We start from the raw sequence: 72,089 nt of genomic DNA, 5'->3' as shown, positions 1-72,089 counted from the left end.
GCCCTGTAATGAATTAAGCACTGCCTGAGACCCTCTCCAAACATTGAGACTGTCCCAGTGATGCCAGGTAATATATTTTCTCCTTACTCAAGTAGATGCATGAGAATGAGGTTTGTGTTTAGCAACAGACAGTACCAATCAACATAGATTATATATTTATATATAAAATTACACAGACTAATATAAGTATTTGCAATTCAGACAAATGGAGAGACTCATATTGACCTCAGCTGGCTTTGGCTCTAGCCCTGTGGGCAAATCCTGCTCTCCTTGATTTCAATGGGAGTTTTGCCAATGTCTTCAATGGAAGAATAATTTAGCCATAACTGGCACCAAATGAAATAATTAAGAGCTTTGCAGAATCTTTCTCCTAAGATGAGAAAAAAATAATTTAACATCTCTCTGAAATTAGTGAGTGTAAGACTTTTCTTGTATTAGTAGACGGAAAACTACTGCAAAATAATATTCTTTGGTCTAGATATATGAGAGGAAGTCCGAGCAAATAAACATCTGTGAGCATGAAAAATCTATCTTGGGGGAAGAGAAGGAACATCATTTGGCCATAAAACATGGACAAATGCTCAGAAAACCAAATCAGAAAAAGAGAACACATTTATCCTATTACACACAGTTGTAATATAGCATTATGTACTGTACATTTCTAATCTATCTACAATTATCAGTTTGGGCCTGATCCAAAGCCTATTGCTATATGAATTTCTCCATTGACTTCAATGGGCTTTGGATCGGGCCCATTATGAGGATCTGAAAAAGTGAGATCACAAATGTTGTGTGTATACTGATTCCCAGACAGAGCATTTCTCTAAATCCACTATGCAGTCACAGCTGATAATGGTATTTCAAACATAGACTATCAATTTGACTCCCCGGATCTTGAAAAAGAGGCTGTCGACACCATACAGGACTGTTTGTGGAACTAGAATTGTCACTTCACTGGACGCAGAAAGAGTGTGTGTGTGTGTGTGTGTGTGTGTGTGTGTATTTAAAAGAATAGGGAAAAATCATTACATAGGTCAAATCAATAAGGTACATTTCAGAAGTTCTTCTTGGCCATCTCCCTAATCATTATGCATTGGCAGTCTCCTGTACGTGGGTCAGTAGAAACAGGCCTTAAGGGTTAATTTACAGAGAGTATTCCATGAATAATAGGCAGTGTAGAAGAAAGCATGAAGGTACTTGTGGCAGAAGCAGGAGTACGGAGTCTGGTGTCGCTGGGAGAGTGGAGGAGGCAACGCATTACGTTTTCATTCCTTGCTGCACTCTCGTGAATAATACAAGCTCTGAGCTTGTATGTTTCTATGCACATTCTTATCAACAACCAAAATAATTTTGGACAGGGTGAGGATGACGGGTCTTTTTACCACATATTCGAGCTTCGAAGAGGCTGGGTGTCATGGCCAGCATCCTAATGAGAGGGGTCCCTTCTGTACTAGACAGTGGTTGGCCGTGGCAAGGTCATGGTTATGCAACACAAAGCAATTGCTTCCCCTCAGCGCAGTGGTTCAACCACATCAAAAATTTGGGAGATTAGGAGTGAGAATGTTAGTCTAATGGTTGCACTGGGGAGGGCGGTAAGGAGGACAATAAAGAATTCCAGTAAGAATATGCTTTCCTTGTCATCTCCAGCAGTGGTACCTATGCTTCAAGAGTTTTGTGCCCTGCTGGTGGAACCTTCAAAGCCAAACAGCTAGAGAAGGGGACTGGAAATTGGTCTTCTGTATGGGAATGCCCACGTATACACTGTAAATTCTGTTGAGGGGGACTGTCTGACTCGGCAGTTTTTACTGTCCAATTTACATATGCAAATAAGGCATATATAGCACCAGGGAGATCAGAAAGCAAGGTTTCACTCTTCCGCTTTCATAAAGGAACATGATGACCTGCAGAAGGACTCTTCTTTCACTTCTGCATTTAAACAAGGAGATCAGAATGAGGTGAATATGTAACCATGACTCTCAAAGAGGAAACAGAAGTTAGAACTCTTTTGAAATGCAAAAAGCTGCTGGAACCCCGATGCCAAGAGTTTCTGAAACCCAGAATAAGACTATATAAAAACAGTAGAAATAAATGTTGGGCAATTCCCATACACTCACCCATGTATTATTATCACTCACACATTCACTCATGCCCGTCACCCCAATCGGGGTATGGGCTGCCAACCACAGATCTCCAGAGTCCTCTATCCTGGGCCATTCGCTCTAGCTGGTTCCAGGGATAGCCCATTTTTTTGCTATCAGCCTGAAGGTCGTGTTGCCAGGTCTTTCTTGGACGACCTCTTTTCCGCTTGCCTTGGGGGTTCCACCTCAGTGCCTGTCTGGTGATGTTAGTTGGCTGCTTGCATAGTGTATGTCCTATCCACCCCCACCTTCTCCTTCTGATTTCTTCCTCTGCTGGGAGTTGACGGGTCCTCTCCAAGAGGTGGATGTTACTGATGGTGTCTGGCCATCGGATCTGGAGAATCCTTCTGAGGCAGCTATTAATGAAGGTCTGGATCTTCCTGTTGTTTGTTTTTGTTGTCCTCCAGGTTTCAGCTCCATACAGTAGGACTGATTTCACATTGGAGTTGAACAGTCGAATTTTTATTGCCAAAGACAGTTCTCTGGAGCTCCAGATGTTCTTGAGCTGTAACCAAACAACAAATTGACAGTTGGCACAAGTGCAGGGATCGTTAGAGCTGCTAAACCATTGATAGTGACCATCTAGAACAGTACAGTAAGTGAAGCAGTTCTGTGTAAAGATTTAAATGGTCAAAGTTATGATTTATAAACAAACTTTTCTTCTTTGAAATTTTCATGACACTGAAATTGAAATTCAATTGAAAATGAAATTAATCTTCAGTGGTTCTGAAAATTTCCCCATCTTCAACTCTTGCCTAAAGTTTAATAAACAAAAACTGTACCTCATATGCCACCAACCAATAAATCTCAAGCAGAGAAGGGTGTAATACTGGTCATAGTGAGGTCATGAGGTACCCAACCCTGTGTGTATATATATCATTTTAAAAAAGATTAAAAAAAAATATTCTCTAAGGACTGTTTTCCACAGCTGAATGACTTAGATAGGGGACTGTAATAGCTTGAAATAAGCACCAGGTTCATGCAGCTGTGCACAGAAGTAGACATATTGCACCTACATACATGCATCTTTGATTGGCTACTTCTATATAATGGAAAAATGAGTGGAGAGTGAATGGCTCTGAAGCTGCTGATGCCTACTTGTAAATGTTAAATGGATATCAGATGGGAAGACTAATGTCCAGGCAAATACAAACAAATGAAAACTTTGCAGAATCAGTCCTGATCAAATGGGCCTGATTATATTCTCACACTAATGTGAATCAGGAAGGACTTCATTGAAGTTAATGGAATTATACCAACGTAACATCAGTGTAAGTGAGAGTGTATAAATTGGAGCAGAAAAGAACTATTCACACATTTCAGCTGTGAATATGCCTCTTGGGTTTTGGACTAGAAGGATCTTTATTAGAGAGATCACAGAGCAATATGCCCTGGCAGGAAGGTGGAAGGACAGGAGTGAATTAATAAACTAGAGTCTCCCTCATCCCCTACATGGCATAGCGCAGAGGGGAATAAATATTTCCTTAAAGCTCCCAGAGCTGTAAGGAGGGAGCAGAGCCACTAGGCATTGGTTTAGATTTTCAAAAGTAACTTATGGTTTGAGGGGTGTCTTGGCTTTTGAGCGTCCAACGTGAGACACCTCAAAGGGCCTGACTTTAGAAAGGGTCGAGTACTTGTCCTCTGAAAACCAGGACCTTTTCAAATGTTTCAAGTTGGGTGCCAAAATGGGGAGGCACCCCAAAATCACTAGTCACTTTTGAGAATTTAGGCCACAGTATCTCTCCTATTGCCCTGCTCCCAGTGCAAAGAGCCTCGTGAGGCTACTCAAACTCGTGTGAGTTGATTGCAGCTCCAACAGAGCCACTCCGCCAATCAAAACTGCACTCTGGCCTCACCCTTTCCTGCCCCAAAATGCTCCTGTTACTGAGGCAGGGCTGGCATAGTGCTGGCTACATGGAACCTACAGCTATTGAGGAGTTGCCTACAATGAAAGAATCCTCAAGTGCTGTCTTCAGGTAGCCTTTAGGTCCCCTGCAGGCAGCTGCAGCAGTGCAAACGGCACTTACAAGGGACTGAGGATCTGACCCAAAATATTTAGCTAGTATGCAGTACTGAACAGCCAATAATGGTTTATGGAAAATCCTAAGCAAGAAAGAAAGTCTATTCCTCCCCCACTGCATCCCATGTTCTGGACTTGCTTGAGGTCTTTGGGAAGCAGTCAGTGCCTCCTCAGAGAGGCCAATGTCAGTCTGAGAACACTGTATTAGCAAGTTTGTATACCTGACAGTTTATACTGGGTCTGACACTTCACAGATACATCAAACTGTATGACAGCGGCAGTAACTCAAGTTCCAAAAAGATCATTCTACTCCCTAAAGTTGTTTCTCTCTTTACTGAGAAGTGGAGAGAAATGCTTGAAGCCTATCAATGAGATACAGGAGAGCACTTGCAGATAGATTAACCAAAACATTTAGAGATTCTGCTATTACTAGAAACATGAAAGAAATCCCTAAATCAAAGGGAGTCAGAGACATTTTTAGCCGAGCCTTATTCCTAAGCAGCCAATTAAAACTAAGCAGAAAGATCTTTACAGAAACCAAAGAAGCTGCCTTCCCTTACAAAGTAAAGGCATGTAAGTATTTTGTCTACTATGTGTAGAGGAGTTACTTTATTCCCAGTTTTCTGCAGAAGTCAGGATAACTCTGCAGTTCCAGGCCTCCTTTACCAAAATACTATGACATCTACTAGTTAGTCCATGGAATTCTGAGACAACATTCTCTAGGGAAGAACTGTACCAGCAGCCCAGTTCCCAGGCATATAAGCTGTACAGTTACTGCTAGCATGGATTCCCAAGCACATTTTCTGTAAGTGTCACATCTCAAAAGTCACATGATAAATTGTCAATAACTTAAAAAAATTAAAGGAATCGGTATTTAACTTTGCCATGCATGTCTTGAAAAAAGCTTGAAGACAGTGAACCAGATCCTCGGTATACCAGAGTTTTGCTTGGTCCTATTGAGAAGAGATGGAAGGGGAGCAAGAAGAAGGGACCAGAGTGGCTTTAAGCCCCAAGTCTCATTATGCCCTTTCTCCTGACCATGCTTCTGTCATGCCACCTATGCTGAGAACTGCAATGGGGAATGCTATGGGCAAAAATGTAGAGTTTTGGACACGCTCACACGCTTTGCACACACGTGGAGTTCTAGAGGCAGATTTAGAAATTTGCCCTCTAACATGCTGTATTTAGATTCTGGTTCTCAATAGCCTCATTCTTCTTTGCTATTCTGCTCTGTTCTATTTGGGGCCTTCTACTTGTCTGGCACCAAATAATAATAATAAAAATACTAAGTTGCCAAGATAGAATCCACTTGACTAGGCTGTTTTTTCTCCCATGCTAAGAGTATGTCTCCAATGTTCCTGTGACAACAATTCACAGTGAGATCCCTGAAAAGGACAAATAGCCAAGATCTACTGTATCTTTCCTCTTCCTCAGGCTAGGGTGATGTTATTGCCTTGCTTCCCTGGCACCTAGCTGAAGCAGGGATGTTGATGAGAGTGAGCTGTTTGAGCCTTAGTCTGGATACAACAGTCATGTTACTGATTGGCCATGACAGCAACTAGAGGATTTAGCAAGGATTTGGAACTGCTTTCTATTGGTAGAGTATGCTCATCCTAGAGGTTCACTACCTTTGGCTACTTTGGGACCTGGTCTGATCTTGGATTCCCAGATAGCAGTGGTAGCTTGCAACATGTTTTAAAATCTGCTGTTACCTAACCGGTGACAGGCTTTCTTTAGTGCAGGACTCCCCTCCAGCCATTAATATCTGATGCCTCCAGATTGGACTCTTTCAATGCATTCCAGTTGTGACTAGTCTTGAAGACCACATAGAAGCATCAGGTGGCATAAGGACTCACCTGTTTAGTGGACAAGATCAGCACGAACAAGTTACATCTGTCATTGCATGCATTGCACTGACTCTACTGCGCCCTGATCCAATTCAATGCGTAAACCCATATGTATACACTGGGATTTGGTTGCCTTCAAAATTTCCTCCCTCTCTCTATACACCATTGCCACAGCTAAGATCAGTTGTAGTATTGTGGCTGACGGTCCCTAGTTGTGCATAGTTGAGGATAGGAGGAAGGGGCTCTGATTCTCTTTTCATTTGCAGCAATGTGAATCAGAATGTCAATGGAATTACGCTGATGTAAAACTGGTGTGTATCAAAATCAGGCCCAGCTATCTTCAGGGGCAGCTCCTGGGATGTGAAACTCTCATACCGTTGGTTTGAACATACTAATTTATAGAGAATCCTACAAGATACATCATTTTGGGCAACGATTTATTTGACTATAATTCTTTCCTGGGAAGATTTTATTTTTTTGATGGTGACAAGCTGGAGCAATACAAGGAAAAGTCTATTTATACTGACTGTTGTAGGAAGTTCACGTTGTTTTTATTTTATACCACATGTCCAGATACCCTTGTGATGGGTAAATGGAAATTGTTACATAAATAATTCTGCAACCCATGTTCCAAAATTTCTGTTAGCTTCCTTCTCTGACCTTCAAAAGAAAATAAATTCCTTAAAAGTTCCTTTTGGTCCTCTATCCGTAATTCTTTCCATCTACTACCAATACTATTTGTCTAATACTTAAGTCTAGACTGAGCAAGGGGGTATGGCAAAACAACAAACTGACAGAACTCACAGAGATCTGTGTGCATGTGTTATCAGCACACTTTTATATGAGAGTGAAACATGGACCTTATACTCTCATCAGGAAAAGAGACTCGACAGCTTTCATATGCGTTACCTTTGTCAAATCTTTAGAATCTCCTGGAGTGACAGAGTCACCAACAGTGAGGTGCTCAGGCGTGCCAGTATACCCAATACTCCTCAAACAGAGACACCTCTGCTGGCTTTGGCATGTATGCCAAATGAATGATGGGCGCGTCCCAAAGGACATCCTCTATGACAAATTGGCATCTGGAAAAAAGACCCATAGGACGCCCAAAATTGTGTCTCAAGGATGTGTGCAAGTGAGACCTCAAAGAAATGGACATGAATGTGGACAAATGGGAAGATCACACTCAAGACCATAGCCTTTGGAAACAACTGCTTGACAAAGGTCTTTGGAGTTACGAGAGGATGCCATCCAACTTAGCAGAGGAGAAAAGAGCTTGTAGAAAGCAGAGCCCAAAGGGTCGAAACATCACCTTTAAATGTGACAGGTGCTGCAGAGATTGTCCCTCTCAAGTGGGTCTCTTCAGCCACATACAGAGCTGCCATAAAACCAATCCAGTAAATTCCTTACTTCTCGGGGACACATACCCATGGTCTCTTGAGACTGCACAATGCCTACTAATCCTTAAATCTTTCCTCTGGGAAAACTCCCATTCAAGTCTTATGAAAGTTTTCTTGCATTAGGGCTGCAGGATTAGACACCAAACATCTTGTGGGCATGTGCAAACAGCCACACACATCCAGTTAAGAAAAAGCTCATAAAGCAGTGATCTCATCTGGAATGCTTGGGGCAGTTTGATTTTCATAATGGCCCAGTGATGCAAATGTTAGAATGTGATTTTTGATCTCTGTTTTTTACTACAAGCCTAATGGCAAAACAGTGTTATCCCATGAAAGAGCTTCTCTACTAGAGTCTGCCTGTGTAGAGAACAGCTGGCTGCAGCTGTAAAATCCTGCCATTCCCTGGGAATAACTTTTCAATATGTAAGTAGAAACCCTCATTTTGATCACTAAATGTAGCTGTGGAGTTAGCTGTGGGTCATAATGCAGCAAACTATATCAGAAAACATGTCTAAGATGTAAATTTAATGGACCAAGTTTGTCCAGTGAGTTACACGAGGGAAGAATTGGACCTGGAATTTCCAGTGATTTAAAACTCACTTATGGGAAGAAAAAGAATTCCAGCCCATCAACACTGTCTGTCTACAAGGGATTGTTGTTACAGTGCAGCTTTACAACCAGTGCAGAATTAAATCATTTCTACTGTGCCTTTACATAACTATGTGCCCCAGAGAGCCAAATGAGAATGCCCTTCAGAACTCCTATTCCCATTAGCGCTATTGATCTACTGGAGTAATCTATTTATATGCCACTTTCAACAGCATCTGTGGCAAAGTACAGCAACTCGTGTGTTTATTACAATCATGGTTATTGCTTTTGCCAAATAGTCTTTAGCTAATGTGAACATGAAGGCAGGGGTTTTCTAGAAACCCCCTTTCTATAACTGGCTGCTGCCTCCTTAGCTTTTTATGCTACTTTGTATTTTGCAGATGAGTGTCTCTGCCACTGGTACAGTATCTCAGTGCCTTTTAGCAGTTATCCTGAAGTTTTACGGTGTTTATCTTACACAGCTGAATTCTCCTCCTGTTTCAGGAGTAGTGTAGTGGAATGCAGTGGAAAAGACCCGTGGCCACCCAGATCAGAGGTTTTTGTGCTGAGGTCCCTATATGGTTCTGCTAGACTGAGAGAAGGATTTGAAGTTTGTCTCTGCTCCTTGTTTGGGAAGCTAGTGGGAGGGGAACAGGCCAAGGGGCTATATAACCAGCAGTTTTCAGCTTCACAGTGTACCGTCCCAGAGCAGCTATCCCCAGCCAAGCGCTCTCAGGGTAAGTGGCACTGAACCAACAGTTTGACAGATTGCAGGAGGACTTTTATAAACAAAGATAAAGCAGAAAGTGTTCAAGAGGTTGTATTATTCTTCTGTAACTTGTCATGTATTTCATATTAAAATTGCACCAATAAATATTCCAATCATTTTATATTTTAGTGCCTTTTTATTTAAGATATTTTATAGTCTTGGAAAAAGTTTAGTTCTACCAAGTCATTTCACCTGTCTCACCAGCAGTAAAATAATATTAAGAGGTATATTTAAAATATTTACGTGATTGGAATTATGACAGCATCCCTACTTAAGCACACTGGGCCAAATTCACCCCTGGTATATCTGCTTTGGATTCAGTGGATTAAATTGGCCCATTGGATGTAGCTATAGGATGGGATTCAGTTTATGGTTTCTCAGGGATGTGTCTAAGTGCTGTAGGCTTACTGTACGTTGGTGTGCCGGGTTAGAAAAGGTTATTGGAAACATGCTTTTAAATGAGATAAATATGTGAAAGATGGTGATATTGGTATCTAGCATGATATGATGATGGTGATGTCTGTTTACACAGAAAACTACCCACAGTGTAAAACGCCAAGCATTCTATATAAGGAATGGATAACAGATAGAATATTTCTTATGAGTTTGAAATCTTTTGTCAGTCTTGTGTGGGAGGGTTCTGGGATCAGTTTTTTCTCTCTCTCTCTGAACAGAAAGCATGCAACAAAAAGGTGGGTAGCAACTAAATCCATATTTTAATCACCTGAGATGTATAGCACATATTTACCTTATTCCACAATGCTGTGTTGATTGCTACTGTAGAATGTTACTGCCGCACTCCATGGCAGTCCTGAGCTGAAAATCAGTGTTTGGCAGCAGACAGTCCTGCCTGAAATCATTCAGCTTTGATTTCTTCAACTTTGGTGCTTTATTACTAAATATGGTTTTCATTTTGAGTCCACTAAGCTCAGAAATGTAGCATTTCCTTCACCCTTCCCCCAAGTGATTTTTGGCACAATACTAGTTTGCACTGGTCTGAGCAAACCCCTGACCTCGAACTCTGTTCCAAAAGCAGACTTTTGAGAATCTATTTCCTAATTAGGAAATGATTTGTTCCAAACTGGGCTGTTCATGCATGGTAGATAAGTCGTACTTCATTAAGTGAATGCTTAAACATAAATAGCTCTTGCCCTTAAGAAATGCATAATTGTGTACAACTGTAAAATTCCTCCTTTTTTCCCCAATACATAAAACCTAGAACATTTCAAGTTAGCATTTATGTATCAACTTTTCTTCTGGCAGCCAACATCTATGCAGCATTCAGTAGCTGAACTGGGCAGTGTCTCCTGGATTCCTTTTCTGCACGGTGGCAGTACAAATCGCTTTTTGGGGAAATTTTCCATTTTTCACTCTTTAGTCTGTTCTGCTATTGAGGGCCACCCAACATAGACTCCACTTCACTTCAGCAATGCATCACTTCAACCTGACTCCACCCTTTCCTACATTTCTAACGCCCCCGTTTTAGAATTTCTTAATGAACGTGTGCAATCAGCTGTGTCTCTTCCTGTCCCTGTCTCACTTAGCCCTCAACACATTTTTGAAACATTTAATTCCACGTGTAGGCCTTTGCAAGCCAAACAGTAGGTCCAGAGCTATTCAGAGGATTCTCCCTAACAATATGAATTGCTGACAAACGCGTCTCTGCAGCTCTGCACAATGCTTGTTTCTCTCATTGATTTCATTCAAAATACTTCAAAGCATTTTATATGTCACTTTGCTGACAACATGATTTTAGAAAGGGAACTAATTTCAGTGGTATTTACTCCATCTGGAAACCATGGGAAAATAAACATGGATAGTAGCAGAGAGTGATCTTCTGCACAACTTTGAAATGAGGCTGCAGTGTGTTTTGTGGCTGTTTTAAATGAAGATGCTGTCCATGATTTCCAATTTTAATTTCAAGGAAGGACATCTTCACTGAAGCACTAGAATACTGTTAGGAAAGTTAGGAAAGTATAATCACTTTCTCTTTTTAAACAAACAATTGTGTGTATGAAATGAGTTGTCCATCTTAGCCCTGTTTCTAGTCTTCACAACAAAAATGCCACTATTATAATAGTTCTCATCTGACAACATTGTTGGCAAACTCAAGGAAGCCCATGGCAAGCTACCCTCTCACCCTTAGAAGTGTTCATCCACGGCAGGGGTTTGTCCTGGTGATGGGTAGCACTGGGAAACTTGCACTGCCCCTTGCTGTACTGTACCTTTTATCTCTAGAGCTGTCAGTCAAGCACCTTTTTTGAACACTGAATGTATACACTAAAATATAAATATATGTACCATCCTCAAGCCATTAAAACTCCATCTTTCCTAGATCAGACTTCCTGTCCTTCAGGGGGAATTCCATTGAATAACATTGAATTCCTGAGGGTTGTTTTGTTTTTGTTTTAAACATCTCCGCTTCCTGCAGGGCAGGTGGAATATGAGGCTTCTGCACTCTGAGATTAACAGTCTCTTTTGAATCCTTACATTGTCTATTAATAATGTTCTTGTTCCTACTGGATGTCATGTGTATCCTGACTGTGGCCTCTGTAATTGTTCCATTGTCTGTGTCTTGTTTTTGTAGGGCTCTTTTTGTCTGAAAGGCCTGTGGACATTGACACAGAAGATGTGTGAGGAAGAGGACAGCACTGCCCTGGTTTGTGACAATGGATCAGGACTTTGTAAGGCTGGCTTTGCTGGGGATGATGCTCCAAGAGCAGTTTTCCCTTCCATTGTGGGTCGTCCCAGGCACCAGGTGAATTATCAGTTCAATTATTCAAGCACAGCATGGGGGTTAAAAAGAATATATTAGAGATAGTAGTGATTCAGCTCCTTTTCCTGGAGCACCCAGCTCTTCCCTGAAAATACTCACCAGCCCCAGTCCTGATTAGTTTGATCTGATGAGACCACAGAGTCAGGTATTGTAGCTGCAAGTCATTAATTTGTATGATGTTTCCAGATATTTCCAGATAAAATAAGACCATGCAGGCCCTGCAGGTGTACATGCCTGAGTTAGCTCTGATCTTTTGTCTGGTGGAGAAGTCCTTTTCCCAAAAGTTTTCAATATCCCTTCCTTTTCTCGTTGGCTCTGGATCACCCTGTCACTGGGCCCATCAATTTCTCTGCTTTCCTGTGGTTCAAAAAATTTAGATGTTTGTACAAATGTTGACCACTTTAAAAGCTGGCTGAAAACACAGCCAAAAAAAAAAAAAACACTTAAAACAAAATGTCCATAAGATGTTGCCAGTTTTTTCATTGAAATTTAAAAACTTCTGGTTTTTTTTTCGTCTTGCTTTCCTAGTAATCTTGTTCTGCTTTCTTTACTTGCCAGAAAGAATTTCATGAGCTTGGAGGCCGGGGAAAGGGGTGGTTAGGGCCCAGATAAGTATTTTACAATGTAGCATATGACAGGCTGTATCATGTGTGCTAAGGCATTTTTCATCTGAATGCAATTGAATTTACACAGCTTATGAGCCACATCCTTAGCAGCACAAGCTAGAGCAAGCGGCAGGCAGTTACTGTGGTGCTGAGACACCCAGCTCACCCTGCTGGGCTGGCTGCTGGGATTGGGGGCTTTAGGATCAGCTTCAGTGGCTCTGCTCCAGTCAAGGATTTCTGTGCAACGGGAATCCTCCAGTGACTGGGTAAATTAGCTTTAGGGTAATTTAGGACTAGGGACCTGATCTGCACAGCCCACTGGAAACAATTGTGAGGCTCCCATTGATTTCAGGAGGCTTTGGATCAGGTCCTAGTACAGTAACACTGTAAGGAGACTAAAGTGTCCCTAATGTAGCCCATGATCTGACCTCGTAGCTGAAAGTGTTCACACTCTTCCTGGTCTCCTTTTGTTCCTATGAAAGAAGCTAACAGCATGGCATTTGAGTTACGGCTGGACTGTGTCTGAGACAGATTAACTAGAGTAAAACAAAGTGGCAGCTACTACCTGTTTTGAATCTTTTTGTGCTTATTATACTGGACAATTCATTGCATGTGTTGTTGGGTACCTTGTAATGGTTTAAGTGCCCAGTATCATGGAGAGGATGGGTAAAAAGCTCCAAAACAAAGTGCCGGAGACTTCCACAGCATGAGCAAGAGGATGCTGCTGTGCCATCCCTTGGAATTCCTTTTTTCTATTTTCTTTTTCTTTTCATTTTGAAGTCGAGGCTGCATAGCGACCATGCAAATAGCACATGGCATTGTAAGCTGTTTGTGAAAAGGACCCGATATACCTCTACATTTGCACAGCACTTAGAACAACAGGGCCCAGATCCTGCTTGAGACCTCTGGGCACTAGCATACTGCAAATAATAGATAGTAATTCAAATGCCATTTTCTGATCAGTGTACTGATAATATTCATTGCTCAAAAACAGATTAGTCATAATGAAAATAAGTGCTTGCATGCAATTGAATGCAGCTATTTAGAATCATCCACATCCTGGATGAGCTCTCAGACTGTCTCACGGAGCTACAGACATCATAGGACACAAGATCAAAGTAATCAGTCTCCAAGATGGATCAGTCTGAAAAACAGAGGGGTTGGAATATGTAATTATCAGGCTCTGACAAGAACACAATATAGTAAAGGCAGCCAACTGTGTTTATATTTTCAAAATTGCCAACATTTTTAATAGCTAGTGATAGCTGTTCTTCTGCTCTGGAAAATACAGACAGGCCCTTGGGTAAATTTGAAAAATACACTGTTCATTATTTACCATTAAATGGCACTATGTAGAGTTTTTTCCCTCCAGATGTGGTATTTGGTTGAGTGATAGTTTCTTCCATGACTACTACTTATGAATTGAATTATTATTTAAAGGCCCATCTTTAATTTCTCTACATTGTATTGATGATTTTTATATTAGGCTATTGTTGCTTACTCTACATACTTAGTTATAATAAGAAAATGAACTCCAGAGCATTATAGTATTGAAAGGCTATTTTAAAAAAGAGTAATGGCTTTTTTTTCCATTCAAAATTCTGATCTCAGATATTTGATGAAAATAAAATACTATTACAAGATGTAATTTTTGCATTAAAGATAAAAGTAATACTCCCAAGATTAGTAGTCAATGAATGTTTTGTAAACTTGCCAGCAGTTAAAATAGCATACGTTTATTTCACAGTTAGTATTCTGATTGCTTCTTAGCATCTCTCACTGAGAGAGTCACATTCTTTTATGTAATTTATTAGGGCGTGATGGTGGGTATGGGTCAAAAAGACAGCTACGTAGGGGATGAAGCTCAAAGCAAGAGAGGTATCCTGACCTTGAAATACCCCATAGAACATGGTATCATCACAAACTGGGACGACATGGAGAAGGTATTTAAACATTTTGTTTACTTAGATCACCAGTAGATATAATTACCTGGTGCAATAGCAAAAGATTTCAAAGTAATTTGAAGGTTGAAGTGTCATGCTGTCCAGTAATATTGTATTTTATTTTTGAATATTGGAGCTGATCTAGTAATAATTGACATCTATGCACCACCCCAGAGCTAATCTGTGTTAGTTATTATTTTACTCTCCAAGATGATGTGGAGACCTGGCTATAATGTGAATATTATACCCATTTTGTAGATGGGGAAGCTGAGTCAGACAGGTTGACTTGGGTAAGGCCATGTGTGTCCTGATCCTGCAAAGCATTTAAACTCACTCATGACTTTGAAGTCAATGGGACTACTCATATGAGCAATGTTATGACTGGGGCCCTAATGAGTCAATTGCAGAGCCACCATTCCAATCCAAGACTTAGTGCCTCTAGAACCAGGTCTGTTGCCACAGACTGTTGAAACTTATCTATAAGATGTTGACGATGTAGCTATTTAAAGTAGTTCTACAGAACTAGAGCAGTTTGGAACTCTGCAAGCAGTACAACACATCATAAAAGTGCTCTGGTCTAGATGGAAGTTTTCCTATTGGCTTTAACAGCAGAAGGATCAGCGCTTTAGCAAGATAATGACACTTCCCCATCCAAAGGCCCAAAGTGTAAACTGATCTGAGATCACCAATGCTTTGAAAGCAATTTATATATATATTTAAAAAATTCCTGTTAACTGAATCTGCTTAGAATAAAAGCAAATAGCTTGTGGGGCTAGTCACAAATTCTTAGGAAACAATTGACCTCAGAGGAATTCTACAAACAAGAACAGGATGTATTCACCCGTGAAATCTAGTCTTCTCCATCTGGGAAATAGTTTTCAGTAGCCCTGTTATCTACTGAATGGTATTACAGAGCCATGCAGATGTTATAGATAGAGGCCAACGCCAAAGACACATTGAGGAATATTGGGAAACTGGATTTAATTGCAAGGCTATTTTAACTCCAATCTTTGCTGATAGAACTTTTGAGGAGTCTGCCTCAGGTCTGAATGGCTAAATTCGTTGGATCCTAAGGTGTGTCCTATTTTACCAATGTGCTCATTAGAAAGAGTCACGAAATTACTGGAGCAAAGAACAGTGTGTAAACACAAAAACTGATCATTGTCTGTATGGATACCACTTTTATTATAGTTTATTTCTCCTACAAAGAGTCACATTGCAGTCTCTAAGTTGCTCATGTAAATCTCTTTTCATGGACCTTCTCCCTTGCCATCTGGAGTGAGAGATTTTCTTTCCTTCTCTAAATGGACAGATGGCTCGTGTGAAAATAATAATTAATCCAAACAGAACTGTGATCCACGTTGTTTCAGTGGATGCTGTTTCACTGTGCATTTTTCTCCAAACCAAAAACAATATAAAGGTCTTTATCTGCTTTTTGAAGCACAATGTATTTATTTTGTATTAACTCAGGAGTCCCAAAACTGGTTTGCAATAAGAAAAACATTATTAGTGGTAAAACCTGAAGTAGGTTGCAGGTGCTGATCACTTAGCTTTCCACTATGAATTCAGTCATGTCCATCCAGGATAACTGAATGTCAGATATTGTTGGCCAGTTTCTGGTACTGGAAGCACTTGTAACTGTGGGGCGTGGTATGTGGCTGGAAGTAACTGTGATGCTTATGGACTGTTGGTTGCTGATGTTTCTTCATGTTGCCTTTTCCTACTGTCTCCAGATCTGGCATCATTCTTTCTACAATGAGCTGCGTGTTGCCCCCGAAGAGCACCCTACTCTGCTTACTGAGGCTCCATTGAATCCAAAAGCTAACCGAGAGAAAATGACGCAGGTAAGCATACCAGTATCTGAATACAATATGATCGTTACTGGCTATTTAGATAGGTCAGTGCTTCCCTTCTATGCAAAGCAGATGACAAATGGGGGTGCCAGGTAAATTAAGAGACAAGTAACAAAGGATACATTTTCATACCTAGAGAATCACATGAACAGAGATCACTCGCATCAAAACTTCCCAGTAAGTCAATTAAATTAATGAAATAATGTTTAACCTTATAGGAGCAAGAGCATTCAGAATGAAGGTATTACTGTACTCATTATCTGCTGTGCTAAAACTCCAGTAAAACCGAGTCACTTTTGGGTTACTATGTACCATCGGTCATACAAATTTAGAAATTGTAGTTAGGTACTGAATATAAAGTAGCAGCCAGAGCTCTGAATTTCTATCCTTTGCCCTGGTTAAGTTAGATTTCCTAACCATATTTTTTTTAAGCTATAATATGGTGAAAGGACCAAAACCCAAACCCCTTTCTGACACTGTAATGGCATTGAGAAGCTTCCTCTGAAATCATTTCAATCTCTGTCGATTCTGTATGATTTTTATATGATCATTACAATTGCTCACAACAATTGTACATCATATGTTATTGATATTCATTTTAATAAAATAGTTACGGAAGGGAGGGCAGACAGAGTGGGTAGTTGTCAAATTGTTGTTTGTACTATTGTTGAAACTGTGTTGGTCCCAGGACATTAGAGAGACGAGGTGGGTGAGGTAATGTCCTTTATTGGACCAGCTTCTGTTGGTAAAAGAACAAGCTCTTCAAATGCTTTCAAGTGCTTGTCTCTTTCACCAACAGAAGTTGGTCCAATGAAAGCTGTCAAATTTACTTCTCTGTAGTTTAAACTTTTTTTATTAGCATATACAAGTTGCTACATTTCAGCTTTTAAATCTTTTTTTTAATATGAAAGGCTATTTTAAAAAAGAGTAATGGCTTTTTTTCCATTCAAAATTCCGATCTCCGCTATTTGATGAAAATAAAATACTGTACGTGATGCTGTGTGTGTGTTTGTGTGTGTGAGAGAGAAAATGCACACATGAACAAATCCAGAATAGTTGGTGTTCTAGCCTACATGTATAGAATTTAGACAGAATACCCCTTGATTTTCTCCCTACCACTGCTTGCCAATAATCTGTACTAAATTCCCTTTTCCCTTTTCTAACAAGTTACTTACTGTTTGTAATTTTAAAAAATGCCTATAACTACAGTGATTTGCTATTGTTATATTTCAGATAATGTTTGAGACCTTCAATGTACCAGCCATGTATGTAGCTATTCAGGCTGTTCTGTCCCTCTATGCTTCTGGACGTACCACAGGTATGTGACTTTGGGATTTTGGAGAAGGGAAAATGTGAAATTTAAACAGTTTTTAAAAAATGGAATCGGAGGTTAATTGACATCTGTACTCCTTTCTCAAAGGGATTGTACTAGACTCTGGTGATGGTGTCACCCACAATGTGCCAATCTATGAAGGCTACGCCCTGCCCCATGCCATCATGCGTCTGGACCTGGCTGGCCGAGACTTAACCGACTACCTCATGAAAATTCTCACTGAACGTGGCTATTCCTTTGTGACTACTGGTAAGGACAATAATAAATGAGAAGATTTGCTTAATGTGTAAAATTCCTGATAGCTTTAAAAGATCAGTGGTTGTTCTTAGAGCTGCAGCAGAAGCATAAAGAAATTGAGCAGAATATAAAATACCCACCCAGCATTACTGAGAGAGGATTTATTTTCACAAGTTGTTTGGAAGAGCTGGTAGGGTAAAGTGATGGACAATCTGTTAAAATGCATGAATCTTTAACTCCCATTCTAAAGTCTGAGTCCTGCCAACAGCTGAACGTGAAATTGTCCGTGACATCAAGGAGAAGCTGTGTTATGTGGCCCTGGACTTTGAAAATGAGATGGCCACTGCTGCTTCTTCCTCCTCTCTGGAGAAGAGCTATGAGCTGCCTGATGGGCAGGTAATCACCATAGGTAATGAGCGTTTCCGCTGCCCCGAGACCCTGTTCCAACCTTCCTTCATTGGTAAGTTAATTGATTTCTTCTCTTGGTAAATTATATTAATAGCTCATTCCTGTGCTCCTTTAATTCCTATCCATTACCCTGCTCCACATTCGTTTACTTAGAGTATAGCATACGGTGCCTATAGATGCATATGTTCTACTATATATTTTCAGTTAATATGTGTCTAAGACTCTATATTATAACAGCACCATTCATGTAAAGGAGTTTAATGTCAAGGCACAGTTCATCAGCTAAGTAATAAACACTTTCAAAATGAAAACAAAAAATACTCATTCCTGTTCTCCTAGATAGAGATGAACATCATTTCATATATTGTACAGTCAGCTACTGTGTTTTAATAGCCTTGGACCAACAAGTCACTCCCCAGCCCATTAGTAAACAATGCTTTTAAAAAAACATTGAAGGGTCTAATTCAGATCTGGCTTAAGTGGGTGAACTATCACTGGGGTCCTAGCCACCACGCAGCTCAGAACTTGGCCTGAAGATTTTATTTCTGCTTTGTCAGGATCATTGTTCATTGATCATTGCTTCCCTGGGACCCCTGTCACTTCTTATAAAACCATAGACACCACTGGAAATTCAAATTTCACTTCTATTTTCCTTCTGTATCATAGGACCATTAAATGGAAGCTGTCAATACCTGCACTTCTGACCCTTCCTGTTCTCTCCAAATGTCAGGTTTGAATCTCTCTTGGGATGGAATCATGGGATTCTTCCACTCTCAGAACAGTCTCTGGGCTGTGCTCCCCAGTGATCAGCTGTGATTACCTCAGTAGATGTGACTTATGTTCAGCGCCTGGTCTGCTCTCTCCAGGAGCAATGACCGTGGTACCCAGTAACCAAGCAGCCCTCTTAAAGCAAAGTAGTATTTATTTAGAACAAAACCATTTAAGAAAAACTAGTCTTTCAGCAGTAGTCAGACTTGATGAATATCTTGCTTACCAGGTGTCTATCCATCTTCCACATGGGGATCCTGGTCTTAGCTTGCTATAGACCCCCTAAAGCCCATAAGGGCTGGATTACATAGTCTGTTCCCTTTACTCACAAAAAAAATTTCACTCCTCTTTGCTTCAAGGAGAATCCATCTAAAAGCTGTTCATTCTTTTGATTACTCTCCTTCCCAGAAAACAAGCTATTTAATTGTTTGTAGAGCTTTGATATGTATGTTCCTCCACACTGGCAAAATTGGTGAGTAACTTTGGGTTGGAGACAGGAGGTAGGTCCATTGCATTGTAATTTCCCTCCAAGTGTTTGCTAGGAAATGGTAAATTGTGTATATTACGTTGCTTCCCTGCTTTTTCTCAGAGCTCTCTATTAAGGTAGATCAATACATTAATGCAGGAAAGTCTTATAATCCAATATACAATAACTTCACCTCACTGTTCAGGTCATACAGTGTTAAGAAAATTATTACATCCCTATATTCTTTCATCATCTTAGATTGTGAACTCTTTGGGGCAGGGACCATCTTGCACCTATTTTTACAGCACCTTGCACAATGGGTCCTGATCCTTACCATGGCCTCTAGATGCTACTGTAATATAAATACTGAACGATCATAATTTGCTTTGACTGTATTTGCCCCCTTTTGTATTTGCTTTTCATAACTATCATAGGACAATTAGTTTATTGGCAAGAGGTTTATGCACAGAGCAGATTTTAAGCAAAATTGGAGACTGCTCTTGGAAAGTGAGTATTGAATTTGTAAATACAAGTTTTTACACAGGAAACCTGGCACTAAGAGTTACTCATCCCATCAGGAAACAGAAACAGTAAAGTAATATAACCATGTATGTAAAAAATAGCCAAGGAAGGCCGTACTTCCTCCCAGAGGTGTTCTTTAACTAGGAAGTGTCACTATTGTACTTTCAATGTGCTAATAGATGAAAGAAAAGATCACTTAATTCTTATGTACACTGGCTGTCTAAACTGGAGTATATTTGGTGTTGTGCCTTAGATAAGAGGTGTTAGCACAATGTCATGCTAGTGAACAGACTTGAGTATAGGTTGCCACAAAACCAAATGGGATCACCTGTAAGTCTTGTGAGAGGGCAGGATTCCCAACCAGCAATAATAGTGTTACACACCTAATGTTCTTAGGACATGTGTAGGGTTTTTTTAAAACAAACAATTCTGGTAAAGCTGTAAGAAATTCTTATAGTCTGTTTGAAAATTCTAATGGAGACTCTACTCCTCTTTCATTCCGTATTCTTTGGTTTCTTGTTTGAAACAATTATACAAGCAGTTTGTGCCTCAAATAACTTCTGACTTATGGCCTGGTCTATACCTAAAAATTAGATCAGCCTATCTACATCACTCAGGGCTGCGAAAAATTTCACACTCTGTGTGACCTGGGCAGGATGACCTAACCCCAACTGTAGATGCAGCTGGCTTAACAGAAGAATTCTTCTGTCAACCTAGCTACCACCTCGAAAAGGTGGATTAAACTACATCAGAGGACAAACCTCTTCTGTTCACATGAGAAGTGTCTACACTACGGCACCAGAGCTGCAACACTGTAGCTGTGCTGCTGTAGCATAGCCATATTCTAAAGGCTTGGCTACACTTGCGAGTTACAGCACAATAAAGGAGCCCTGGGTGCCCTAGCTCACTACCCGTCCACACTGGCAAGGCATATAGAGCGCTCTGACTCCACGGCTACAGCACTCCTGGTACTCCACCTTGGTGAGTGGAATAACGTTTGCTGCACTCCCCTGGAGCGCCGCGGCACCAGTGTGGATGAGGTGTTGCATTACTGCACTCTGATCGGCCTCTGGAAACATCCCATAACCCCCTTAAATCAAGTGGCCATTCTTGTCATTGTTTTGAATCACTGTAGGAATGCAGATATGCCCTTTGAAGGTTCCGTTTCTGACAGCCAGGAATGCTGTGTGAAAGAGAGAGACTTACAAGACAGCATGCTGGCATGCTCTCAGCCCCACAAAAACCCACTCTCTTCCTCCCCCACACACACAACACACTCCCTGTCACACTCCACCCCCACCCCTGCATTTGAAAAGCACGTTGCCGTCACTTGCATGCTGGGATAGCTGCCCATTATGCACCACTCCCAATGCCGCTGTAAGTGCCGCAAATGCGGCCACACAAGTGTGCAAGCAGCTGTCAGTGTGGACAGACTGCAGCGCTTTCCCTACTGCTCTCTCCGAAGGTGGGTTTAACTCACAACGCTCTACATCTGAAAGTGTAGCCATGCCCTATAGTTTAGCTAGCAGCAGAATGTTTCTGCACAAGCCTTGGAGACTGGTGCCTTCTAAACAGCAGCTTCTATTCATTTTACTTAATAGTTTTAAGACTATTTACTTACTTATTGCTTATTCTAAACCTTTTGCTATTTTTTCACAGGCATGGAGTCTGCTGGCATTCATGAAACTACTTACAACAGCATCATGAAGTGTGATATTGATATCAGAAAGGACCTTTACGCAAATAACGTCCTGTCTGGTGGTACTACGATGTACCCGGGTATTGCTGACCGGATGCAAAAGGAAATCACTGCTCTGGCTCCCAGCACTATGAAAATCAAGGTACAGCACAATTATCTGTGGGCAGATTTTTGCAAAAATGTGGGGGGAGTGGGGGGCAGAGGAGTTCAGCTCTTTCATGTGCATATTTTCTCACGTAATCACTAATACATACCCTGCGTGCTAGCAAAAGGTGAATTTTGCCACCCTGATTCGTGATGAGCTGTACCTTACTCTGGGCTAGACTGTACATGTATAATCCGCCCTGAGTCAGGGGTGGCAGGTAACTGCATTGTCCCAGAAGAAGAGCAGAGAATGAATTCTGACTGAATCCCAGTTCCTCCCTTGTTCCCAGCATGGAGTAAGTTACAACAGCCCATTGTGTATAGGAGCTTATTCCCCCCGTGTGCCTGGCCAGTGAGTGTCACATACCAGATTGGGCTCTGTACAAAGTACAGCCTGAGGAGGTAGAGCTGCCCTTTAAATCCAACAACCTGGTGGTTAGAACACTCCCTCAGGATGTGGGAGATCTAGGTTCAAATCCTCCTGCCTGATGTAGAGTCAGGATTTGAAGCCAGGTCTCCTACCTCTCAAGTGAGAGCCCTAACCACTGCGCGATGGGATGTTCTGGGATGAGTCTCTCTATCTCACCAGTTGAAGACATTCCAACGGCTAGTTAAGGATTTTATACCCAGTGAAGAAGGGGCTGGAGCTGGGGTCTCCCACATCCCAGCAAGTGCTCTAAGCACCAGACTATTGAATCAATCTTGCTTTCTCGTCCAGTGGATATTTAAGTATTTTATTCAAAGTGGGGCAGCTTTCACGGTGGGATTGAGACCCACCCAGCATACTCAATAGACCAGTAGGTAGAGCACTCATCCGAGCGCAAGCCCCTGCTCTACAGAGTGGGGATTTAAAGCCAAGCCTCCCACATCCTACGTTACCACAGGACTAACAGGGGGAGGGGCGAAAGCACCAGCTTTTTTATCCTCCTCTGTTTTTCTTAAGAAAGGGCTGGCCTGGCTTAGGCACCTGACTCCAGAAGGGGGTTCACAGCTGAGAATCCTGACTGGAGGGAGGTGCTGCCCTCCTGTGCAGAGTTAGGCACCTAACCCTTTTGAGGGGCAGGGCTTAGGCAACACTCAGCTCCTCAGCATTTTGCACTGGCTAGCCTAGGCCGTTCATTTTTCACATGCTGGATTCTATGAACCTCTTTGTTAGGGGATGAACGCGCCCGCTGCAATGTACAGGGAGCCTGGGTGCCTAAGCCAGGGTTGTGAATTCCCATGGCAGCAGGGCACCTAACAGTTAGGTGCTGAAGTGATGAGCCTAAGTCTTCCTTGTGAATCCCACTCTCAGGAACTTTAGGAAATTTTACCCTAAGTTAACGTGTTTCCCACTGACGCCAGAAGTCTAAAGACTCAGACACAGCTACTGCTTTTCCTGCGCTTTGATCAGGCCCCTACTCAGGAGTGCTGGAAGTGTTCTAGAAGCGTGGGCCAGAGCCACTGGTGCCCCAAATGTGGCCCTGCCCCCATTTCTTCCCTCCCCCCCTCCCCTGAGGCCCCACTCCACACTGTCTCTTCCCTGAGGCCCTGCCCCCTGCTCATGCCTCTCCACCTCCTCTCCTCGTCGCTTGCCCTTAAGGCAGGTAAAAAGTGATGGGACCATGGCTTCCTTTCCCCCCTCTCCTCCCATTCTGGTGCCCCTGTCCCTACTCCAAGCATTTTCCAACCTTTTCTTTCAACTGATCACTTTCTTTAAAAAAAAAAAAAAAAAAAAAAAAAAGTTTCTCTCCTGGCACCACAATCCCTCCATTCCTTGGGTCTTGAAATATCATATTCTCCATGGTATCAGGAAAGGGCTCCACAGACCACAGTGTGAGATCCACTGTCCATCCCTCTGCACTTGCAGGATTGTCCCTTGATATATTTCCAATCCATTAGTCAGTTTGGTGTTAAATGTTTCAAGGATTGTAGCTTCCCCTGCTTTGCTTGCAGTCACTGGTACTGCTTTGACTGGGAGGAAACTCAAATTCTCAGACTCAGCTAGGGTCAGACTATACACTGAGTGACTATGAAATATTGGCCCATAACTCACATGTCAGGGATGCCACTGTAGCTTTTCCAGAGGGGTTCCATCAACATCAGTATCACTGGTTAAGTCGCTTTGTCACCAAACATGTTTACCCCATAACACAAGGTAGTATTTTTCCTTAACAGATCATTGCTCCTCCTGAGCGTAAGTACTCCGTCTGGATTGGTGGCTCTATTCTTGCCTCCCTGTCCACCTTTCAACAGATGTGGATCAGCAAACAGGAGTATGATGAAGCTGGCCCATCCATTGTTCACCGCAAATGCTTTTAATCTGTATATGTATATTTCAGCACATTGCTGTGAATGTATTCAGGAATAAATACGTTCTTATAATTTCATTCCAAAATCTTTCATAATAATGGCTCTAATTGGATATGATGTATTTTTTTTGAATAAATAGTAAATATGTGTCTAGTAACTTCTTTTATTTTACAAAAGGGTGTGGGCTCTCTTGGAGGCTTCTGAACGGGTTTCGTCTTCATTCAAGTGGTGATGTCAGAATACACTTAAGTACCTGTCCCAGGCTTTTTCACATTTAGGCACCTAAACAGAAGACCTGATTTGCAGAGATGCTGAATAGCCCCAAGTAGAGCCATCAATTTGGTGTCATCACAAGTTGTAGTCTGCTTCTGTCCCCCCCACCACGCTGTAGCTGTTAGTATTATTGATTGATACACACAGACTTTGTGTGGGGCTGACCTATTCTTTTAGCATCAATGGTGTGTCTGTGTCAGCCAAAGCAGGGGCATTGCTCAGAAAGGTACTGTCAAGGTACTGTCTTCTCTACAGGAGCTAAGCAGCCTATTTCTGAAGTGTCTAAGCTAGGGGTCAGCAACCTTTCAGAAGTGCTGTGCCGCATCTTCATTTATTCACTTTAATTTAAGGTTTGTGTGTGCCAAAAACACATTTTAACCTTTTTAGAAGGTTTCGTTCTCTAAGACTATAATATATAACTAAACTATTGTTGTACGTAAAGTAAATAAGGTTTCAGAATGTTTAAGAAGCTTCATTTAAAATTAAATTAAAATGCAGAGTCCCCGGACCAGTGACCAGGACCCAGGCAGTGTGAGTGCCACTGAAAAGCAGCTCGCCTGCCGCCTTCGGCACCTGTGCCATAGGTTGCCTACCCCTGGTCTAAGCTGTGGCAATCAGGGTGAACTGGGGCTTCAATTCAGACCAGGTCACTAGGTGGCTGGACTGACTGCAGCAATATTATTTTAGTGCTGTGATTTTTTTTGTCTACCTCTAGAACAAGCAATATAGGTTAATCACATAACATTTCCTTGGAGTCACAATCTGAACAGCTAAAATGATTAATAGTTCTCGGTTTCCTTTTGGTGAAGTTTATTTGAAGCTGATTTTTGACTGTTGGGTTAGATGAAATAAATGTTGAACAATTTTATTCTCACTGGAGCTGAGAAAGCTCAAGCCTGAGTCAATGATGCTGTCAGGAAAGTGCATATGCAGTGGTATTATAGCTGTGTTGGTCCCAGGCTATTAATATGACAAGGTAGCGAAGTGTGGCTTTTATTGGCCCACCTTCTGTTGGGGAGCAAGAGAACATTCTAAATTTACGCAGAGCTTGTCTTCAGGTCAGTCCTCTGTAAGCTCAAAAGCAGGTCGCTCTCACCAACACAAGTTGGGCCAATAAAAGACAGTACCGCCACAACCTTGTCTCTGGAGAGTACATACAGAGTTTGTCAGCTATTGGTGAATACATTTCTCAGCAATTTCCAGGGAGCCGCTATAACTATGCCTTACAACGAAGTTGGAAATAATAACTACATAACACACATCCCATCAAGGGCACTTTTTTTTTTTTTTTTTGCTAAGACTGTCATTAGCTGAACAGATCTGAGGCATACACTGAGTGACTAACTCTCTCTCTCATGGATTCAGATTACATTTTATTTTTGCTACCCTGCATGCTCCCTCCCTCACCCGACCCACTTGTTAGGGTCTGCCAGCTGTTAGGCTACAATCTAAAAATCAAGTCCTAGCTGGGACAGGGGCTGTCACTATGTCTGTACAGCACTTAGCACAATGGGCTCTGTCATAAGGCAGGCCATGCTGGATTCCCCCTTGGTGGTTAGGTGTGACACCACAGACAAGCACTGCCTTGATTTCCCCACGCACGGGGTAGAAAGACCTTTAAATAACGAGTGCCCATTTTGAGGGTCTCACTGATTAATAGCGAGTCCATTTACACAGTTGCTGGGAGACTGTGGCTGTCTTAATTCTGTCTGTCATGAGTCCATTGCGCTCCTCTCTCCAGGTGCCTCTTGACTCAAGCCTTTGCCCCAGGAGGAAGGTCTGTACATGGGTAGAGGCCTTCTTTGGAGTCAGGCATCTGTGGAGGACTGTCAATATCTGCTGTTCCCTGAGGCAGCATCTGTAAGCTTCCTGACCCTGTCTAGGGGATGTCCCTGGGCTGACAACTTCAGCTCTGCCTCTAGGCGACTCCCTTCTCTACAAGCAGCTTTTCCAGTTGCCCCAGACCAGGGATGGCTAAGCTGCAAAAATACCACCCACAGCTGGCCATATCAGCTGACATGGTTTCATGGGGCTGGGTGTGCAGAGCTGTAACCGGAGTGTAGGTTTTTCAGGCTCAGGGTGGAGCCTGGGCTCTGGGACCCTACTATGGCGGAGAGCCCCAGAGCCAAGTCTCCAGCATGAGCCCATCTACCTTGAAATTTTACACTCCTAGCCTGTAACGGGTCGGGACTCACCACCTGGCGCCTCCTACTGGTCACTTCTGGGAATTAGCTCATTTCCAGTGGAGCACCCCCTCCTGGTGGTGTCCCGTCTGTTATTCTGCCCTCTGTTGGCGTCTCTGGACCCGCGTTGCTCCCTGCTCAGCGGCGTCCTCTTCGAGGACACTGCCCTCCGGCAGTGCCCCTCAGTCCATCTGCATCCCCTTCTGGGGATCGAGCGTCAGCAGTCCTCCAGTCAAGCCTTCACTTGCAACCACCCACCCTCTAAGTCTAATCCCTCTCGGCAGGGAACTGGCGTGGTCCATAATGGCCAGTGACTGGATGTACTGCAAGGAGGAAGCGGGGGCAGGGACCCAGGCCCACCCTCTACTCTGGGTCCCGACCCAGGGACCCTCTTGCGTTAGCCTTGCTGTCCTCCTCCTTTTCCTCCTCTGTCTGTTTCTCTGGGCCGCTTCCCCTATGGCCCCTTGCACCCGCTAGGCCCTTTCTCTCAAGGCCTGCAGCCTGGCGGCTGGGGCTAGAGCTCCTAACCTCCCTGAGCCTGCCCTGCGCTGCGCTGTCTGCGGTGCTAGTCTCCCCCCTGGAGACTGACCTTCTCCCTTCAAAGGCCTGGGACAGACTGACTGCTCCTGCTCTGGGCAGCCTTTATATACCTCTGAGCTGGGCCCCGATTGGCTCAAAACAAGCCCTTTTCTAATTGGCTCCTGGGCTGCGCAGGCTCCCTGGCCTGCCCCAGCCCACTCTCCCAAGGAGTGGGGCAATCCGCCCCACTACACAGCCCCAATCAGCTCCAATGGGTCAGCCCCAGGTTGTTTATGACACTGTAGCCATATCCTCCGCCAACAGGAACTCACTCTCTATGCTCCCAGCTCTACCCTCATAAGAGCTTCTCTTCACAGGAGGCTCTTGTTTCCTTGGGAATCTCCCTCTAACTGAGCTTGGGTAACCTTTATTAGATCCAGGTGCTTGTTTTCTAATAATTAACCCATCTGGGAATCAGTGACTCCCAGATGGGTCAGCAAAAGGCAGTCACGGGCAGACCGGGCCATGACTGCCCCGAAAGGGGCCAATTTTCCCATGATAGGCTCCAACGTGGTTGGCCTTTACATGGTACTGGAATATAAATGTTAGTAGGAGGCATGGTGGAAGGGGTAGGGCCATCTCAATTCTCAGAACAGCTCCTGAGTAGGACTCTAAGAGGAGCAGATTATTCTGAGTAGGACTCTGAGAGGAGCACATTATTTTGTATTCTCCTTCCTAACTTCAACCCCTAGACCCATCTCTTAGCTGTCTCAAAAGTCAGTGGGGGATGCTCAACAGGCCCAGATGACTATGCTTTGTCAACTACTGGAGTACATCTGACCTAGTCAACCCCTAGACCACAGGAGTTGCATACATCAGCTGAATGTGTTTGTCAGACTGCCTGTGGAAGGCCAGGGTTATAGAACACCATTGCTGAAAAAGCTGTTGCACAGAAAATAGCTGATGACAAGGACCTTGATCTCAGCAGCACTGTACATGTTTTACCAGTGTTGTTTGAAGCTCATTTTATTGTTGTATCATATTATTCAGATACACGTACAGCTTTTGTTTTAATTCACTATGAACTCTGTCTTGACAGAACAACAAAACTTGAAAAATGGCAAGAGCAATAAATATCAAACCATTAAATCTAAAATGTATAAATATAATACATCAGTAATTGCTGAAAAACATCACTGGAAAATCCGGCAGCCATTTTTCTACTTGGGGCATCTGTTTGGTAGGCCATTTGTCTTCCATCAGCAACACCTCAGATCCAGCACAATTATTTTTGTTTCTGTCCCAACTACATGTTTACAGGTCTGTAAAAGAAATCAACCCATTATTCACTGACAGCAGCCAATGAAGGTAATATATCATTTGAATGTCAGACAAAATTGCATGCGCACCAGGTCCAGCCAAAACCAAACTAAACCATAAAAGAGCTATTCCATATACTGTATGTTCTTTCTGCTTTCTTCTTGATAACAGCTATAAAAAAGTTACTTCAGTGTTCCCAGTACTTTCTAAGGTGCTGAGTAACAGCCTGGATATCAACACTCTCCATTTAGCAATAGAATAGTAAACCACTGGCAGTGGCACTGCAAGTTCTTTCATATGGCTCTGCCAATGTGCCTCACCCCTGACCAGCTCTACCACCATGGCAAAATGGGTAGTTCTGATGTTAGTTGTATTCACCGTGATGTCTTTGCTGAGACTGCTAATAAGGGTGCCAACCAGTGTTGTCAGTATGGTTTTGGAGGCTTGCTGTATCCACAGACCTAAAACCCACAAACCATTTCATACAGGCCACAAGCACCCATTAGATGGCAGCCACTTTTGTACATTACCAAACTGGGCTGGACTCCAATGAAACATGTGGTTTGGGCTTCCTCTTAAGTTTTGAGCCTATTTTATATAGGCACAAGTTTCTTTGGCTCCCAGGTTTGCCTGTTAACATGTACAGGGTTAACTTTGCAAGCATGGACTGAAAGTTTAACAGAAAAGTGATTATAGCTGCAAAAGTGGCCATGTGTTCTTTAACGAGAATAGTGCTGAAGGGTTAGATTTTTTACACAGGCTATCACTCTTGCGCTCTCAGTTATGTATCTGACTAGGCTGCCTATAGCTCGACTGGATATGCAGAGAAAAGGGGGAGCTGGATGCCCACTATTCCTTATCTGGGACAGGTGGGCAGAGTCTATACTCCTGCCCCAGTAATGCACCAGCCAGCCAAACTGAGCTAGTTTAAGATGTGTCAGAATTTTCAGCTGATATAAGGTCAGCTGCCATTTGTACTCCGATGGGGGAAGCGGAGCCGGACCTGTGCCTTTCGAGGGTATTTGAGGTAAAATACCTCTGGAGTTTCCTCTTACCCCCTCCGGTTCACTCATGATTGTGCTTAAAGATGTAATCTAGCCCTAAATGATTGAATATGTTTGGAAACAGCCAAACACTGCTAGCCATAAACTGGCTTCAAAACATTGCCATTATGTTCTGGTTCACGAGAGTGTGACGCTGGCAGACTAGGTGCCAGCTCATGCCAGGGCCCCATAGGTCTCACTGAACACTGACAAATGCATAGCAGGAAAGCAGTCTTGCTCACCCGTGTGTTAGTATTGTTAAAATGTGTAGATTTTTAAAAAAATGTGTTAGGCTCTATGAAATGCCCATAAGTTGCTGCCTGCATTCATCTCAAACAATATCTGTAGTCCATGTTTAAGGTAATATTTAAATGTTTGCTTTGTAACTATAGAAGCAATTGCAATCGAACTGCAAACCCCTATAGGCAGAAAAGAAGCACGATCAAGTGTGAAATACTAGTTCATCACAAGAGGTGTCATCTTCTGTCCCGCAAAAGGCGGCCCCATAGACACCAGCTGATCCATTGTGCAACATCGGTGGACTAGAGATTGTGGATTGCTCCCCTCCACGCACATGAACAGGAGGCATGCACGAGCACAGCCCATCAGCTTGAATTCCTGGGAAGGGGAATAAAACCCCTGTCAAGAAGAAATTATCTTGATTCTGCTTGAACTATGAAGGGCAAAGTTTTTTAATGTAAGCAAAAGTGGCCCAGTGGTTGGCCTGGATTAGCCCTAAAGGACATAGCTTACAGCAGCTTTTCATATCCTTCTGGAACCTAAGACTTAACTCATTTATGTGTGTATGTTTACCTGCCTTAACCTTGTAAAAAAATTTCTTTTTTCCTAGTTAATAAGAATTCGGTTAATTTATTATAGAATTGGCTACACGCATTGTCTTTGGCATAGGATCATTAGTGCAGTTGACTTGGGGTAACCTGAATGTTGTTATTTTTGGGGTAAGGGACCATCTCTCACAAAGGAAAGCTTACCGGAGTGGCAGGATAGACTGGAGTACCCAAAGCGACCGTCTGTGATTCCACTTTAAGGCCTGAAGCAGTCACACTTGATCTTTGCCTGGTGAAATCTAAGTATAGAACTCACAACCGATTTCTGATGTGTGCCCTGCTTCTGAACAGTTTGTCCTGGGGTTGGTACTCATGCTCCTGAACCACTCCAGGCAGCTTGACAGGAGGATTTGATAATGTTATACACCAGCTTTAATACTTGTGAGTCAAAAGAGAAGTCTAAGGTGTCAGCAGAGACACCCACAATGGAAGACAGAGATTTGAAACACAGGACAGACTTGTAACACTGAAAGACAATTTATAAGATGACAGGGTGAGCTACATTGGTCTCTGATGGGAAATGTAATAGTTCCATGCTTTGTGATACCAGCTGTGTACTTGGTGCCTTGTACAGAGAAGGTAGTGAGCTATGTACCCTGGGATTGCCTCTTCAAAACATGGTTGTAATGTTCAGTAGCAAGAGCCAGTGTAACAAGTGCCAAAACAACCTGGGGTGGGATTTTCAAAAGTGTTCAGCATTCGCCCAACTTTGGTCTGATGGGAATTAATGGGAAAACTGCGATTAACGTCAACATGGGCAGAGTTAAACTCATGGTCAACTTTTGAAAATCCCACCCCAAAGGAAACTAGGGCTTGAGTTCCAGCATTTGTATTCCACTTCCACTCCCCAAGGGAGAGGCTATACCTATAAGTGCAGTAAGTCTGTGCTCTTATTTATCAATTCTGGCTAACACTCCAATAGACCTGTTTCCATATTTGGGAACTCTGCCAAGAGAAGGAATATTGCCTTTATTTCAAACAACGGAATGACATTTCTGATAATCATTAATGACTATTTAATTGTTCAGGCACAGATTCTCATTATAAACCCTTTAGCCATGTAAAGAGCACACTAGAACCTTTGACCACCCAACTAACTGGAGAACTACTTTGTGGTGATTGGAATGGGCTCTGAGAGGCTGGTGGAAAGGGTGAAGCGAAGCAGAGATTCAATAGAGAAAATTATCCTTCATGGTGGCTGTTAGCTCTGCAGGCTTATAGGACTTCACAGCTGGGGAAGCCAGTTGTGATTCTTTGTTAGGAAAAAAATCTCTTTAAGTGGTCATGGAAAACTTCTGTGGGAATTCTCTGGCCCTTTCCTCTTGGCACAGGACTACTGCCCAGCTGTTAAGAAGGACAACAGAAGTATATTTTCCATGCTTAGGGAGCACTCAGACATACTAATGTGGGAAAGCTTCTTTTCTGGCTGATATTATATTTCTCAAGTTAGTCAGAAAGCTGTTCATAACATTTACTGGTTACTGCCTCTCAAGTAGTGATAAGAAGTGTAACCTTTGTTTTACATTTTACATAGACATAATCTCAATAACCAAATTAATTTCTTTAGGTTTGGCTCTCTGCTGTGGTTACAGATAAATTAGTTTAGTGGGGAACTGTGAGTCACAGAATGAAAGACTTTATTTAAAATAGAATAGTTGGTTAAAGCAAACAGGAATTACGATGAAACTATACGCTGCAGTTATATTCACATTCCAAGATGAAAGAGTTCATCCACAGGCGATCAGTCCCTGGATAAGAAGAATGGGTGTATAATCCTTCCATTAACCGTACGATGATGGTAAATGAGTGCGCTAGTTTAAAAGTTAGTGTGCTATCCTTTTTTATAATCACTTAATTAATTAGCATTAAACCTGCTTTTTACCATATCTATATTTCTACTATCATAATTAAAATACTTTCTATTCTCTCATGGGCTATTTAATATGAAACAGTATCTTTAATTAACATCTGCATAAATGCCATTCCAATAACTATCACTGTAGATAATATGCTTCCAAAACATTCACATTACATCTAAAACTTTTGTTAAAATCAGTTAGAACCAAACATGTTTACAACATGACCTGTGGTTATGTCTTACTTACCTCTGAGCTATATCACTTTATTTCACCCACAATTTACCAGGCCTCATTATCTTCAAGCCTAAATTTAAGTTCTCTACTTACATTTTAGCACAATTCTATTTAACATAAACAAACATCACTTTTACAAGTGACAGAAGCAAATGTCAGGCATGAATGTCTCTTAGAAGGAGGCATCAGGAATGCACCTGTCAGTTAGGAAAGGACCATGAATTACACATGGCCAAAGATATCAAAGGGAAAATATAGAGAAACCCAACCTAATGCTGGTATAACTTCTGCTTGCAGCACAGCCACTGGTGAGAATTTTAAGGGACTGATATTTTTCTAGAAGATAAGCTCTGGTTCAAACAGGAATCAATTCTGGGAAGTGCTATGGCCTATATTATACAGGAAGTCAGATTAGATGATTACAACAATCACATCTTTGATTATTTTTTTTTGAATATGTTAAGAATATTTTTAAAGTAATATACCTACATGAAATAGTCTAGGCTCCTTAGTATGTGGGTGAAACCCCTTCTTTTTACAAGCAGAAACTTCAAGCATGCCAGCATCAGTAAGTCTGAAGATCCCAGTACTGGAAAGCAAAGAACAAAACTGACTTAAGGTTTGTAGCATTAAAAGAACTTGGTTCAAACAAGCATTAGTCAGTCAGTCAAACACAAGTTACTGGGTTCAATACAGAGCAAGTGGGTGAAATTTAATGGTCTCTGATGTACAGGAAATCAGATAAGATAATAAAATGGTCCTTTCTGGCATTAAAAGCTATGAGTCTATGATGTAGAAAATATCCTGCCAGATACAGCTGACCTATACTCTGCTTTGAGTCTTTATTACTAATAAAAAAGAAATTCTACAGAAGAACAAAGAGCCACCTGACTACAAATCAATTCACTTTGATTAATGTTCCTAAAACTGAATAAAAAATAGAACATCAGAAATACAAGTGGAGGGGCTGGTCCTATATAAACTCTTACTCAATGATTAGTTCCTACCTCACATGAGTGGGTACATGAGTACTCCTTTGAGTACTGAGTTAGAAACATTGTTACACAAGGCTTTGGGCCCATCATTTCACATTTGATGTACAAACTTCTGCTTTAGACTATTACTTTTGTTAAGTCTGAGGAGAATAATGAAAGACCAATTCTTATCCCCTGCCCAAAGCCCATGCAGATCGGCCCTACTACATATACTGGAGGGGCAGGGAAAGGGGGAGAAACAGAATCCTGCCTACCCCCCACTACCCAGGTCATGGCACAGCCATGTTCCAGGTTGTTACTGCCACTTCTAGACCGCAGGAGCCATCATAGCCAGCAATGCTTTTTGTAAGGGGCAATTTTGCACAGCAGTTCCAGAGAGCTATACCTTTGCCACATATAGTGGGTATGTGGAGACAGAATGTGTATGCTGGTTGTATTCCTTTAGCCACGATGAGTTAAGATAACATGCAGCTCCTGGGTAAAACTGCACTGCTAGTGATTACATACATGTGATTTTTTTTATCATGGTCACACTTTAAGATTCTATTTATAAATTGTTTATAAAGGGTTAATAACAGATTAATCAATGTTACAGACATGAGTAAGACATGCAATAGATGTTAAAGCATAGCAGTAGAAGGTATTATAGATGTTTAAAAGCCATGATTACAAGCAATTTATTGACCTGCTCCATATAGCCATCTTTAGAAGCATGTAGGCATTACTCCACTCAGCATTTCCTAAGGGTTAGATTCACAAGGGGGACATATGTGCGTATAGAGGAAGTTAAGTACCTAAGTTCAACATTTAGGTGCCACTGTCATTCACAAAACCACCACTGACCTGAAGGCACCTTCATTTCTGCTGGTGGGCACGTGCCAAGCCTCCTAAATCCTGAAGCCACCCACAGCTCACAAGCTGCTCATGCATAAGCCCTGGCTGGTGGGATTCTCAAACTAGGTGTTCTCCTGCCTATCTCACTTGCAAGGCCCGATTCAGAAGGTGTGCTACAATATACTCAACCTGCACAAAAGACAGCCAGGAAATTTCAGGGTTTGCTGGCATACACAGGTGCCCCAGAATGCCCCATAGCCCAGAGGTTAGGTTACTCCCCTGAGATGTGGGAGACCCAGGTTGCAATCCCCACTCTGCCTGATTTGGAGCAGGAACTTGAACCCAGCTCTACCACCTCAGAAGTGAGGGCCCTAAACTTCATGTTATTCTGAGGCAAGTATCACTCAATGGCTCCTGTTGGAGAGGTTACACTTTGTATAAATAATTACATATTTATTGGAGCATGGACTTGAAACTGACTGACCAAAATCCCAGGTGTGTGCCCTATCATTGGGATATATAGTCTCAGTCTCTTGCACTCATGCTGCCTCTAAAGGAGACCTGGAATACCAAATAACTTGGTTAGGATATGCACTTGGAACATGGGAGACCTACTCCACATCAGGCAGAGCAGAGATTAGAAAACAGGTCTCCCACTTTCCAAGTGAATGCCCTAACCCCTGGGTATGAACTATCATCAGCGAGGGAAGGAAGGTTCATTACTCTTGGGCATCTAACTCCAGGAGAGGGGTCAAGCCTGTGAAGCTGAAGCACAGACAGGACCTCTGGCACCCAAGAGCACATATACTCTGCAATTAGCCACTTGTGGCTAGCCTCTGGCAGATGACTCAGGCTCCTGGAGCTTTGGCTAAGGGGCTGTTTAACTGTGGTGTAGAAGTTCAGGCTCAGGCTACAGCCCAGGCTCTAGGAACCTGTGAGGTAGGAAAGTCCCAGAGCCTGGGCTGAAGCCTGAGCTCAAACATCTACACTGTACTTAAACAGCCTCTTAGCCCAAGCCCTGCCGGCACAGGCCAGCTGCAGGTGGATCTGGGCCCTGCCCTTTCTTTTGTATTTCACTCCTGGGTGTCTTAGGTGGCTCCCAGTTCAGTTTTCTGGCTTCTGAGAATCCCTTTCTTAATGCCTAATTTGCCCCCCGAGGAGCCTGGATATCCAACTTGGGTGTGTCAATTCCACTAGGGGGTCAGGTACCATGGAGTTACACGTTGCAACACTCAGCATTGCAATGCCTAAGCCCCATGTGAATCCAGACCTTAGGCCTTGTAAGGCCGAGAGAAGCAATGCTAACATACCTTTACAAATTTGGCCTGTAAAAAATGTACTTTAAACAGCTTTGAGTAATTTATTTGTACTTTATAAACCATTGGTAAAACTGAACTTTAATATAAAGTGTGACTTATCTCTAACGTCCCATCACTTCACTGTTTTTCATTAACAAGCTAAAAAACCTACACCATCCACCTTCTTCACTAAGGAGAGTGCAGTTTGGATTCTGTGAGACACCTGACAAGGAGATCCATGAAGTCTAGAACTACCACAGTCAAATGCAGTCACACCTACCAAGTGGAGTGGAGCATCAACATTTACAGAATTTTAAAATTAAATAAAGTGAAGTCAAATAACATTGCACACACAGGCTCACTGGAATGCAAGCCTAGATCAGTTTTGAACACAAGGAAAAAAACCACAACCTTTTTATCTCCTTCACCTTAGTTGACATTCAGATGCTGTTTTGCAGGTGATCTAGTTTTGAGATAGCAGGCTGGGAGAGACAGCTAAACATTACTTAGAAAAAACAGAACTCACTCATTATGTTTTGGTGAACAAACAATTGCAATAGCCTCTGGTAACATTAGCTGATAAGAACAATGAGTATGAAGATCAACACTGGATAAGAATGCAGTTTGTGTTGGATGCGTCTACAAAAAGAAAGGGAAAGCTCTGCATAGTGAAAGTATTTCTTAGTCAAGTCAAGGTCAAAAATCCATTCAAGAAGAAACAGGATTTTGTAACAAGAGAAAGTGCTAGCATTTTCCCTAGATTCAGTTTCTATTATTTGCTACTAATCCTTAACTTTTCCATGGCACAACACACCTCTGAGAATAATTTTCATGAATGACTCAGCAATCCAAAGCTAAATGCTACAGTGTCAGGAGTAAATCCCTAATACTATGTGTATGAAGGCATACAAAAACAATTTTAAACTCTTCTGATTATCAAACTAATGTTCTTATGAAAGGAAACAAATCTAGATTGAAAAGGCATGTGTGAATATAACAAGATGGCAGACAGAGAGCAAAGGACTTAAATTAATTGTCCAAAATCCCTGTAAGTGGGATCATACACCAACCACATCAAGTAGAAAGTAAAAATTAGAACATAATTGAAAGGAACTGTCATTAGAAGGTAAAAAGTGAATCAACACTTATAAGAAAATGGAAGCATGAAGCAGGTTGAAATTTTACATGATGTTCACATTACATCACTGTCTCTGGTTCCAATGCAAACATGGATTTAATATGAAATTGACAGAGCTGGGTGGCCCCAGTAAACCATTTTCATGTCCCATGAAAATTTTCAAGTTAAAAAAAATAAAAAAAAATCCTGACCAAATCAGGACCAAAAATTGAAATCTCAAAAATGTTTAAGACCTGAAACTCATTAAAATTATTCAGTTCAATTCAATTGAAATATTTTGTTTTAATATTTCAAAATGTTTTGTTTCCATTTAACAATTTTACACTATAAATAAAAAATTTTAAACAAAAAGTTACTCCAAAAGGAAAATTTGAACTTTTCTTAGAAAAAGTCAAAGTGCGATGTTTCAAAAACTTCATAAAACTTTGATTTAAATTTTTTTTCAAAATCGGAAATTCATCAGAACTGACCATTCTCCAAGAAGTTTCAGTTTTGACAATTCAGCATTTTCCAATAACAAAAAAAGTATAGTCAAAAAATTCCAGAGTAGATATACAAATTGGTGATTTATACATCTGGGGTGCACTTCTGCTCTCAGATGCTCTGGCTTTCAGAAGAGCTATTCCTGATTTACAGCGGTATAGGTGAGATCAGAATCAGGCCCCTGAACTCCAAAGAGGTCAGGCATTACTTCACCATTTATGATCTTAGTCATTAATGTACTAAGTCTTGGAAGTTCACTTTTGAGTTGATTTACTCATTTCCACAGATATTTATGCTTAATGTTTCATTTTATATTTCATGGACTACAAGATTAGCCAAATTTGCAATACAAAAAAAAAAATCTAAGAGAGATTCTAACAAAACAGAGCCTCAAGTTTCTTTTGCATGCAGGTTTCTTTTTGTCATGTTTGCTGTCTTAAAAAAAATCTTCACTACTGATTTTTTAAAAAAAATATGTAACATACTCAGTCAAGTACTCTGCTTCTTAATATTTATTTCACAACTCTTCTTCTCACGGTGCCTGGAATAAACTCACAATGCTCAAAACTACTTGATCCAAACTCTGCAGTTGGAAAACCTGCAGGTAATGGTTTTAGAAACAGTTGGAAAACCTGCAGGTAATGGTTGTAGAAACAGAGTGTATCTAACACAAATGGGCCAAATTCTGCACAGAATTCTATCTTGTACACATTAGGATTTTAAATGGCTGTCCGTCACCGTAGCAGCTGAGTGAATTCCATATAAAAATCAATAGCAAAGTCCTCGTGGACTTTATGAAGTCTCTGTCTCTTTTCCTTTTGCGGATACATGTCATACATGTAAATGGTATTGAATGAGGTGTACGTAAGACAGAATTTGGGCCAAATTCTGACAATAGACAGACAGCTCCTATTGTCTTAAATAGAAGTTGCACAGGCAAAACTGGGCCCACTGTATCAAAGAAGCACTTTATAGCTTCCTAGAAATAAAGAATAGCTTGTATCAGTGGATGACATTTATGTCAAATCATGTCACCAGCACAAAAACTGACAGAAAAAATTAGTTTAAATCATGCAAATTATTTCTTTAAACTGGAGTTTCCAGTGCTGGTTCTGTATATCCTATCTAGCCTATACAGAGAAGTCAACATCCACAAGGCATACATACATGGATCCACCCCAAAGTGAGGAGATTGTGTTGATCCTGAACGCTGAATAATTCTTCCACATTCTCCATGTCGCAATAATCCGGTCCTGCAGACTGCTTTGGCACTATTACATGGGTAATAGTAAATTCATTATGTGTCTGTAAAACACATGGTAGGAAGATGACTTGAATTAATGGTCTTCTAATGAACAAATGCCAAACATGAATCGAAGGAGAAAAAGGGTCAGATCCTCAGCTGCTATAAGTTGCAGTAGCTCCACTGAGTTTAATTAAACTATGCCAGTTTACACCAGCTAAGGATCTGGCCTGCATTTCATCACAGCAATAGACAGAGAAGCAACAAACATATCTGGAATGTGTATACACAGAAAAATGTTAAAAGGAGAGATGATGTCTGTTAAGAATGAAAGCAAGAGAGTTAAAAATATGATTACTTCCTTTGAAGCTTGGAAACCCAACATGCTTCCCTGTTTTTATTTTTCTTGGGTTTTATGTGTGTCTAATGCACCTTGAACTTCTTTGTACTTGCCTGTCTGTGCGTCAGCATCAGTGGTGCTATCCCTCTTGCTCTGGGAGCAATCTGATAATTAAGCACTGCTGCAAAGTTAGCTAATTGACCACTAAACGTTATCTAGGATATAGGCAAAAACAAACAGCAGTGATTTTTGTTTTATTTGCTGACAGTGGTGGATCTTTTTTTAAGAATTTGGTAACACGCACCAATAGCTTCTAACATTTTTAATATCCAGTTTTCCTGTAACTAAACCTCATTTTGTTTGATGAATACCAGGGAATGTTCTTGAAAAATCCTGTAGTGGAGGTTAATTGTACAGCTTACCAACAGTAGGTGACCACAATAACTATGGAAACTTAAGAATAAGTAGGTCTGTAATAATGGAAACAGCAGACCACAATTCAATAAAATAATCTTATGGATTTGTAAGATTATTTTATAAAGTTAATTACATTACACATGGAGGGCTTGTCTCTACTACTGCTTAAGCCAATGTTGTTATGTCACTCAGGAATGTGAAAAAAGCCACCCACCTGAGTGACACTCTCCTACCAACACAGATTCCACCTCTCGTTGAGGGGGAGTAATTATGCCGATGGGAGAGTGCTCTCCCATCAACACAATGTATCTTCACCAGACGTGCTACAGCAGTGCAGTTGCATCGATGCAGCTATGCCAATGTAGCACGGTAGCGTAGACTATCCTTTACACTTCAGATCTGCGTTTGCTTTGGTATCAGTTCATTACAGGAAAATACAGTACTATCGAAAGTGCCTTCCCCATACAAATGTGAAGGTTCAACTGTACCAGTTTTCCACAGAGAATTCCACATGTCTCTATTCCTCTTACTGTATTTGCCTCCGCTAGCAGCAGAAATTTGTGACAAAGATCTGTGGGTAAAACTACACCTCGGAGTGCTTCAGCCACTTGATCTAATAAACAAGGAGAAAGGGCATTCATAATTTAGTCTTCAGTGCAAAATTTTCTAAGGTAACAGGTTTACACAGTTAAAGAACAACTGAACTGACTTACATAGGGAATGCCATACTTGCCACAAAGAAATTTTGGTTCAGAATAATATAGAGCTTTACAGAGCATGATCTTTCTTCTATTAGATGTACATCAAAGAATACAAAATGTTAACTGGCTTGCATTCACTAAGGCAGTGAACAAGCACTACTTCCTGGTCCAAATTTTCAGAACTCTAAAAATGCAACCACAGTGGACCTGCTCCTGCTCCTACAGCAATTGGGCCTGATGTCTGCAGGCCTAGCTATTTGAACTTGTAGGTGTGAAATGGGTAATCTCAGATGTACGTATCCATTTTAGGTGAGAAAACAAAGGGTAATGCACAGACACACACATATTCCAGGAACATTTGGTCCTCCATGTCAGAGAAAGCTACAATGAAATAAACACATGCAGGTCGATATCATACAGTATGTTAGGAGAGGAAGAGGAGCATTACAGCCCAACTGAACACTTACTCTGAACAGTGCTTAAAGTGGCTGCTGGCTTTAAGGCCTGGTTTACTGGAGGAGACTGTCTAGCAGAAACAGAGGCATCACTTTTACTGGCTTTCTCAGAAAATGCAGTAGATATGGAGTTATTCTGACGCATAGAAATGCAAGACAACACACTTCCATCAATCTGCTCAGACATAACCATATTCTCTTTAATTTTCTGATCTCGGGCTAGTTCTTGCTTCTTAAGCTGATCTTCAAAGAACTGAAACTGCTCTGTTTCCAGTTGCTGTTGTCGCATCTGTGCAATTCTCTTCTTTTCTGCTTCTATCAACCTCTGCTGCTCCAGTTTCTTTAAGAATTCAGCTTTACATTTGTTCTACAACATATGTAAATAAAGTGGTCAGGTCCTTTCGACAATGTTAAAAGTGTCACAAAATGGTGAGGGGAAAGCAAACTGATTAACTAGTTATTATCAGACAATAATGACACTGTCTGGAATACGTTAGCCACACAGCTCAATACAATTGTGCCCACAGAAGTGCTCTAAAATAATAAACGTGATGTACTTAGGGATAGAGGCCAGAGATCAGCCATTCTGCACACTTCTGATACATTATGCATTTTACCTCAGTATTAATAGTATTTGCCATTGACCCACTTATATTTTAGCAGAAATAATTAGTCTAAAAAAAGTCAGTTTTGAATGGGGTGGGGGGGTAAAGGGAAGAGGCACAAACAAGCCTTTATCATCAAGGACACATTTATCTTCAGGTGGATTTCACACCACAGTTCTCTCTCTGGCACCTTCTCCTGCCCTTTTCCATTCTTCACTTCAATTTCCTTTGGGTTGCTTCCATGAAACCTAGGGTATGACTACACTGAAACCACTGCACAGACCCTCACTACAATGAAAGGAGGATTCTCCCATCGTTGAAGTTAATCAACCTCCCCGAGAGGCAGTTGCTACGTTGAAGGAAGAATTCTTCCATTGACTAGTACTGTATAGACCAGGTGATAAGTCATCATAGCTATGCCTCTTGGGGGTGTGGAGCTATGCCAATGTAAGTTTTCAATGGAGATCAGTCCTTAACCTTGCATTGTATGGATTTTTCCACACTACTTATTGTTCTGTCTCGGTCATGCAGGTCCTCACTGTACTCGCATCTGCCCCCAGCTCCCCAACACCAACTGTTATTCCACAAACTGCAGGGAACCTTCATGTTCCAACATTCCTTCTCCACTTCTGTTAAAGAGACAGCAACACAAACTTTCAGAAACAAGTTAAAATATAGATACTTAATCAATAACCAACAAACAAAACAAAATAAAACCTCACAAACAAATCATAAATGGGAACTTGGATTCTTGTTCCAAATTCCAGGAGAAACATTATAGGAGAAAGAACAGTGTTCCATACTTCCCCTACCTCTTTCCATTACAAGATTTTGAACTACAAATCCTACTCTCAGTGACTTTATTACACAAAGTGGGAATATGACTATCAGCCCTTAATAGTTACTTAAACACACTCACGAGTTGACCAGAACCTAGCCTAACTCTGTACCTTTCCTAATGCCTTGATGGATGTCAGAGTTCAGGGGAATTCTAATTGTGTTGTGGTCTAATTTTGCTTTTTCTTCAGGGAAAAGGAGCCGATTCAAATACTCATTAGTACAGTATCTGACTTTATCAAATAAAATAGTATTAACCAAACTGTACCAAACTGCAATAGAGCCTTTTTCTACAATAGATAAAGCCAGCCAGACATTAAGCATTTCTATTAAGTAAATACTAAAATATTTACACATTTGTTTCTAAATAACCACACATATACATCACTTATTTTCAAATAAACTGCTTTATTAGAAGTTTAAAAGACGCAGTTTCTAATAGCGTATAAACAATTGTAAAATTTTGAGGTTTTGCTCATACAACTGCTTTTTTATTTGAATTTTAATTACGTAATATTTATAACTATCTGATTAAATATGTAAACATTCATATGAATAATGCTTTAAAAATTAAATGTGAATTCAGATAAGACTTACTTTGTCTTGCATATATTCTTGGTATTCTGCATTATATTTCTTTAAAATATCCTTCTTCAATTCATCTGTCCTTGGAAACGCAACCTCTTTCAGTTTCTTTTAGGTTTAGGGGTAGGGGGAAAGGGGAGGAGAAATAAAAAAAAACAAACTTAAACTGATTTCCTGCCTTCGAAACAAAAACAAAGAATTAGCTGGGAGGGAAAACCAGCTGGAAGGCAGATTTAAAAAGTCAGTCATTTCAAAACAAAGTTAAAAATACTAATTACAGGCATGTCAAATATATAAGGCCATGTCCATACCTGTTATCAAGTGGCACAGTGCACTGAAGCTATGCCAGTTTACACCAACTGAGATCTGACCAACAGATTTCTTATAGAAAAGGAAAATCACTTTTCCAACCAGTCTGAGGCACAAATGACATTTGACAAACGGCATTACTGGCTCAGGTGAAATTTGTTTCTAGGTTTCAGATTAGCTTTGGCCCAGATCCTGCAACGAGCTGTCTGGGATGAGCCGAGATGGGACTCCACTCAGATATAGGGTTCTGCTTGTGGAGAGTTCACCACAAGAATGGGGTCTTTGATATTACATGTTTCAAGACCTTAATTTAAAGTACTTAAGAATGTACTTAATCCCATGATTAACAGAATTGAAGCACATGCTTAGTCACCTCTCCTGAATGCTTTTCTGACTCAAGCCCCAAGGCAGAATAAGAATTGGAAGAAAATTATGTGGACCAAGCCTCAAAAGGAACGTTATTAAATGTATTAAACTTACAAAGATAGACCTCAATTACATGGCACTTTATATATACTTGCTTAGTTTTATTCACACAAGTACTTCTATTGAGTTCAATAGCTTGGACCCATAATTATTGGGGTGTTTAATAATTCAAACAAACTGGAAAATTTAACATCAGTGCAGCATTTTGCCAGATGAATCTGAGTATATACAAATCAGTGCATTGCCCCCTTCTGGAATCACTTGGAATGCACTGTGCAATGGCAGCATGTGGCACAAGGTTTCTGCTACAAGAGACAGTTTTCCATATTTCAGTGAATATTAATGGATAATTTCAGGTGTTTTAAACTAAGGAGGGAACTAATTAAAAAAATCATCCATTAATTAAAGCAATGATGAAACCAATATAGTACTGTAGAGACTGGGGAAAAAATTAAAAGGAAATGGAGTACATATTTTAGTGTTAAAGAAAGCAGAAAATACTTTGGCTTATCAGCACGTTAAGCAGATAATATACAGTTCACTAATAATTCCAAATGTCCCTCCGGCATTCAGAGGTCAAGCTAGTTTCTACTGAAGTCAAGGGTCATACACTTAAATGGAAGCAGGATGGGATCCTAAATGCTTTTAAATTAAGGTATTTAAAATATACGTATCCTTTAGAAACAGATTTAACTAAGTGTCAAACAATCCATATACTATTGGCTCTGTTCAGTGCTACCAATTAATTCACATTTTAGGAGTTGCAATTAGAATCCCAGCAATGATCAAGTGACTAAACTGAAATGAAACTTTGCTGCTAATGGAGCTAGTTATAAGAATTTAGTCTTGGTAGGCTGAGTTGGTTCCGAATGCATCTGTTAGTTCTGGGGAAAGAACAATTCAGTTACCGAGAGAGCAATTTGAGAAATGCCAGGAAAAAGCAAACCTACCTTCATGATATCCTGTTTTTCTGGTACTGCACATTGCTGATAGTCTCGGTGACTGGGCAGCTTTTCTACAAATAAACTAGAAAATTAAACACACACATTTTCCCCCTTATTAGCCAAAGGAAGATCCACAACAGCTTTTATGTTGGGAGGAAAACAAGTTTTGCATATCACAGATGTTGAACACTGCATTCCAATTTGATTTATAGTAGTTTTCTATGCTTTCACAGGTTTAAACCATGTCACTGAAATTACAGCACAAATCTTAACCCCCACTATATTATTTTCTGTAGCTGGATGCACCTTTCCTTGTTCTTTAGTAGCAATGGGTAATAACAGGACTACCTAACACATAGCACCAGAAATCACCATGCTGGGCACTAGCTAGCCTTTGTAACCAGATCTTATCAGCATCACTCTTGTCCTTCCATCCCCCTTTCACTCTGAACACACTTGTTAGGTCTTATTTAAGATCTTCAGGCTAGTGAATGTCATTTATTCTATGTTTGTTCATGGATTGGAGCCTCCACGAGCTACTGCAATGCAAATAATGATAACATGGCAAAGGTGTAGGAGAGAAGGCTGCCAACAGAGGAAGTCTCGGTAGAGACTTCATGTGAAGTCATGCATGTCATACTGACATGCACTACTGCAGCTCACTTTTAACCGGACCAACCTGTGCTATAAGGTGAAACAAATTATTATATAGCACAGACAGAATCAATCACTATTGTGCATGTAGGATGCATACTGGATACCCCTGTTTACAGCCATCCACAGCTTTCTGAAAAGTTCACCTTCCAGTCTAGAAATTTCCTGGCCCTCCGTGTTCCCAAAAGTTGCATGTGTTTGTTTAAAAACAACAACAATGTCTGAACAAACAAACAGGATACCAAAGTGAGGGAAATTCCCCCTCATTATTATATAGTCAACTTTTTTTAAAGCTCTACAGCCTAAGTGGCTGCATAGAAAGTTTAAATCTGGTGTGGACTTAGCTGTCAGTTAGGAAGTAACTGAGTGTTCTAGTGAAATCTGCTTTTGATTTGATGGAGTTATGACCTTTTGGAAAAAAAATCACATGCTAAGTATGCACAGGACACTTTGCAATGGCTTATTCATTCAGGGACAGACTGTCTAGTCTTTGTGTGGAAGAATAGTAGAATGAGGGAGTAAAAAGCCACTCTTGTTGTGTCTATTTGATCGCTGGGCGAAATTACCAAATCAATCTATCCATTAGAATAATTAAGGTAAAAAAACCTACAGATTATTCCTTACGTTATAAATTTATTATAAAGAACAAAAGCATTCTCCAGGTTTCCTTCCTCCAGATATACAGATGCCATGCGCTCCATCTCTACTCCAGATCTAAAGTAACGACGGGGCGTAATATCCTCATTGATTGTGATGTTACATGCAAGCTTGCTTAAGGCACGTACTCGCTCCTCTGGGCTCACTGAAACATCCGTGTGGTCAGGCATAGCTGCTAACTTTTTCTAAAAAACAAGCAACACATCACAGGTTACATTTCACCTTGGACAGCTGACTCCATTCATACATGACCTTCTTCAAGACTCTGTGGGAAATTTAAATTTAAATCAATAAATTAATTAAATCAAATCCAATCAATAAATAACCACGAATAACCACGAATGTTAGTAAGAATGAAAAAACTTTATCATGCTTCTTAAATAGCATTAAAAACAATGAATAAATTATATTAAAAGCACAAAAGTTGTGAAACAAGATAAAGATAAAATTAAATTAACCAGAGTGAAACAAACAAAAGAATAAGCCTGATTTGGCAGTTTCCTAGATTTCCCAAGATATGAATTCCCATAAAGTGTCCCATTTTTATAGACATTTAAAGTATTCTACCTAGGCCTGAGCTACACTTGGAACTTACACAGGCACAGCTACGTCTCCTAAGGGTATGAAAAATCCACAAATTGAAGAGATGTAGCTATGCCATTACCCCTCTTCTCCTCCCCTTCTGTTGACCCAGCTACCACCTCTTGGGGAAAAGCCCTCCTGTTGGCATAGGTTGTGTCTACACTGGAAATGCTACAGCAGCGCTGTGGCTGTAGAATTTCAAGTGCAGGCACCACTGGATATAATGTTTACTACTGGGTGTAGCCTAAGTGATGACAGCGGTCAGAATTTGCAGGATCACACCAGAAGTTCATTTCAGTGTTAACTTTACAGATTAAAGCATTCATTTACAGCTGAATAAACTAAAGCTATTTAACAGGACAGGAAGAGAAGCCAGCAAGAAAAGCCATAAACTCATGTTCTAAAAGGTTTAATACATTTTCTCTTTCATACCGTTACTTAAAACAATTTTGATTACATTCCTGAATGAAACTGTTGCTGAGAAACTGCTTCATCTTATTATATTTTAAAGGCTTCAGTCTTTCAATTCAGAATGTGTATACAAACACACACCTAGGGGAAGTACACAGTAACTAAAAGAGGGAGAAACCCAACAAATCAAATGCATTCAATATAATATTTTAGAAAAATATTTAAATTCCAGCATGCTACACTCCATACGAAGGGGCAGCTGGGCAGAGAATAAGGGAGGTAGCAGGAAAGGTGGTTAGAACCTTGGAAAAACCCTTGAGCTGGCGGTCAGCACAACTAAACCAGTGTGGGTGGTGTCAGATAGTTTGCTGCTTTTTTGAAACTCTGGATGCCAAAGCATTAAATATCAAAATGTAATACATACCAAGGAACTAACAGTGAATGGCTGTTCCATGTTGCCCACGGTCTGCAAACCAAGAAGATTACTATTTCTTTTCAATCTCTCCATCTGGTCACAAAGAACGAAGGGGAGGTGGGGTGTAGGGGAGGAGGGCAGAAAAAAAAATCAATGTAATGTTCAGTGCTAGCAGTAAATTACCCCCCCGCCCCACCCCATGAGTCATGGTTAATGGGCAAAGAGGAAGTTCAGTACAAATATTCCGATTGTCGCCATGTGCTAACATGAAATATGACAATGAAGTCATTTTAACTGGAAATATCTTCAAACATCTTGTTCTTATGCCATGCCAAGTACCGTAACAGTTTAAAATCGAACACAACACAAACAAGTCAAATTGTGCATTTTAATAAACATGTTACTACAGGTGGCCTCAGTATATAATAGTATAGTAAGTAGTTTTAAAATAAATTGATTTCATATTTTGTTAAGTTGTAATTTAAATGATAAACTAGCACTTTTCAAACACTAAGTGGGGGGCGGGAGCGGGGGCAGAGAGTCCAAATCAAAAGTTCAGAGACTAATAAGTGCATTTGTTTTTCCATCTGCATATGCCAGGGTAAATGTATCTATGTACAGTGTGAATTTGAGCATTTTTTTCTAGCAGGTCTATAATTATAAATTAAATCAGGCAACTGTCCTACCTTAATATGGAAACTACAGGTTTAGTAACTAAAAGTATATTAAATCTTTCTAGCACTATTTGAACCATCTAGCACTGGTTAATTGCAAGAAGTGATCGAAAACTGCACTCAGCATGTAAAAGATATGAGTTAACACAACCGGTCAGTAAAGGCAAATAGTAACAAGTAAAGGCAAATATTTAAAAGTGCTGTGGCCATCAACAAAAACTGCTTCTGACAAGGAAATGATTCATTAAATTATACTTTAATACGAACCTGAAGTTGGTAAGGTGGGCGCTCTAATTCCTAACACTTCAGTATTCAAGCTAGAAGATTGGTCTTGAATGTCAAAGGTTTTGTGCAATATAGAAAATGCACATTACAAACATCTAAAGGCTAGACTGGTTCATCACAGAAGCCCCAGACTCAGAGGAGTTGCAGCAAAGACTTAATGTGGACTTCTCTCTCTCTGGAGGCTAGTTTGAACCCTGGCAGAAATTAGAGCAGCTCCTAGGGCTGTTTTTCTGTGCCTTTTTACAAAGAAATAATTAGTTATGTTTTCTGTGACTCCATTACTTCCTGTCTTTGCCTTCCAAAGGCTAATCATATCTATTAGGTCAGCCTTTAGTTTTAACCATTATCTTAACCACCTTAGGGTAAGTCTACACTACAGGATTATTCCGATTTTATATAAACCGGTTTTGTAAAACAGATTGTATAAAGTCGAGTGCACGCGGCCACATTAAGCACATTAATTCGGCGGTGTGCATCCATGGTCCAAGGCTAGCGTCAATTTCTGGAGCGTTGCACTGTGGGTAGCTAATCTGTAGCTATCCCATAGTTCCCGCAGTCTCCCCCGCCCCTTGGAATTCTGAGTTGAGATCCCAGTGCCTGATGGGGCAAAAATCATTGTCGCGGGTGGTTCTGGGTAAATGTCGTCAGTCATTCCTTCCTCCGGAAAAACAACGGTAGACAATCATTTCGCGCCCTTTTTCCCTGGATTGCCCTGGCAGACGCCATAGCACGGCAACTATGGAGCCTGTTCAGCTTTTTTTTTTTTTTTTTTTTTTTTTTTTTTTTTACTGTCGACCGTAGTGTACTGGATGCGCAAGACAGAGGCGTATGGCAGCGTACAAGCACATCATTTGCTTTTGCCATGATAGCGAGACGCTTATCAGTCATTCGGTATGTCTGCTGCCATTGTAAACTGGCAGTAAAAGATGACCGGTTATCTGCGTTCTGTGCTGTTGCTGCTATTCATCGGGTGCCCTGGCTGAGGTGGCCGGGGGCACAAAAGGCAAAACTGGATGATCCGAGTCAATCCTCCTTTATGGTTTTTTTCTAAAATGAGTCAGTCTGTACTAGAATATGGGGCAAGTGTACTAGAGAATCCAGTGTATAGAGAGCCAGCTGCTGCTATGTCATCCGCAAAATGATGAGCTAAATGCATTCACGGGGAGGCCCTGCACAACCCACCCGTTGCTTCCTTCCTCCCCCAATCCTTCGGCTACCGTGGCAGTGTCCCTCATTTGTGTCATGAAGTTATAAAAGATGCAGAAAAACAGTGACTTGATTTTTTTTTGTGAGATAAAATGAGGGGGAGGCAACCTCCCACTGCTATGATAGCCAGGCAGTACAAATCTTTTCTTTACACAGGAAAGGGGCAGAGGGCTGATGGATGCTCAGCCCTCAATTTCGCTATGATGAGGATGGTTTACACGTTCTATATCATCTACTGGGAATGATCCGGGAATCAATCTATTTTTGCCCCGCGCCCCGGCCAGCCTTACCTGAGCCAGCCAGGAGCACTCACAGGCTGAAACAAGACGGTTAGCAGTCCTACTGCACCCATCTGCCACAGGGAAGGGGAGAGGAGTGGATCAGCTCTTCACTGCCACAGCTGCGTCTCCCCGCAGCATCAGTAGACACAGTGACCATGAAAGAAGTCAAGAAATGCCTTTCTTTCCATTTTCTTCACGTGGGCAGGGAAGGAGTAAATTGGTCAGCGCTAACTCGAACCACGCGGACAATGTGTTTGAACCTAAGCTTGGGAGCTCGCCAAGATGTCAATATTTTCGGAGACTGCTGTGGACTGTGGGATAGTGGAGTCCCTCATACCCTCCCTCCTCCTAGCCTCCATTTGAATTCTTTGGCTTTCCGTTAACGCTTGTCACAGCCACTGTGTAGCCCTGGAATTTTTTCAAATGCTTTGGCATTTTCGTCTTCTGTAAGGGAGCTCTGATAGAACAGATTTGTCCCCCATACAGCGATCAGACAGTATCTCCTTACGCGTCCATCTTGGACGCAATTTGATTTGGACTGCATCGCCAACCGTGCTGATCAGAGCTCCACGCTGGGCCAACAGAATGAATTCGAAAAGTTCGCAGGGCTTTCCTGTTACCCTGGCCACTGCATCCGAGCGTCAGATTGCTGTCCAGACGGTCACAGTTGGTGCATGTGGGATACCGTCCGGAGGCCAATACCATCGATTTGCAGCCACACTAACCCTAATCTGATATGGTAATATAGATTTTAGCACTACTCCTTTCGTTGGGGAGGAGTACAGAAACCGATTTAAAGAGCCCTTTATATCGATATAAAGGGCCTCGTAGTGTGGACGGGTATAGCGTTAAATCGGTTTAAACGCGTAGTGTAGACCAGGCCTTAGAGTCAACAATTTCATCCCAGTTATTAACTGGCCAGTTTTCTTTTTTGTTTTGTTTCCTTCTTGATTTACTTGTAAATTCCTTTACTAATCCACTTATTCCCTTTGATTAGATAACTAATTCTCATTGTTGCAGTCATTATAATTACCTATTAAGTCTTACTGACTATATATTCTTGCTTGGATCCATCTCCACTTTTTCCACTGCCAGCCCTGGTTCTCTTTACAATCACTGCTAAGTGTGCTACGAGTCTGTGAATTGGATTTTAAGGCCTAAATTTTCAAGAAGATGTGTGCATAATACTTGCAAGCTTTTGCAATGCTACTTTGAAAACTGGATCCAAAATGTAAATTTGGTTCACTCGCATTTACTGTTGTATGTACACCCCCAAAAATGGTTCTATTCTAGAGACTCTAAACTTCAGCCAAATTAAAATTCTCAGGACAGGACTCATAGACTCATAGACTCATAGGTCAGAAGGGACCAATATGATCATCTAGTCTGACCTCCTGCACGAGGCAGGCCTCAAAACCCTACCCATACACATTTATAACAACCCCTAACCCATGACTGAGTTATTGAAATCCTCAAAATTGTGATTTGAAGACCTCAAGCTGCAGAGAATCCACCAGCAAGCGACCTGATTGTACTATGATGCTTCCTGTTTCATGTGAGACTCTTCTACTATATGTAACAGTGAAAATGTGCTCCATATACTAACATGGAATACTATAAGTAGTGAAATTTCTTTTCAAGAATAAACCATGTTCCTGTAATGAGTTAGGTATGATTGTTACATGAAGTGTTTGCATCCAAAGGGCAACATTAAAAAAAATCCATCAAATTTTATAAAGCAAGAAGTTTTGCTACATGTTGCAAAGAGGGACCTTTTCTTTTACACGACCTAGATATAAAATGCAGAAGTCAATTTATTCAGGGGAAATTTTGAATTCTGTTAAAAAAGATCACCTTAACATGAACAGATTTTACACAAGGGAATTTAATCATCTTCCAATCAATCACAATAGCCCTCAGCTAAGTGAGAGGTTTTTTGTTTGCTTTGTAACCCTAGTGACAAGTCACTAAGGTCTCCAGATTTATTCTTCAAAGTGTTATTTTGTCATGTTTCCTGGCTCAGTCTTTACCACTGCTAGCACTGTTCAAGAAATTGTACTGTGACTTCAATACACAGTTCTGTAATCAAATTTTTTTAAAAAAAGAAATCCACGGTAGCTGCTGGGTGATGGCACATTTGGAAAATCAGGCCACACACACACACCCCCGCCCCCAGGAGCTGTACTTTGAGAAAGAGAGAATGCCAGAACCCTGCCAAGTCCTACTTTGTAGAACAGACCCTTGAGGCCACAGCAGCTGGGCACAACAGGCTACTTGCTCTAACACAGGGGTCAGCAACCTTTCAGAAGTGGTGTGCCGAATCTTCATTTATTCACTCTGATTTAAGGTTTCACGTGTCAGTAATACATTTTAATGTTTTTAGAAGGTCTCTTTCTATAAGTCTATAATATATGACTAAACTATTGTTCTATGTAAAGTAAATAAGGTTTTTAAAATGTTTAAGAAGCTTCATTTAAAATTAAATTAAAATGCAGAGCTCCCCCGACCGGTGGCCAGAACCCAGGCAGTGTGAGTGCCACTGAAAATCAGCTCACGTGCCGTCTTCGGCGCACGTGCCATAGGCTGCCTACCTCTGCTCTAACATACACCAAGGGCTAAAGGGGCCCTTGGACAGCTCCATGCAGAGTCACTCAGCTCAGCCACACTATTGGAACTACAGTACTGTAGACAGTGTCAAGAATCAGGAAGAAAATAATGGGAGGCAAGGAGCTCATTTTCATAAGCTTTTCTATCCCTGCAGCTCCACAGATTCCCTTTGTGGAGATGGAAAAGTATTTTTTGATTTTCAGCATGAAAGACAGAATCCAGTCTTCTTTGATTTATGTGGCACAGAAAGAAAATGCCTCTGATGGATCAAAACTTACTACAATATATATTCATGTTAAAATTAAGAGTATGAAATCATTCCCTCCTTTACTTACCTGTCAAGTCCCAAGCTCAATATTTTGTGTTTTCTGTGTATCTGCAGATTCAGTCTATAAAATGTGATCAAATCCTGAACCCAATAGTCCTTACTTAGGAAATCCCTCACTGGAGACAACAGACATTTTACCTGTGCAAGGACTTCAGTGTCTCATCTATTATGCAGGAATTAATTATTAATTTTAAGTCTACCCCTGCTACATTTCTATTATTTTTCAAAAGCACTACTGTTCACTCTTTAAGGAACTGAGGAAGTATGGGGTTGAGGGAGGTGGGAAAGAAACTGATCAGGATAGATATCAGAAATGAGTGTTTACCTTGGATCAAAAATAGTATTTCCCATCCCACACAACCAACCTTAAACAAGAAGTGAAACACTCCAGTAAGTCTGTTAAACAAACAAAAACAAAAAACCTATGCATGAGCATGTGTCTGAGATAAAATCTGCATTACAACGACCTGCTTGAGGGATAAATAGATCAAATTTCATTTTAAAAACATCTTTCTCCTTATAAAATGTAGAAGTTCATTAAAGAAGTTGCCAGTTCAGGAGAAGGACAATCTTTTCATAACTAGGTTACTGGTCTGACTCCAGCATGGGTCAGTGGTGACAATGTACCACCATGGCTTTAACCCTTTCCTCCACTCCTACTAGCCAGGCTGAAGCACACTTGTACCCTGAGCCACATCCCCTACTGCCCCATCTCCCATCCTTTCGCCCAAAGCTCCCAGTCTCCTGATGGCTGAACACTGAGCCAACCCAGAGGCGTAGCGAGCGCCCTCCATACCCTCTGATCGGAGGGGGCCCTGCAAGGAAGGGGGCCCCTAAAAGTGGCAAAAAAAATGAATGCAACGGTGAAGATGGTGTCAATATTCGTGAAGCGTTTGTTGGTTTTCTTAATGTTCATGATAAAACTGGCGAGGGCTTATTGGAAGCGTTTCTTGAAAAGGCAAACAACTTAGGAATAGACATTGCTGACATGAGAGGCCAAGCTTATGATAACGGCGCAAATATGAGAGGAAAGAATAAAGGAGCTCAAGCCCGCATGCTAGAAATAAATGACTGTGCCTTGTATGTACCATATGGAGCTCACACTTGGAATCTTGTGATCTCAGACACGGCAAAGTCATTGAAATATGCCATTGACTTTTTCGGTAAGGGGCCCCGGACATATGTTTGGAGGGAGCCACGTTCTTTGTTGCTACGGCCCTGAGCCAACCACAATGCCAACCACCACTAAATGAATCAATCAGTGCTGCTCTGCTCCCACCCAATACATCATTTTATGTTGGCTTCACATGTGGAACCCCCTGCTGAAGAAGAACAGAGGTTCCCCTCCTCCTGGATCACATCACAGTCCATTCTCAAAGAGGAAGCAGTCAGCTGTGGAGCAGGAAGGCCACCAATGATGGGCTCTTCTTCTGCCACCATCTCAGAAGAGGTCTCTGTTGGGACAGGGTTTCCCCATACAAACAGATTCCTCTTTTGGGGAGGCACAAACACTCATCAAGGAATTCCCCTTCCCCCTCCACCCCCTCTCCAGCCCCAACCTTTCCAGCATGTCTTAACACTAACAGTACAAAAGTTTACATCTGTCTCATTAATTTCTTTAAAATAAAGAAGTGTTAATAGGAAATAAAGTTCAATTACAAATTCAGGCATATCAAGAGGAGACATCTGGCGACAGCAGAAACTCACACTTCCTCAAATGATACACTGGTGTTTGTGAAAGCCTTGAAGAGAAAACTCCTGCATGTACGCGCACTGTGCCAAGACACAGCAAAAGATGTTAGCAGAAAAGTCAAGACAAATAGTGAAGCATTTGATTTAAAAAAAAAAAATCCCTTGTGGATTCCAACATAGAAGGCAATTTGGGCTGGGGAACAATATTTAAAATTGATACAATAAATACAGTGCTAGGAAAAACTTGACATTTTTTTAAAAAATACTGTAAAAAGATACAAATGTTATGCCTAATACCACTACAGCACAAATAAAAAAAAATATGGCTACAAAAGCACTGGCATGTTTTATAAAGATTCTAATATGCTTTCTGACCAATGTATCCAAGTGTAACAAATAATGAGGAGACTACTATTATATAAAAGATTAAGACTCTCTTAAAAAAAAAAAAGACGACATTGGCCAGCTTTGTTTGCATTTGCACATGAACATGTTGTATGTTTGTACAGTGCACAGCAAAAGAAATACCCTTATCCTGACTAGGGCCTCTAAGTGTTATTGAAATATAAGTTAATAATAAAAGTAATGAAGTACTCTATAGATCAAGGAGAAATTCAAACGCGTAATCCCTTTGAGTGAAATGGAGTGGAGTTTTATTCATTTTTCAGATACAGAAAACAATTATGCTAATACTTAAAACCAGGGTGGATAAAAATCAATTATTTTTCTTTAAAAAAAAATTTTTTTTTATTTAAATTGGATTTTTTTGATAAAATGCTTTTTGAGGAAAACACCTATCTAAAGATAGTTTTAATTAAGATAAATTATAGCTCAAAGATATCTCATCGTGGAATACGGATTATAAATTCTAATTCTATAGTAGGAAAAAATATATCCATGTAATATATTTAAGAAAAGTTTTGTAAATGAGTTCCAATAGTTCATGGATTACAGACCCAATTTTATGGGGTTCCAGGGGCTTCTGTATAGATTATTTAGGTTAATCTTTCTATCTACCCAACGGGACTCAGTGCTCAGTCTAGAAGATACCATCAGAAATGCTTAGTTTTGCAGTTCTCAAACTGTGGATTTGTGTCCCGAGAGATAACATGCTTGTTAATAGCAAAAATGGTTTGTTATTTAAAGATTTTTTTTATAATTTTTCATTTAACTATTTTAGTTAAAAACAATTTTAACAAAAACAAACCTAATTTTAAAAAACTTGAATGTTTAACTTATTTCAAAAATTCATATGCTTGTTTTGTTAAAATATGTTTGGTGTTTGAAGAGAAAAAATCCAGATACATAACGTTGTTTTTTTAGTTAATAAAACAATTACATGACTGTCTGGTGATAGTCTCCTTCTAATACAGCATGGCATGAAAATCCTTCAAACATTAATGATTATTCTGTTGAATTGGAGATAGTTCACCTCCCAATGACTTCATAAAATATCTGCTTAATTACCTTTGGTAAATGAAATAACCAAACAATCATTCATTTTCTGATATAGCTGTAAAACTAATCTGAAAAGTTCTCAAAATAAATCACTTAAAAATGTATAGTGTGTACCTTCTAAAAATGAAACCTACATCTATCTCTGAGTTGTGAAGAATATGTATTAATGTTATAACAACCAACAAGAATGGACTTTTATGTAGAAATCCATGATTAAATAGAGTCTTCCTCACCAGTGATTTAAATCATGATTTAAATCAAATCCACCCTGTGTAAAACCCCCAATGCAGGAGATATGAGCCATTTTACTAACTGGGAACCATCTCAGCCAGTTAGAGTGCTGGAATGCTATAAAACTACTGGCATATTTCTCACTTATCCAATCCTGGGCATTTCAATTGGCTGAGAGTAAATCAGATTTGCATAACAAGTGTACAGTTATTTCTTAATAATCAGACAGTGTGCAAGTCCATGTAACGATTACTTAAATGTCCTGAGAAAAATGGAACACAAGATTACATAATCACTGAATGGCTATTTCTTCATATATGTATAATGATTAAGCAAATTCTCCCAGTCCCACTAGTAGCTACATACAGAACATCAACTTGCTCACAAAGAACATGGTACCTACAATTTCTTCCCTGCACTTATCCCATCATACCACAATTTTATTACAAATGCTATAGTGACCATGATGTATCAAAAATGCGGATTTTCTTCTAGTGTAAAAGTGTGCATCTCGGAAAAGAATTCAGTCACTACTGAAGTCATCAATTTAATGAAGAAAAATACAAAAACACAAGAAACTTTTAAACTCCTAATTACAGGCCCAAACTGTCTCAACAACTTTTAAATAAGACCATGATTACCATAGGTGGTAATCTTAAAAATTAGTGGCCTGGCATTGCCCTACATTTTTAAAATCCACTGTATCAAACCCAAGAGTAAAAATAAATAGTTTGTACAGAAAGTACAGGCTGGCTGAGCTTTTCAAAGGAGCTGAAGGAAGTTAAGTGCCCATCTTCCAGTGCATTTCAATAGGAGGTAGGCACCTAAATAACGTAGGCTTCTTTGAAAATTTAAGTCATGGGACAGAAACTCTCTCTTTATAGATTACTTGAAGATAATTGAAACAGCAACAGCTGCCTTCTAATAGTTCAGTCTGTACAGAAGATGGCTGTCTATAAATAAACATGGGCTTTTGAAATAAGTGTTCACTACCAGAATGATTCAGTTAGCATAAAGAGAGCAACAGCCTGTTTCAGACAAAGATGTGAGAAGGAGATAGAAAGACTAAATTAATTTAACCAAAGAGGTCTACTGATACTGTATTAAGATCATGCCTGGTAAACAAGAGACAGGTGAAACCAGAAATTAGACCTAATTGGTGGACAAAATAAAGAGGCACGACCTATTCTATCTTCACTCCTTTTGGGGCTCTTTAAAAGAGATTTTTTGGGGGATGGGGGGAACACAACTACCAACATTACAACAGCCACTGTGAAGAGATTTTTCATTATAATGCCCAGAAAGTGGCACATTTCTAACCATAGCTGCTGCATCAGTGACGGTCCCAACATGATACAGATGAGATCCTGCTCAGTCTTCCCTTCCTTCGTGTGCCTCTTTTTGAACAGCCCATCTCCCTTCCAACTCTGCCCCCTGCCCATGCTATTTTCCACCTGTCCTCTCTCTCTCTGCTTTTCACCTGATCCTGAAATTAACCGCATGGCAGCATCATGGTGAAAGGAGACAGCCTATCCAGTTCTACTCAGTCAGAGAAGGAGTGGGACTTGACCAGACCAACCAAATGATGTCTCTGCCCAGGGAGGCAAGTCAGGATCCAGAGCAATAGCTGTTGTGACTGACCAACTGTCGGAAAGCATCTGTCCATGAGTCATGACGGATTAATTTTCTAGTGTGTTTGCCATGGTATTAAGCAGGCTGAAGTCTTCATGTATCAAAGTGTTTAAAAATGGACAGTAGCTGGCACCTTTAACTCTTTCGGCCCACACTGGCAATGTTCTGTTAATTTAGATGGAAGATAAGTCTGGATGATCCCCAGGAATCCATGTCATCCATTTAGAGAACCTTGCCTCCATGCAGGCTCCGCACCCAGTGCTTCTAATCAGCAGCACACCACCATTTGAACTGACTAGCAGAGTCTCCCTTGAGCCCTGGCAGTCCCTATGACCACTTCAGCTGGAAAGCTGGAGAGCAATACAAGAGACATTATAGTGGACAAGGTTATATTCTTTTCACATAATTTCCATGAACCAAATGAGGGATGAAGTGCTTCATCCCAGCCTCCACCCATATCTGCCCAGTCTTTGCCATCTCCTCTGTGCATAACCTGTATAGGGTTGCCAGGTGTCTGTTTTTTGACTGGAACGCTCTGTCAAAAAGAGATCCTGGCGGCTCGGGTCAGCACAGCTAACAGGGCCATTAAAAGTCCTGTCACAACAGGGCTAAGGAAGGCATCCTGCCTGCTGCGGCTCTGCGCGGCTCCTGGAAGAAGCAGTATGTCCCTGCTCCAGCTCCTATGTGTAGGGGCAGCCAGGGGGCTCTGAACACTGCACCCGCCGCAAGCGCCAGCTCTGCAGCTCCCATTGCCCAGGAACCGCGGCCAATGGGAGCTGTGGGGGTGATGCCTGCAGACGGGGCAGCACACAGAACCACCTGGTCACGCCTCCGCATATGAGCCAGAGGGGGAATGTGCCGCTCCTTCTGGGAGCTGCTTCAGGTAAGTGCCACCCGGAGCCTCCAGTGCCCCAACCCCCTGCCCCAGCCTTGATCCCCCTAGCCACCCTCTGAATCCCTTGGTCCCAGCCTGGGGCACCCTCTTATAGCCTAAATCCCTTATCCCCAGCCCCACCCCAAAGTCTATACCCCCAGCTGGAGCCATCCCACACTACAACCCCCTGCCCCAGCCCGGAGCCCCCTCCCATACTCTGAACCCCTCAGCCCAAACCCGGAGCCCCCTCCCACACTCTGAACCCCCTCCCACACTCTGAACCCCATGGCCCCAGCCCGGAGCACCTTCCTACACCACCCAAGCCCCTCATCCTTGGCCCCATCCCAAAGCCCACACCCCCAGCCAGAGCCCTCTCCCCTTCCCACATGCCAACCTCCTGAGCCAGCCCGGTGAAAATGAGTGCATAAGTGAGGGTAGGGAGAGTGAGAGACAGAGGGAGGTTGAATGGAATGAGGGGGTGGGGCCTTAGATAAGGGATGAGGCAGAGGCAGGGCCTCAGAGAAGGGGCAGGGTAGGACAAAGGTGTTTGGTTTTGTGTGAGTAGAAGGTTGGAAACCCTAAACCTGTACTAAGCAAAGTTTCCCTGCTGGCTTAGTGGCAGAGGGGTATAGTTCTGCAATGGCAAATTAGCACAAAAGGGGAGATCCTACCTGGAGAGGACCCTGTGTGCAGTGCTAGGGGGCGTAAGCCTGGCATCATTTGTCCAAGTGATTAAACCTCTCTGTGCTACTCTTTACAGTCACACAATTCAACCTCACTTCTACAAGAAAATGTGAGTGAAATTAAAATAGATTTTTCCTTAAAAGCAGCCAAAAGGGTATAATAAGCCTTCCAAGCCTTATACTTTAAAGTTAGTCTGCAATTCTTCAGAATAAGAAAGCTACTGAAGTTCAATTTTTGGTGCAAGATCATCTATTTTACTTCTTTTCTAAGGACAGGTTTCTTTCTGGAACAGATTCACTTTTTACATCAGGGGAGGGATAGCTCAGTGGTTTGAGCATTGGCCTGCTAAATTCAGAGTTGTGAGTTCAATCCTTGAGGGGGGCCACTTAGGGATCTGGGGCCAAATCAGTACTTGGTCCTGCTAGTGAAGGCAGGGGGCTGGACTCAATGACCTTTCAAGGTCCCTTCCAGTTCTATGAGATAGGTATATCTCCATATATTATATTAAAAAATACCACTGTTACCACTTTATGGTTGACTCTGAAACAGAGATACTTCAGCAATACAATGAGAGAGATTTGTTAGTGTGTCCAAGGGCTCAAATCAAGTTATCAGCAATCTAGAGATTGACAACACAATTTTTACTCAGATGTATTGTGTCCATGATAATAAAACTAGTTTCTCATTAACTACTGATTTTCTCATTTCCACTCAATGTAAATCACAGACTACTCATTTGCTATGCTAGGCACTAACAACAACATATTAAAGTTATCTTTATATTCCTAGATTATTCAGCGAATTTTTAACTTTATGAGGCCTGTATTGTTTCAGTTTTTTCCTGCCTTGTGGCATCTACATGCTCAATTCATAGATCACTAGACCAACCCACTGAGATCAATTGTTAACAAATGCAGATAGATGAAATGGGAAAATTCTGGACACATTTACAATTCAGCATATTGATGCAGTTGATATGCCAAATGGCTTCATAGGCAAAAGAAAAATTACCACTGCTAAGAAAACAGAAATTCCAGTCATTGTAAAGTGAAATTTGAATTCAGTGATGAAGACAGTAGTAAACCCCATACAACATAGCTTTAAAGTGTAAAGCAGGACTCTAATCTTCATCTATTTTATGCATAATATTGTGAAGCTCAGCTCTAATAATACATCACATATAAAGTTTCTAAAGACTACAACACTTTTTAAACCCCGCCTCTCCCCCCACCCCCGCATACGATTACAGGTCCTGATTAAAATGAAGAATTAAAAGACAATGACGTGTAGATGTGGTCATGTCTCCATCCAGAAGTGGAGGGGAAGCTGCTGTGGGGTGGGGAGAACAAAGCTGAGAAGTATTGCCCAGAAAGCAAGCAGAGCCCAGTCTGGCACTGGTACAGCGCTAAGATTCCTGACACTCCATGAACACAAAAAGAACAAGAGTACCTGTGGCACCTTAGAGACTAACAAATTTATTTCAGCATGAGCTTTTGTGAGCTACAGCTCACTTCTTCAGATGCACAGAATGGAACACACAGACAGGAGATATTTATACATACAGAGAACATAAAAAATGGAAGTAGGCATACCAACAGGAAGAGTCTAATCAATTGAGATGAGCTATCATCAGCAGGGGAAAAAAAAACATTTGAAGTGATAATTAAGATGACCCGTAGAAGGTATGAGGAGAACTTAACATAGGGAAATAGATTCATGAACACAGACAACAGCCAGACAAGCAGTCAACTTTTTATTTCTGGTTTCAAGACATCTGCTGTGCAGCTCTTGCCAAGATTGCACCTACAGAGAGATCTCATAATTAATTAAAGATACCCTTCCTTGATGGCGTCCCCAGTGACACCACCCACCCTCCAGCATAGATGACCCTACTAGAATAGGAGGTTGGAACCAGCATCCCCTATCCTTGTGGGGTCACAGCCAAACCAACTGAAACAAAAATCTCTATCTTACAGCCAAATACTGCCCTCAAATACTTATTTACTTCAGTTGGAGTTGAGAACAAGACTGTGACTTCCAGAACAGAGATTTGGTTATCCAAACCTTAGTATTTTAATTGGCATTTCAAACAAATCACATATTTTTTAACAATTATCCTACATTCTTTATGTGCACATAGTTTCTAATGAAGACAGCTGGGGACTTGTATATAAATAACTGCATATTAGTACACATGGTCTCCACCTTTATATTGACGCTACTGAAGAAGCAAATTATCATAAACTAGTTCACTAAAGGGCCAAATTCTGAAGGCAAAAAAGGCATCCTCTGGGGGAAGTATGCAGCCAGTAATCCATTGAGAAATTCATGTCTCATCACACCCTGGATGAGCGAAGGGCCCTGAGGCTGTAATAGTGGCTGTGGTATGATCCAGAAGTTTAGTGAGGGAGGAGAATGGATGCTTTCCCAGAAACTATGGAAAATCCTCACAATGCCTGTTCATTTGAGCTTTCTGAACCAATCGTGACTGGGTTCAAATTTATTAAGACACTCTGTAATAGTTTCTTCATGGGAGGCAAGCAGCTGGTCATTTCTAAGGGAAAGTTGTCAGAATGCTAACTGCTGGCCACTAACATGTAAGTTATTAAGAGAATTCTTCTTTTCTTGACTTGTGGTGTCAGATTAAAAGTTGTATTTTTTTCCTCAGATAACATTGCACAAGGATCTCAAAAGACAAGCAGAAAAGGATTTTTTACTACATTGATAAAATATCATCAGTGCCAAAATTTCATGAAGCAGTTATTCCTTTAGAAGTAATAACATTCTGAACTAACCATTCATATATTTACATTACATGCCTCATTACACCATCTTTCCAGTGGTCCATCAAAATTATGTCTGTAAAATCCCAGAGTCAAAATCCCCAAAGGAAAACAAAAAGGCACAAAGTAGCAGATAAAACCCCAAAATCAAAGAAAATGAGCTAGAGTAGAAGTGTCAGTTAAAATTCATCAGCCTCCTTCCCCTCAGAGACTGCTAAAGTCCATCCCCAAGACCACTGCACAGATAGGGCATCACAGCTTGGTGGCGGGGAGAGGGAGGATGTCGGGCGAGAGAGTGGGGGAAGCCAAAGAAACAGTCATTTTCACATGACAAACTCCTTGACTAAGCAGTGGAAATACCACCAGAAATGGTGCCACCAGCATCAACCAAGTTAAAATACTGCTTGCAAAATTAATCTTCTTACTGTGTCTCGTAACCTACTAAGGGGTTGAAGACCTGCATTTCAAAGGTAAATGACAAAGCGGCAAAGAGCAGCATGGAGGGACTGGCACACTTCATAGACTGCTAGGACCTGCTGTGTTGGAAGCAGCATTCCTTGCAGATTTGCTGGTTGCATAGTTTCAAGGCAGCATCCCTGTCCTCTTCGGGAAGATTGCCTTAGCACAGTGAGGTTATCGTCTATGAATAGTGCTCCTAGGCAGGGTGGATAAAAAACAATTATTTAAAAAAAAAAATGGATTTTTTTAATTTAAATCTGATTTTTTTTATAAAATGCTTTTTGAGGAAAACACCTATCTAAAGATAGTTTTAATTAAGATTTATTATAGCTCAAAGACATCTCATCATGGAATAGGGATTATAAATTCTAATTCTGTAGTATGAGACAATATATTCATGTAATGTTTAAGAAATGTTTTGTAAATGAGTTCCAATAGTTCTTGGATAAGGGACATTTTATACGGTTCCAGGGGCTTCTGTATAGATTATTTAGGTTAATCTTTCTATCTACCCAATTGGACTCAGTGCTCAATCTAGACCAGGAATTCCCAAACTTGGTTCACAACTTGTTCAGATTAAGCCCCTGGCAGGCCGGGAGATGTTTGTTTACCTGAGCGTCCACAGGCACGACCACGTGCACCTCTCAGTGGCCGCGGTTAGCCGTTCCCATTCTAAAATATTACGTTTACTACAACAATAAACTAGATCAGCGGTTCTCAAACTTTTTTTTCCATAGACCACCTGAAAATTGCGGAGAGTCTCAACGGACCACTTAATTAGATTAGCAAATGTTGTTTGTACCATTAGCTAACTATTGTAAAGCGATTTGGATAAAAGCGCTATCTAAAAAACACGTAATAATAATAAACTTTTTTTTCCTACAAATAAAAGCACACAACTCACATTTTCATATCTGTAGTTTTACCCTTCTAATGCTATGGATGTGCCCTCTTTCCCTTGCTGTGGCAGCCCCTGAACTGTTGCTGGGAAGGAGGGTTGTCTCTTCCCAGCAGCCGCAGCCCCCAGGCTAGGGCTGGGAAGAAGGGGGAGTGGGTCTCTCCCTGACAGTCGAAGCCCCCAAGCTAGGGAAAGCCACCTCTTTCTCTGGCTGCAGCAGCCCTGCACATCCCAAATTCTCCCCACCCCCAATTCTGACCCCACTGCATCCTATCTACCCCCTATTGCCCCCAAGGCCACCACCTCACCTTACATGTACGCCTTCTCCAGGGTCCAGGCACCTAATTAATGGAGCCATGCCTGCCCTTCGTTCTTTCATGTGCAGCCGCCCAGGCGCACACCTTAGAGGGAACTATCCACAGACCACCTGAATGGAACTCACTGACCACTGGTGGTCCACGGATCACAGTTTGAGAACCTCTGACCTAAATGATTTGTCCTAGATGATTCAGAATATTTCATGTTTATAAGCATACTGAAAATCACGTACAGAAGAATTTAGAGTGCTTTAACTAGTACCATTTTTCTTACCAAAAAAAATTTGACAGATACTTGTAACACTTAATTTTTTATATATTTGCTGAGGGTGTGAATTCTGGCCACAACTCTGCAAACAGTAACATACGTGCTTAACTTTAAACACATCAGTAGTCTCTTTGACTTCAGGCACTTTGATTAGTGGATAATTCATTTTATATACAGGTAGGGTAAACATGTACTTTTAAAAAAATGGAAGCAAAGTACATCCTTTTAAATTTGGCTTGTGAATAGTGTTTTTAAGGCACTTGTGACTGGATTGTACTTCTAGACTACTTAACAGAGCCAGGCAAAAAATTTAAAAAAATATTCACTATGTATCATATTTGTCAAATATTTTTTTTAACAAATACTATTTAGCCAGTTCCGTGGGAAACTAGACATTTGTGTCAATGTGTAGTAATGGCACAATTAACTTTTCGTTCCTAAGACAAAGGTGTTCTACTTCAGTAATACCCATTTCGAACATTTCCTCTGACCTGATAATCAGAACTACAGAAGAATCTACAATTTATAGAGAACTGAAGAAAAAAAAAATGTAACTACTCATAAAGGTAAGCTATTATTCTGTATAGTGTTGCAATCATATAGGACATATAATCAATATTGGTTTCCTCTTGCAGTCACTAATAAATAAAATAAATAAATAAGATTGGGATATTGTGATAATCCCTCCCTTCACCACCATCAATTTGGACATTTAATTGGTAGCTACTGTTTATTGGAGAATTAGGGATACAGCTCCTATACTTTAACGGAAGAACAGGCAGAAAACATTTTCCCTTCAATCAAGCAAAAATCATCTTATTTTTATTATTAAAAATTAATAAAATTATTAAAAATGATTAAAAATTATTAAAATTAATATAAAGCTGGTTTCTGATTAATTTTTAATCATTTTTAATGATTTTAATCAGGAAATAATATCCAACTACCAGGAATTTTAGAAGCAAGCACCCATTGCTTGGATAATGAAGCGATAATTTCATTAACATTGGAAATTGTGACCAGAAAGTTTTTCTTAAAGATTAACATTTATCTATTTATTAAAAATAAAGAAAAATATATTAATTAGTAATTAACACACAATATCAATACAATATTTGACAAGGAAATAACATCTGAGTCAGACAAGTACAAAGCAACCTGTTTGTTTAAATGTTAAAGTAAACAAAGGCTCAGTATTTATTTTTATCAAACTTTTTTTTACAGTTTTTTTAACAAAATTTGCCTTGTCATTCCCTCAACAGCCCAGGATTTAATTATATCTTTTCACCTTGGGCTATCAATTTTCCCTAAGATGGTAATCAATTTCCAGGAAATGCCTTAGGACCTGATGTTGTGCATATTTTATGCATGTAAGTTAACTCACATGAGAAGTCTTATTATACTACTCACTTCAGTAAAGTTACTCATATGTATGTTTGCAGGATTAAGCCATTACATCTCATTATTTATTTCATTATCACAATATTTTAAAATAAAAATCTCATGTTTACAATTATTTTAATTGGCACAATATTATCTGTGATATGTTCAGTAAAATTTGTGCTATTATAATTGAGCAGTATCTAAAAGAAACATTTTCTAACATCTCAAGTTGGCTATGAGACCACAGGGGCCGGCTTCTAATTTTCCCCAGGAGCGTTCAGCTGCAGGCTTCACCACCACTCCACCCCATCCCCCCACCCTCGCCACCTCTTCCTGTCCCCACTCCCTTGCCCCAGTGCTCCTTCCCAGGAGCCGAGCGTGTAGGTCAGCTCACCTCTCCCACCCGCCTCCCCCCGCAGAGCACCCCATCCCCGCTCCTCCTTCCCAGCACCTCGTGAACACGGCAGAATAGCTGATCTGTGGTGGGCAGGAGGTGCTGGGAGGGAGGGGGAAGAGTTGATTGGCAGGGCAGGAGTAGGGGTGTGGGAGGGGAGCTTGGCTGCTGGTGGGTGCTAAGTACCTGCTAATTTTTTTCTGTGGGTGCTCCGGCCCTGCAACACTCAGCAACATCGGCTACCGTAAAAGCTAAAACCTGTTCTCCATTCCCTATACTGACTTCTCACAGAATACTGAATCATGTTCAAGGTCTTAGCCTTTAGGTTCAAGTGCTCTATGACCTGGGCCCAGGATATCTAGAGGATCCACTTAAGCTTCAGGATGCATACCAGAGGTGCTGCAACAGGGGGAGCCAAGGGGCCAAGGCCCCATCACTTTTAAAAGTGGGAGTGCTATGCCCCTCACTTTTTACCAGCCATAAGGACGAGCGATGGGGGGGGCAAAGAGGAGAGATGGGAGGGGCCTCCAGGGAAGAGGCACAATGGGTGCTCTGGGAGAAGGGGCAACATCGAGGCTTGGGGAGACAGTTTGGGTGCCGGTGGCCCCCCCTCACTTTTAGGGACCTTCCGTTGCCCCCGATACATACCATGGTCAACAACTGCACTCCACTAAGACCATGGAACTCATATTAAGGGTAAAGTTGCAGGAGACAAAGCTTTTTGGGGGGACCAGACAAAGACTTTGAAATGAACTCCCCTAAGAAATAAGAACCATCATGAACCTTCCATTTCAAGTGCAAGGCACATTTCTTTGGCTGTACCTTCTCTGACAAACACATAGCAACATGTGACTATTTAAATAAATATATTTAAATAAATTCCAAAACAAAACACTCTACTACACACTTTTCCCCCTTGGGACTGCACGAGAGAACAAATACATGACAGATGTTAGTCACATTGCTTAATGCAAGCCTGGAAGGCACTTAGACACTAGGGTGATGGACCACAGTACAAGAACCTGCATACTTCAAAAGTCTCAGGTTTCCAGACACCACAATTAAATATTGCTTCTATTTCATTCTTTTTACCCTCTTCTTCCATTTTCCAAACTGATCGTGTTCTTTGCGTGATTGTGTGTGCAATTTTTAAAAATCTATTATCATGATGCTGCTGTTTTTTGCCTGACTGCATATATAAGGCCTGGCCTACACTTTAAATTTAGATTGACCTAACAACATTGCTCAGAGGTGTAAAAAAATTTACATTCCTGAATGCCACAGTTAAGCTAACCTAACCTCCAATGTAGATGAAGCTGGGTTGAATTGAAGAATTCCTCCATCAATTTAGCTACTGCTTCCTGAAAAACTGGATTATCTGCATTGACCAAAAAAACCCTTCTATGTAAAAAGCATCTACGCTAAGATGTTACAGCATCACAGCTTTGCAGTTATACCACTGTAGTGCCCAGACCATATACAGGGCCTAGGAATGTGTGTAATTAAAAAAAACTATTACCATGATATTTTTTTAAAAACTAAAGAATACTGGACCAAACTTTGCTCCTAGATTTACACTGGAGGGCAATGAGGGCAGAATTTGGCCCATTCCTATTAGCCCTGCAAAATGTAGTGTCATAGGTTATGACACCATGTCAGAGCTGGCCATGCCCCAGGCACATCAAGAGCTAACACGGATGTTGACCCCCTTTCTGCCCAAGGGTTATGCTATTCAGAGTTTTTCCAGATGCATACTATCGGTGTCATCTTACACTTGCTGTTTTCCACAGGGCATAGGTGCTGGAACTGGGGGTCCTGGAGGTGCTGCCTCTCCCCATGGCTTCAAGCAGTTTCCATTACACAGGATTTACAATATCTCTCAGCACCCCCACTGTACAAATTGTTCCAGTGCCTCTGTGACAGGGCCACTGGTCAAGGTACTCTGATGACCCAGAACTGGCTATGGTACAACAGGACACCCTCGCTAATGGATCGGGGACATTCCTGGTTGCAGCTGCCTACGGGGGCCAGGGGTGCTGGAACAATTTGTACAGTGGGGCTGCTGATGCTGAAAGCCAAACTGTAAACCCTGGATATAATGGAACCCACTGTAAGTCAGGGGGTGTGGCAGCACCCTAGTTCCAGCATCTATGACAGGAGCTGCACCCCTGGTTACCCAATGTGCCATTACAACACGTGCAGCCAATAACAATAGGCGCACAAGGAAAGGGGGTGGAGGGATGCCGCCCCCCTACAGCTCCTGACCCTTTAAATCGGAGATTTCTGTCTTACCCTCCCCACCTTACCAGCAGCCCCCAGATGCGGCAGGTTTCGTTTCCTCTCAACGCACCCCACGCCGGCTCCGAGCGCATCTGCGCCCTTGCAGCCAGCGGCGGCGCCCCAGTCCCTGCGCTGCGCGCCCCGGAGCCGCCGCAGCGCCCCGCTGCAGGGAGGGGCAGATGCGCGCGTGGGGGGAGGCTCTTACCAGGAAGCGGGGCTGGTCCCCCGGCGCAGGCTGCTGGGGCTCGCATCCGCGGGACGGGCTGGGGGCTGCGAGCGGCAGGCGCGTCCGCAACAGGACGCCGATGCGAGGGGCCGAGCTGAGACAGGCGGGCTCCCGGCGGCCAGCAGCCGGCCCGTCGGGGCATTGGGGCATGCCCTGCCCTGCGCCTGCGTCCCCCCGGCGCTCCAGCGAGTCGCGCGCGCAGGCAGGGCGTCCCGTCCCCCTCGGCAGCAGTGGGGCCGGGCAGCCCCACGCCCAAGGCGGTGCGGGGCACAGGCGCCCCCGGCCCCTGCGGCAGCACGGAGCTGGTTCGGCGGCTACTAACGCGAGCCCGCCGCAGAGAGCCGAGCCGCGGCCCCAGGCACGGGGAGGAGGAGCTCCGCAGCCCGCCCTGCCACTCAGGAAGCAGCATGGCAGGAACAAACTCCCCCTCCCCGCTGCCGGTCCGGCTGCAGGGAGCGAGCGTGGAAACGGCGCCTGGGAGTCACGGGGCACAGTCCTCCGGACTGGAGCCAGCGTCAGAACAGGGGACCCCGGCCGCGGGAGCGACCTCCAAAGCGCGGAGTCGGGCTCGCCCCTAGCCCCCCTCGCGCGAGCCATGGGAAAGGTATGTGGCAAGGCAGAGCCCCCGCCTCGTACCGAGTTCCCATCTACCTGCTTGGCCGCATCGTACCAAACCTGTGGATGAACCGTCCTGATAAGGCTGCAGACACTTGCACCGTGAATAACTTCGCCCAGGAGGGGTTGGGGGAGGGGGAACTCTCCTGATCAGAACTATTCAGGTTTGCAAGTATTTGCAGGTTTCGGAGTAGCACCCATCTTAGTCTATATCCACAAAAAGACCAGGAATACTTGTGACACCTTAAAGACTAACAAATTTATTTGAGCATAAGCTTTTGTGGGCTACAGCCCACTTCATCCGATGCATAGAATGGAACATATAGTGAGAAGGGACACCCCCCCCCCCCGTGTCAGAGCCCAAGGCATGCTGGTAGGGTGGCACCAGCTCTACATAGTGTGTCTCATATGTTCCATTTGCCACCTTTGGATTCATTGTGTTAATTTAGTTAGCCAAAGATTTAATAAAATGTATTTATGGTTTGGCATGGTATGTGTTTTGTCTGCAAAAATTTTTTTTTTAAAGGACAGTATATGAACTAAAGAAATAACGTGTTGAGAAATACCTTAGGAGAAAAGGCAACACCTGGGAGGCAGTTTAATGAAAATAAACATCCAGCAAGAAGATTAGCTTCAGAGGAATGAGAAAGGAAGGGACTTTACTCTCTTTGTCTGGTAATAAATTTTAAGAACCCAGATTAGACAGATTGGGTAGGTGATAAAGTGTAGGTGTCCTGTGCTGTCACAGTAGCCCTAGCGTAATGTTCTCTCAATTTTTCTGGTTTACACTCTTGGCACATACTTCTCAATGTGCAACAGCAGTCAAAAAAGCTAACAATGTTAGGAACTAGTAGGAAAGGGATAGATGAATACTGCAGGCAGTTCTGGTCACCCCCCTCACAAAGTACAGAATTGGAAAAGGTGCAGATGAGGGCAACACACATGATTGAGGATATGAAACAGTTTCCATATGAGGCGAGATTAACAAGACCTGGACCTTTCACCTTGAAAAAAAGACAAATAAGAGGAGATTATGATAGCGGTCTATAAAATTGTGATTGGTATGGAGAAAATGAATAAGGAAATGTTACCTATTCCTTCACATAACACAGGAACCAGAGGTCACCCAATGAAATAGGTAGGTAGCATGTTTAAAACAATGCACAGTCAACCTGTAGAATTTGTTGCCAGGGGATATTGTGAAGGGTTTAAAAAAAGCTAGATAAATTCATGGAGGATAGGTCCATCAGTGGCAATTAGCCAAGATGGTCAGTGATGCAACCCCATGCTCTGGGTGTCTCTAGCCTATGACTGCCAGAAGCTGGGAATGGATAACAGGATAGATCAGTCACTGAGTGCCTGTTCTGTTCATTCCCTTTGTAGCACCTTGCATTTGCCACTATTGGAAACCAGGATACAGGGTTAGATATTCCATTGGTCTGACCAAGTATGGCCATTCTTATGTACTGTACAAACAAATATGCTGTCCTTAGAAACCCTCTGTGTCTGCAGTGCTAACAGTAAAACAGAACCAGTTATTATAATATCTCATGTTGATATTATTTAGTTAATGCCCAATATGTGCAAAGTGCTTTGCTGATGTATCAGCTGACTTTAGAGTTTTCAGTCTAAGGACCTGATCCTGCAAAGATTTATATGTGTGCTTAAAACCTTATGCATTGTGAACAGACCTGTTGAAGTCAATGGGACTACTCAGTGCACAAAGTTAAGCACATGTATAAATCTGAGAGATTGGGCCCTCTGCAGGCCTTAGACCCTGATCCTGCAAATTGCTCCATGCGTAGACTTCTGTGCCTGCTGAGAGCCCTATTGACTGCGTGGATTCAGCTGCATGATCTGGACCTAAACAGATAAAATCCAGATGAAGAACAGGGAACAAGAAGCAACATCAAAGCAAAGTGACTGGAATAGCTAGTTCTAGTTAGTTCAAGTGGAATAAAAAAAAAAAATTCATCCTTCAGTGGCGGATTTAGAGTTAGTGGGGCCCTGTGTGCAGCTTCATTTTCAGGGCCCCCCGGGAACCTAGCCAAGAAAAAGAACATTCTCTTATCTCTCCCCCCCTTTTCATTCTTTTTTTCTTCATCCTCCTCCTATATTATAAGTAATAGGAAGTAAATGAAAATAAAGAGACGTACCTTGATTGGTGCAGGAGGTTGGGGTGCAGGAGGAGTTCAGGGGTTGGACTCCGGGAGGGAATTTGGGTGCTGGATGTGAGCTCTGGGCTGGGGCAGGGTGTAGGAGGGGGTGAGGATTTTGGGAGGAAGTTTGGGTGTAGAGTGTGGGCTCTGGCAGGAGGTTGGGGTTTGGGAGGGGTTAGGGTACCTTGGGGGGCATGGCTCCCAAAGCAACTAGCACACCCCTCTGGCAGTGGCTCCTAGGCGGGGGGTGGCTCTGTGTGCTGCTGCCCACAGGCATCACCCCCGCAGCTCCCATTGGCCACAATTCCCGGCCAATAGGAGCTGCAGAGTCAGAGCGGAGGCAATGGATGGACGGATGGACACACACACACCCCTACCTACCTACCTACCTTCCGGGAGTGAGGGAGGGAGGCAACATGGACAGGGAGCCGCCTTAGCCCTGCTGCTGGCATGTCTCTGCGTGCCCCTTGTGGGGAGGGGAACGGCAGGTCTCAGTGTGCTGCCTGGTCCTGCATTTTGGGGGGCCCCTGTCATTGAGGGCCCTGTGCCACCACACTGTTTGTTTCATGGTAAATCGGCCTCTATCCTTCCTCTTTCCAGTGGCCTGCCCCTCCACACAGGTCAGAAGAGGAAGGATGGTCCAGTGGTTATGCACTAACCTGGGATTGAGGAGACTTCTGGTATGATCTTGGTCAAGTCAGTTAGTCTCTCTGTTTCTCAGCGGAAAAAAGTGAGAATAACAGGAGTTTTGTAAGGGTAAATATTTTAAAAAGTGTTAGATGCTTGACTACTATGGTGAAGGGGGAAACCGTATTTGTACATACGGTAGATACATAGGGTCCAGTTGTGGCTATGTTCCTAAATTGCAATACTAAAACTATATGACAATTTAGGCTCTCAGTCCTGCTCCCATTGACTACACTGGAAACGGAATAGGACTCTAAGTTTAAAGACATGATTTTGTAACCAGATGTTTCAGGAGTAGTAACCAAATGATAAACTTTTGCAAAAAATTCCTTATATGTATGTATCTGAAAGACTGACTTTTTATGGATATCAATTTTATTTTGCAAATCTTGAAAAGTAATCCAGTGGCCACATTTTCAAAAGAGTGGCTTATTTTTTTGTGGGTAGTTTGTATCTGCAAATCAGGGCTTGGCTACATTTGCGAGTTAGTGCGCAATGAAGGAGCCCTGTGCGCACTTGTTCACTCCCCAGCCACACTGGCAAGGCACGTAGAGCACTGACTACTCGGCGAGTGGAATAACGTTTGCTGTGCCTTCGCTAGAGCGCTGTGGCACCGGTGTGGACAACTTGTCCTATTAATGCGCTCTGATCAGCCTCCAGAAGCGTCCCACAATGCCTGTTCTAACCACTCTGGTAATCACTTTGAACTCTACACCACTTTACCCTTAAGTGACCAACTGTCAGACCCGTCCTTTAAATTCTCTGGGAATTTTGAAAATCCCCTTCCTGTTTGCTCAACCAGGCGTAGAGTGCTCTCAGCGAATCCTTCCAGGTGACCATGCCTCCACGCGCCAGGCGATCCCCAGTATGAAGCAATAGTGAGGTGCTGGACCTCATCAGTGTTTGGGGGGGAGGAAGCTGTCCAGTCCCAGCTGTGCTCTGGCCATAGGAATTACGATACCTTCAGGCAGATAACAAGGGACATGGACAGGGGCCATGACCGGGATCCGGTGCTGTGCAGGATTAAAGTAAAGGAGCTGCAGAATGCCTACCTCAAAGCCCGTGAGGCAAACTGCTCCGGTGCTGCCCCTGCGACCTGCCGTTTCTCCAAAAAGCTGAGTGTGATACTTGGGGGTGACCCTACCTCCACTCCGAGTACCACCATGGACACTTCAGAGCCCAGTTCAACAAGGCAGGAGGAGGAAAGCAGGAGCGAGGGTGCTAAGGAGGAGGAAGACACCCTGGAATTCCT

The 72,089-nt window shown here is 41.9% G+C and overlaps 2 protein-coding genes across 2 annotated transcripts; one reads left to right on the top strand and one right to left on the bottom strand.

Annotated features, from left to right (window-relative positions):
• The first annotated feature begins 8,648 nt into the window (after positions 1–8,648).
• On the top strand, positions 8,649–23,961 carry ACTA2 (actin alpha 2, smooth muscle). Its single transcript, XM_032770289.2, has 9 exons — positions 8,649–8,730; positions 11,350–11,520; positions 13,958–14,086; positions 15,820–15,930; positions 17,173–17,257; positions 17,360–17,521; positions 17,778–17,969; positions 21,333–21,514; positions 23,674–23,961. The coding sequence occupies exons 2-9, from the start codon at positions 11,392–11,394 to the stop codon at positions 23,815–23,817; spliced, it is 1,134 nt and encodes a 377-aa protein (XP_032626180.1). The 5' UTR covers positions 8,649–8,730; positions 11,350–11,391; the 3' UTR covers positions 23,818–23,961.
• A 3,832-nt stretch (positions 23,962–27,793) lies between these two features.
• Positions 27,794–67,785, bottom strand: STAMBPL1 (STAM binding protein like 1). Its single transcript, XM_032770310.2, is given in 12 exon segments — positions 27,794–28,105; positions 32,577–32,676; positions 35,741–35,853; positions 38,003–38,140; positions 39,324–39,448; positions 40,004–40,358; positions 42,031–42,126; positions 43,704–43,779; positions 44,976–45,193; positions 46,426–46,509; positions 67,356–67,589; positions 67,591–67,785. Coding segments are annotated over 12 exon segments (1,797 nt in total). The 3' UTR covers positions 27,794–28,042.
• Positions 67,786–72,089: the final 4,304 nt, after the last annotated feature.

Source organism: Chelonoidis abingdonii, chromosome 15 (genome assembly GCF_003597395.2).
Source record: "Chelonoidis abingdonii isolate Lonesome George chromosome 15, CheloAbing_2.0, whole genome shotgun sequence".
Lineage (NCBI taxonomy): Eukaryota > Metazoa > Chordata > Testudines > Testudinidae > Chelonoidis > Chelonoidis abingdonii.
Note: the sequence above shows the minus strand (reverse complement) of the source record. Positions and strands in the feature narration are given on the sequence as shown.

Bases quoted from the DNA above. Each gene is read 5' to 3' on its own strand.
- ACTA2 (XM_032770289.2), top strand. From the start codon at position 11,392: ATGTGTGAGGAAGAGGACAGCACTGCCCTGGTTTGTGACAATGGATCA. The intron at 15,931-17,172 runs GTAAGCATACCA...GTTATATTTCAG, and splicing joins ACCGAGAGAAAATGACGCAG to ATAATGTTTGAGACCTTCAA. The intron at 17,258-17,359 runs GTATGTGACTTT...CCTTTCTCAAAG, and splicing joins TGCTTCTGGACGTACCACAG to GGATTGTACTAGACTCTGGT.